This window comes from Oncorhynchus tshawytscha, linkage group LG09, assembly GCF_018296145.1.
Source record: "Oncorhynchus tshawytscha isolate Ot180627B linkage group LG09, Otsh_v2.0, whole genome shotgun sequence".
Classification (NCBI taxonomy): domain Eukaryota; kingdom Metazoa; phylum Chordata; class Actinopteri; order Salmoniformes; family Salmonidae; genus Oncorhynchus; species Oncorhynchus tshawytscha.
The window spans coordinates 66,612,074-66,683,420 of NC_056437.1; the positions used below are offsets into that span (position 1 = coordinate 66,612,074).

A 71,347-nucleotide genomic window follows, 5' to 3' on the forward strand; every position below is an offset into this window, starting at 1 on the left:
CTTCAAACTACACCTAATTTGTAAGGCTTACTGAAACAATCAGAAGACTTTTATAAGGCATACATAGAGGCATACATTAGGCTGCATGAATCATTTACAGGCAATAACATATGATATATATATGCCGTTTATGCGGACGCTTTTATCCGTTGACTTACAGTCGTGCATCTTACGGACGGCTGGTCCTGGGAATCAAACTCACTCTCCTGGCATTGAAAGCACCATGCTCTACCAGCTGAGCTACAGTGGACCATAGAAAATGCCAGATGTCACACCAGATGAAGCGGCCTGTTATATCACCATTATCTAATATGAAACGCTATAAATGACTTGTGAAGCATCCATGTGGTGTTTATGATCAACATCTATACACATTAAAACACTTTAAAAAAAAAAAAGTGGGATAAATATTTGCTATTTAGATTGAGACATAATGCAGTATTTAAGAAGTGAGGATAAGGATGCATAAGTAATTAAGCTCAGTGCCATAAGGCCTCCAATCCTAAACAGGCTGGTGGTCAATATCAATTACATTAAACAAAGACCTTCAGCATCGATTGTGAAAGCCATAGAAATGAGAATGCATGCTACAATACATAACGCATGCTTTATTGCCATAGAAATGGACATTAGAATTCATGTATACAATCAAAATAGGGACGGTTTCCCAGACACAGATTATGCCTAGTCCAGGACTAAAAATAATCTCAACTGAAAGTGTTTTCCCAGGCTTAATCTGTACCCGGTACCCAGACTAGTACTATGTTGATTTCTCCTGGCTTCAACACCAGGGATTCTCTTGGCATTCTCATGGCAGCAAGAACATTTGACAAAGAGAAAAATGCATTTAGTTTATTCATAATTTGGACTAAAATACAAAGACATCAAAGGCCCTAACAACCACACATCATCCCTTCCTTTATAAAACCTATATTATTATGAAAGTGCATGATTCCAGAGAAAGACACTACAGTAGTAAAGACATTTAGACAGATGAAAACAAATGTAACTCAGGAAAGGCACACAAGTATTTAATGGTCCCAACACAGGTTACATCTCAATAGTCTAAAGAGGCCACTGCTCTTTATACAATTTCATTCATCATCAGTGAGGACAAAAGGAGAGGAAGCCACTTTAGAATGTTGATATGCAGCCCATATTTGTAACTCAATTACAGTAGAAGACACAGATTCAAATAATCTTCATAATATAAGGACTGTTTTAATTAAATATTCAGAGCAAAAAATGTCCATCACAGCATTACGTATGTACATAATTTGTTTTAATTCAAGCATAATTCAATTAAGAAAATTCAATAAAATTGAGAATCATAAGATACTGTCCTTTAATGATGACTACATCTTTAAAAAAAGGCACTTTGTTTTAGTCATCTCAAACCCTGCAACAGACGAGTACTCAAGCATCTCATGATGAACCCCCTCCGTTAACAGCAGACCTGGGTTCAAATAGTATTCGTTTTATTTTTTAACTGTGCTTAATTGAACCACTGGAATAATCCTAAAAAGTGCAAACACCACTGATCTGGCACTCCCGGCAGGCTTAAATCAAAACCCTCAAAACAAGAGCAATTTGAATCCAGGTTTGTGTTCAGAGACATTCTCCCAGCAGACTCAGACCATCTCCCTACCAGGCCTGAGGAGAGAAGGGAGGGTTGTATCTAGTTTTCAGGAGTTTAAACCAGATCCAGCTTCTTCAGGTCATTTAGGAAGCTGGTGGGAGTGACAATGTGAGACGAACCTATAGAGAGGAGGGGAAACGACAACACAGGAGTATTAATACTAATTATATGGCACTTTTCTGAAACCCGAAGACGCTTTCGATCGATCGATAGATCGATAGAGAGATAGATAGATAGATAGAGAGAGAGATAGAGAGAGAGATAGAGAGAGACAGACTCTGGGGGATATACAGTGCCTTCAGAAAGTATTGACTTTTCCCACACTGATGAATGATCATTTTGTTGTTACAGCCTGAATTCAGAGTTTCGTCGTCACTGGCCTACACACACACACACACACACACACACACACACACACACACACACAACTCCATAATGTCAAAGTGGAATTGTTTTTTGAAATGCTTAACCATTAATAAAAACATTTAAGCTGAAATGTCTTGAGTCAAGTACTCAACCAATTTGTTATGGAAAGCCTAAATAAGTTCAGGAGTAAAAATGTGCTATACAAGTCACATAATAAGTTGCATGGACTCTCTGTGTGCAATAGTGTTTAACATGATTTTTTTAATGACTACCTCATCTCTGTACCTCACACACACAATTATCTTTAAAGTCCCTCATTCAAGCAGTGAATTTCAAACACAGAATCAACCAAAATGACCAGGGAAGTTTTCCAATGCCTTGCAAAGGCACCTATTGGTTAAAAAAAAGCAGACATTGAATAATATCCTTTTGAGCATGTTGAAGTTATTAATAACAGTTTGGATAGTGTATCACTACAAAGATAAAGGCGTCCTTCCTAACTCAGTTGCCGCAGAGGAAGGAAACCGCTCAGGAATTTCACCATGAGGCCAATGGTGACTAAAACAGTTAGAGTTTAAATGTCTGTGATAGGATACAATTGGGGATGGATCAACAATATTGCATACGCTGATTAAAAATAAACGCAACTGGCAACAATTTAAGATTTTACTGAGATACAGTTCATTTAAGGAAATCATGACTGTGTTTGGGCGCACTGAGGAGCCAGGCCCAGCTAATCAGAATGAGTTATTCCCCACAAAAGGGTTTTATTAGAGACATAAATACTTGTCAGTTTCATCAGCTGTCCCAGTGGCTGGTCTGAGACAATAACGCAGGTAAAGAAGCCAGATGTGGAGGTCCTGGCGTGGTTACACATGGTCTGCGGTTGTGAGGCAGGTTGGACGTACTGACAAATTCTCTAAAACGATGTTGTAGGCGGCTTATGGTAGAGAAATGATAATTAAATGATCTAGCAACAGCTCTGGCGGACATTACTGCAGTCAGCATGCCAACTGCACTCTCCTTCAAAACTTGAGACATCTGTGGCATTGTGTTGTGTGACAAAACTGCACATTAGTGGCATTTTATTGTCCCAAGCACAAGGCACTCCTGTGTAATGATCATGCTGTTTAATCAGCTTCTTGATATGCCACACCTGTCAGGTGGATGGATCATCTTGGCAAACGAGAAATGCTCACTAACAGGGATGTAAACAAATTTGTGCACAAAATGTAAGCAAAATAAGCTTTTTGTGCATATGGAAAATGTATAGGATCTTCTATTTCAACTCATGAAATATGGGACCAACATGTTGCGTTCATATTTTTGTTCAGTATAGTTGCTCCAAAAATACTAACCTAGACAGAGTGACAGAGTGAAAAGAAGGAAGCCTGTAGAGAATACAAATATTCCAAATCATGCATCCTGTTTACAACGAGGCACTAAAGTAATGTTGCAAAAAATGTGGCAAAGCAATTCACTTTTGGTCTTGAATATAGTGTTGTTTGGGGGAAAATCCAATACAACATATTATGGAGTACCACTCTCCATATTTTCAAGCATAGTTGTGGCTGCATCATGTTATGGGTATTGCTTGCAATAGTTCAGGACTGGGGTGTTTCTCAGAATAAAAAATAAATGGAATGAGCTAACAGGAGGCAAAATCCTAGTGTAAAACCTGGTTCAGTCTGTTTCAACTTGACAGCAGGACAATAACCTAAAACACAAGGGATAATCTACACTGGAGTTGCTTACCAAGACAGTGAATGTTCCTGAGTGGCCGAGTTACAGTTTTGACTTAAATCTAATTGAAAATCTATGGCAAGGCCTGAAAATGGTTTGGTTGTTGAGCAATGATCAACAACCAATTTGACAGAGCTGAAATAATTTAGAAAAGAATAAGTGGACAAATGTTGCACAATCCAGGTATAGAAAGCTCTTAGAGACATACCCAGAGGTGTAAGGTGCTTCTTCAAAGTATTGACTCATGAATACCTACGTAAATTTGATATTTCTATACATTTCACTTTCAAATACATTTGCAAAAATGTCTGAAAATGTGTTTTTCACCTTGTCATTATAGGGTATTGTGTCCAGAGAGAAAAAAAAATCAATGTAATCTATTCAGGCTGTAACAAGTCAAGGGGTGTGAATACTTTCTGAAGGTACTGTAGGATCTTTTCGCGCCACCAGCAGGGGCATTCCAAACGAGGGTACATGGTGTGTCATCATTGTAAATAAAATAAAAACAACTGGCTTGCCTGGTTAAAAATAAGGTTAAATAAAATAAACGTGTACAGTATTAAGTTTGAGTCCAACTATTGTGTTCCTACCAATCAGGACCTCCCATTTTCCGTCGGTAGCTCGAGTGACCTCGTAGGCGGAGCGCATCTCAGAGTGGGACACGCCTCCGATCATGAAGATGATGAGCCGAGGGCCGGAACGATACTCCGTTGGAGACTTGTTCTTGTGCCACTGTCCGAACCGAGCACTGCTGCAGTATGATACAAACATAATAAAACATGTACATTTCTAATTATGTAGAAATGATTTGCTGCAGTAAAATAAAACATGTACATCGGTGGTGGCTGGTGGCACTTTAAATGGAAAGGGTGGGTTCATAGTAAATGGCTCGAAAGGGATACATGGAACGATAACAAATTGTTTTTAATGTATTTGATAAAATTCCATTCACCAGCCTCCTGTGATGTACTGTACATTAGTAATTATGTAGTTCTCCAACAACCATAATTATATATCCATTACCAACAATTATGGATCTTAAATCAATACATGGTATAAATTATCACACTATATTTTCTGATTATATAATATATACCGTGGGAGGTATAAAGCCTCAAGATAATATGATTTGACAAGATGGCTGGCCATGGATAATGCACATAATTAAATAGAACATAGTATATTACAGTCTATCATATGTATGGGATAATCAACGAAGGGCTTTGTAGATGTACTATGTGAATAATCCAAGATGAAGATATTAAATATGATCAACATATACAGTACCAGACACCTACTCATTCAAGGTTTTTTAAAATAAAAAAATAACTATTATTTATATTTGAGATTCTTCAAAGTAGCCACCCTTTGCCTTGACAACTTTGCACACTCTTGGCATTCTCTCAACCAGCTTCATGAGGTAGTCACCTGGAACGCATTTCAATTAACAGGTGTGCCTTGTTAAAAGTTAATTTGTAGAATTTCTTCCCTTCTTAATGTGTTTAAGCCAATTAGTCGTGTTGTGATAAGATAGGGGTGGTATACAGAAGATAGCACTATTTGGTAAAAGATACAGTCCATATTATGGAAAGAACAGCTCAAATAAGCAAGAGAAACGACAGTCCATCAATACTTGAAGACATGGGTCAGTCAATCTGGAAAATTAAAATATTTTTACAATTTCTTCAAGTGCAGTCGCAGAAACCATCAAGCACTATGATGGAACTGGCTCTCGTGGGGACAGCCACAGGAAAGGAAGACCCAGAGTTACCTCTGCTGCAGAGGATAAGATCATTAGAGTTACCTGCCTCAGAAATGGCAGCTCAAATAAATGCAGAGTTCAAGTAGCAGACATCAACATCAACTGTTCAGAGGAGACTGCATGAATCAGGCCTTCATGGTCGAATTTCTGCCAAGAAACCACTACTAAAAGGACACCAATAATAAGAAGAGACTTGCTTGGGCCAAGAAACACGAGCAATGGACATTAGACCAGTGGAAATCTGTCCTTTGATCTGATGAGTCCAAATTGAATTTTTTAGTTCCAACCTCCATTTCTTTGTGAGATGCAGAGTAGGTGAACGGATGATCTCCGCATGTGTGGTTCCCACTGTGAAGCATGGAGGAGGAGGTATGATGGTGCTTTGCTGGTGACACTGCCTGCGATTTATTTAAAATTCAAGACGCACTTAACCAGCATGGCTACCACAGCATTCTGCAGCAATACACCATCCAATCTGGTTTGCGCTTAGTGGGACTATCGTTTGTTTTTCAACAGGACAATGACCCAACACACCTCCAGGCTCTGTAAGGGGAATTTGAAGAGTGATGAAGAGTGATGAACCTGGCCTTCACAATCACCCGACCTCAAGCAAATTGAGATGGTTTGGGATGAGTCGGACCGCAGAGTGAAGGAAAAGCAGCCAACAAGTGCTTAGCATGTGGTAACTCCTTCAAGACTGTTGGAAAAGCATTCCAGGTGAAGTTGGTTGAAAGAATGCCAAGAGTGTGCAAAGCTGTCATCAAGGCAAAGGGTGACTACTTTGGCGAATCTCAAGTATGAAATATATTTTGATTTGTTTAACATTTTTTTGGTTACTACTTGATTCCATATGTGTCATTTCATAGTTTTGATGTCTTCACTATTATTCTACAATGTAGAATGAGTATGGGTCTGGTACTGTAGGCTAATGCACAACATCAGTGGGATGAGAACAAAAGCACAGGGGATATAGTTATAAAGCTAAAAGAACAGCTACCGGATGTTGACATGTTTAAAGTTACATCTCCAGATGTGAACACGTTTGTATTCCATTAAGCTGTTGATGTTCTTGCTATATAACATATTTCTTCATGTGTGCGTCCCAAATGGGACCCCATTTTACATAGTGTTCTACTTTTGACCAATGCCCCATGGGTCCTGGTCCAAAGTAGGATACCATAAAAGGGAATAGTGTGCCATTTAGGACGCAGCCATGATGATACGCCTGTCTATAGAAAGATTTTATCAAGAATTTAAACCCTGGCCTCAAAAAGAGCTTTGCTCTGAACAAGGAAGTCTGTGTAAGGTCCCAAATGGCACCCTATTCTATATATGGCGCACAACTTTCAACCAGGGCTCTGGTCAAAAGTAGTGCACTATATAGAGGGAATAAAGTGGCATTTGGGACACCACTGCATTGTCCATAAATTAGTAAACACACAGATTACCAAGCCCGTAAGTGCCTTCAGATGAGCTTTTCTACAGTGCATTCGGAAAGTATTCAGATCCCTCGACTTTTTCCACATTTTGTTACGTTACAGCCTTATTCTAAAACGGATGAAATTGTCATTTACACACACAATACCATATAAGGACAAAGCAAAAACAATTTAGAAATGTTAGCAAAAGTGTGATATATATATATAAAAACTGAAATATCATATTTTCAAGTCCGGACTCTGGCTGGGCCACTCAAGCACATTCAGAGACTGGTCCCAAAGCCACTCCTACGTTGTCTTGGCAGTGTGCTTAGTGTCGTTGTCCTGTTGGAAGGTGAACCGTTGCCCCAGTCTGAGGTCCTGAGCAGGTTTACATCAATGCTCTCTCTGTACTTTGCTCGGTTCATCTTTCCCCCAATCCTGACTAGTTTCCCAGTCCCTGAAAAACCTCCCCACAGCATGATGCTGCCACCACCATGCTTCACCTTTGGGTGCCAGGTTTCCTCCAGACGTGACACTTGGCATTCAGGACAAAGTGTTTAATCTTGGTTTCATCAGACCAGAGAATCTTGTTTCTCTTGGTCTGTGTCCTTTAGGTGCCTCTGGCAAACTACAAGCGGGCTGTCATGTGCCTTTTACTGAAGAGTGGCTTCCGTCTGGCCACTCTACCATAAAGACCTGATTGGTGGAGTGCTGCAGAGATGGTTGTCCTTTTGGAAGGTTCTCCCATCTCCACAGAGGAACTCTGAAGCTCTGTCAGAATCGGGTTTTTGGTCACCTTTCTCCCCCATTTGCTCAGTTAGACCAGACGACCAGCTCTAGGAAGAGTCTTGGTGGTTCCAAACTTCTTCCATTTAAGAATGGAGGCCACTGTGCTCTTGGGGACCTTCAATGCTACGGATCATTTTTGGTACCCTTTCCCAGATCCTGTCTCAGAGCTCTATGGACAATTCCTTCAACTTCATGGCTTGGTTTTTCCTCTGACATGCACTGGTGTATATATAGACAGGTGTGTGCCTTTCCATGTCATGTCCAATCAATCAAATTTACCAAAGGTGGACTCAAATCAAGTTGTAGAAACATCAAGGATGATCAATGGAAACAGGATGCACCTGAGCTCAATTTCGAGTCTAATAGTAAAAGGTCTGAATACTTATATAAATCATTATTTTACAAAAACATATATAAATTAGCAAACATTTCTAAAAACCTGGTTTTGCTTTGTCCTTATGGGGTATTGTGTGTAGATTGATGAGGATTTAAAAAAAAAATGATATTGGGGGGCAGGTAGCCTAGTGGTTAGAGTGTTGGACTAGTAACCGAAATGTTGCAAGACCAAATCCCCAAGCTAACAAGGTAAAAATCTGTGCCCCTGAACAAGGCAGTTAACCCACTGTTCCTAGGCAAGTCATTGAAAATACGAATTTGTTCTCAACTGACTTGCCTAGTTAAATAAAGGAAAAAAACAACATTATATTAAGGCTGTAACGTAACAAAATGTGAAAAAAGTCAAGGGGTCTGAATACTTGCCGAATGCACTGTACAACACAAACAAACTATATCAACAAACTAAAAATAACTCCTGGTAGATTATTCACAGGCTGTCTAATGGCAGCTTGGATCAACTAACTTTTCACCTCTCCAACCCACTTAACTACACCAATGCTCTATTTTAAAGATTACATCTGAGATTAAAGTGTTAACGTATGTGACCCATCTGCATCCGATAAGGCCATGCCCCTTCTGTCCACGGACCCCCCCCCCTCCAAGTGATGCATAGAGTATACACACCTGACAGTCGTCTGCATGGTGTTGATGGGGGCAGGCTCAGAGATGAATGGCCACTGCTTCTTGTCCAGCTTGTCCTCTATGGCATTCTGGAAAAATAGACAGACATGGTTGGTCAGACTTGGAATTTTTGGATGACAGTAATTTGCTAGCCAAATGCCTCACAATAGTCCCAGTCGGTTTTCATGTAATAAGGAATTCCTCTCGCCCACACCCACAAGTTGGGGAAAACTAACATTATTTCCTGTTGATCCGCATTGTAAGAGGCAACTTCATCATAGATTTTTTTTGTTATACAGAAACAACAAAACATGCAGGAAATCTGCTATGTTGTTCAATGTACATGTAGCCAGGTCAAAAATCCTGATCTATGGTTTGCAGTGCTCCCACGTAGGGAAACAGAGCCTGTGAGAAGAGCCTTGTGGCTTCAGGCAATGTCCAAGTAGATGTCCAAGTAGGCTACACGTAGCTATGTGTGTGGAAAGCATCACCACAGGTAACGCATTTAACTTGTTAAGTACAGTCCGTTTGGAACTCTACTCACTACTTGTATAGTCCGTTTGTTTGTGTTGTTGGCCTTGGCTAGCTTAATGTTCCGGTCGGTAGGTAGCCCTCAAGCAAGTGGCTGCTAGCTAGCATCGTCATGACAGAAAAGGGGGATCTGGGAAGCCTTACGTTTTTCTAAGTCGTGAGAAGGCAATGTTGAAAAGTCATCTTTACACATGTACTTTTCTTAAAATGTAGTTTTGTAATTGACTAAAACAAGGAAATTGTGGTTGAAAAAGGTCAAGTTTTTGCTGTGAGCCACTGGGGTAACCACAGGTTGTCTTCCCCACAGACGGGCAGGGTCGCGCCTCTCTATCATATACCGATTGGGTCTATATTAGGGAGCCATTGCGAGTGTACCCATGAGTTTACCAGTCAAATTGCCAGGGTTATAGGTTCCAAGCCACTTCTAGTCAATCTATTTCTATGTGTGCTGCTGCATCGTGGGGGGTGTTCAGTTGCTTGTTTCAACAAGGAGCAACAAAGTTCAATCACTTTGTTTAGAGTCCATGTTATCGCCGAAACGGACTCAACTGCACTAATGCCCAACCGTCCTGTCGCCAGTCAGCTGTTGACGGATCCACCTGTACCAAAATACCTGAGACCCGATCCAGAATTTTAAAAAAGTGTCACGGGTCTTATCTGATATTATTGTCACGGGTATATGGGGTGGCAGGAAGCCTAGTGGTTCGCACGTTGGGCCAGTAACCGAAAGGTTTCTAGATCGAATCCCCGAGCTGACAAGGTAAAAATCTGTTGTTCTGCCCCTGAACAAGGCAGTTAACCCACTGTTCCTAGGCCATCATTGTAAATAAGAACGTTTTCTTAACTGACTGGCCTAGTTAAATAAAATAAAAATGAAATAAATAGCACGAGTCTGCTTGGTGTTCCTCCCTCACTCTCACTCTCACAATACACAAACAGCACGGTCCCTGCTAGAGCGGCACCTCTCTCTCATGCTTTATCAGCTCCGGTTAATAAAGTATCTTAAAAATTTACTTTTCTGCTGCTTCCTGCACTCGGATCGGACCTGGATCTGACCAAGTCTATATGGAACGGGTCTAGTTGTCCCGGGTCAGTTCGTGAAAGGGTCGGGTCTGGGTGGGAAAGCCCCAGGCCCATTTCAAAGCAGGTCCAACTTCCTCAAACCACACTGTCTATCCTTGTCCTCCGCCATACCTCCATCACGTCTTTGATGGTGGGTGTCCATCGGGAGAGCTGGTACGTACTCTCCTTGCGCTCTTTCTTCTCAGGCAGTGTTTTCCCTGCATTGAGAGCCTGAAACAACATTTCACACACTTCAAAATATAACAAGGGGAAAAAAAGAGGCATTTGTTCAGCCCAAAAACGTGAGAGCGAGAGAGAGCGGCGGAGAGATGGACAGACAGAGCCCTACTGACCCCAGCGATGACGGGGCAGCCCAGGTGCTGTAGGTTGGTGATGATGTTGCTGTTTGCCTGCACGTTGGCATGCTGGATTAACTTGGTCAGGTTCTCCTCTCCAATGCCTGTGTGTGAGGAGACCACCGTTATACAGAGTAGAGCTGGAGAACGTAATGAGTGACGACTCATCAAGTTAGCCTAATCAAAACGGCTTCCTAAGCTAGCCTGTTGTCATCCCCCAAGTATCAACAGTAACCACATCATATTCTTGGAGAGACGATCATTATTTACAGAGTAGAGCCAAGCACTCAACTTAAAGACCACCATCTGCTCCTCAGGCCAACATCCACAAACATATACACACACACACCACAAAAATGTGATCAAGTCATTTGATCTTATAGAGCTGTTCAGGAAAGCTATCATTTCATTTCAATAGCAGTCAGGTGGAGAGTAGCTGTGTCCTATCATATTAGAAACGCTCATATTGCTGCACCTGCTGTGTGTATCTTGACCATGCATTGACAGAAAGCAAACACATTGGGATCATGCAGCCAAGGCAAATCTGTTGACCTACCCTTCTTCTTGTGGAAGACATAGAGCAGTATGATGCGGATCTTGTCGTAGGGGTCAATGTCGGTGTTGAGGAGTACCGGGACGATGCTCTTCATAGCATCCTTCAGGGGTTCCCCATCTACATCAGTCCCCATGGCCAGGTCCTGGGAAACATACGGGGGAAAACAACAAATCGACAACACCACTCAGAGAATGCAACAACACCACTCAGAGAGTGATGCATTTAGGCCCCCCGTCTCAAGTGACCACTAAACCTACCATGTTAAAGACTAGGAAACAAACCCGAGTGGCGCTATTAGAATCATTAAGATCAAAACAATGCATGCGTCCCAAATGGCACGCTATTAGTAATGCACTAAATAGGGACTTGGGTGCCATTTGGGACGGGGTAAATGTGTTGAGGGAGAAAGTAGGAGCTGCTCTGGGAACCAGGAAGGGAAAGGGGTTCTAGTCTGCGATGTCTTGGTGTAAGATTTCTGGATGGATGGGTTTCCCAGTAGTAATAACAGCCTGGCAACATTAATGGTCTTTAAAAGATTAGGTCTTTAAGACTAATGGTCTTTAAGACTAGTAAATGACATTACTGTAGGTTCAGAGAGGGACACTTGATAGAGATGTGCGACACGTCTCGTCTCAAGCCCTTTACACAACATTAGTGAAGTGGATGCCCACTAGGACGCCAGACAGCGTCACACTATGGTAGCGTGTCAAATGGCACCCTATTCCCTATATAGTGCACTACATTCTTTTTTTTACCCCCTTTTCACCCCAAATTCGTGGTAGTCTTGTCTCATCCCTGTACGGCACAGTGTACGGACTCGGGAGAGGCGAAGGCTGAGAGCCGTGCGTTCTCCGAAACACAACCCAACCAAGCCGCACTGCTTCTTGACACAATGCCCGCTTAACCCGTAAGCCAGGAGCCACCTGCCGACCGTGTCAGCGCATAGAAAAACAAGGAAGATGAGGATATCTTTGGGAAAATAAACATTTCAGTGTAGAAAGAATGATAGAGGATGTCAGAAAAGATGGGGGGAAATAAAAAAAAATAAAAAAACCACAGAACAGAAACATATAAAATCAAAGAACCGACAAACATGTAATTAAAATGCTATAGGTCACTCTTGAAAAAGAGATGATTCATCTCAAAAGGTCTTGCTGGTTAAATAATGGTTGAATAAAACCAGAGTGTGTTTACACTTCCGAGAATCAAAAGCATGCTCCTGGGTGTATCATGAGTGTACCTGCCAGGTCATTTGCATATGGTTCTTAAGAGAGGGAGAGGGAGCTTGACGCCACCCTTTACCCTATTATAGTGCACTACTTGTGATCAGATCCCTATGGGTATTGGTCAAAAGTATTGTACTATATAGAGAATAGGGTGCCATTTGGGACTTGTGTTTTGTAGCAACACTGACCTGTTCCACCTCACACAGCTTGTCCACAGAGGCTTTGAATTTCTTCATGCAGGCCTCAGCCAGGTGCAGGTGAGTGGAGTACTGCAAATCAAAATAAACACATTACTTATTATCTTCTAAAAGTTGATATCACACTATCATGATACTCCACTTTGTTGCTACAGCCTGAATTCAAAATGGATTAAATTGCAGTTCTCACCCATAATGACACAATCAAACATTTTTAAGAATGGTTTAAATTTGAGGGAAAATTAAGCAGTATCTCATTCACACCCCTGAGTGAGTCAATTTCTAGAAGCACCTTTAGCAGTGATTATAGAGCTGTGAGTCTTTCTGGGTAAGTCTCGAAGAGCTTTTCACACATGGATTGTGCAACATTTGCCCATTCTTTTCTAAATTCTTTAAGTCCTGTCAAATTGGTTGTTGATCATTGCTAGACAACCATTTTTCAGGTCTTAACATAGATTTCCATGTAGATTTAAGTCAAAACTGTAACTCAGGCCACTCAGGAACGCTCACGGTCTTATTGGTAAGCAACTCCTGTGCAGATTTGGACTTGTGTTTTAGTTTATTGACCTGCTAAAAGGTGAATTCATCTACCAGTGTCTGGTGGAAAGCAGACTGAACCAGCTTTTCCTCTAGGATTTTGCCTGTGCTTAGCACCATTCCATTTCTTTTTTTTATCCTGAAAAATTCCACAGTCCTTAAAAGACGAGGTGGCAGGTAGTCTAGTGGTTACAGCTGGGCCAGTAACCGAAAGATTGCTGGATCGAATCCCCGAGCTGACAAGGCAAAAATCTGACGTTCTGCTCCTAAACAAGGCAGTTAAGCCCACTGTTCCCCAGTAGGCAGTCATTGTAAATAAGAATTAGTTTGTAACCGACTTGCCTAGTTAAAAAAAAAGGTTAATCACACAAAGATTACAAGCATATCCATAACATGATGCAGCCACCACTATGCATGAGAATATGGAGAGTAGTATTCACTAATATGTTGCATTGGATTTTCCCCAAACATAACACTTTATATTCAGGACAAAAAGGTATTTGGTTTGCCAATTTCTTTTGCAGTAATAATTTACTGACTTGTTCCAAACAGGATGCATGTTTTGGAATATTTTTATTCTGTACAGGCTTCCTTCATTTCACTCTGTCAATTAGGTTAGTATAGTGGAGTATAACTACAAGGGTTGATCCATCACTAGTTGTCCTATAACAGCCACTAAACTCTGTAACATGGTGAAATCCCTGAGCAGTTTCCTTCCTCTCCGGCAACTGAGTTAGGAAGAACGCCTGTATTTTTGCAGTGACTGGGTGTATTGACACACCATTCAAAGGGTAATTAATAACCACCATGCTCAAAGGGATATTCAATGTCTGTATTTTGTATTAATCCATCTACCAACAGGTGGTCTTTCTTATGCAAGGCATTGGATAACTTCCCTGATCTTTGTGGTTGAATCTGTGTTTGAAATTCACTGCTCGACAGATAATTGTATGTGTGAGGTACAGAGATGAGGTAGTCATTCAAAAATCATGATAAACACCATTACACAGAGTGAATCCATGCAACTTATTATGTGACCAAAGCAAATGTTTACTCCTGAATGTATTTAGGCTTGCCATAACCAAGGGGTTGAATTCTTATTGACTTAAGACATTTCAGCTTTCCATTATTAAGTCATTTGTAAAAGTTTCTAAAAAAACATAATTCCACTTTGACATTGTGGTATTGTGTGTAGGCTAGTGACAAAAAATAATAATTTGAAATTTAATCTATTTTAAATTTAGGCTGTAACACAACAAAATGTGGAAAAAGTCAAGGAGCGTGAATACTTTCTGAAGGCACAGTAGAATGAAAAAATGTATTGGGCATGCATTATAAGTGGCTTGCTATACCAGATGCGCAACATTTGCAGAGGGTAATACGCTCCTATTAATTTCAATTAAATCAGGCTCACGCCCCTTGAGTGTAAAACCCACCTTTTTTTTTTAACGTGCAGCTCATTCCTGAGAACAATAGGATAAAGTAACTTGCACTAAGCTTTCAGCGTAGCAGGTAAAAATCCTACTGTTTGCTAGTATGGACATTGGAACACGGCCCATATCTTTACCAAATGTGAATAGAACATGTGTTGACATTTAGTCTGACAGTAGGTGATCACTGGAGAGACATGAATGCCAGTCTCAACCAATCAACTGATTTTAGATGGAAAGACGAGGTACCCACCAAGCTGAGTTCCTTCTGGTACTGTGGCATCTTCTTTAGCATCTGAGACAGGTCTTTGATATTGGCCTTATCAGTGGACATCCTCTTGCTCTCACAGAACACACGCAGCAGCTCCGTCACTTTCCTGGAACACGAACAAAGAGCATCAACATCTGAACCCAGGGTTGGGTTCAATTCAGTGTTCAAATCAAGAAAGAGAATTCATGATATGAATTTTTAGAATTCACTTCCTGAATACAACACTAAACTTACCTCCAACTCTGGATCATGTCATCTCTTATTAGTTGAGGTTAGAATCGTTAAAAACACTAGTCGTATGTAATCTTGATGAGCGTGTGTCTTACTTGGTGACGTCAGCTATGTGCATGTGTCTCAGCTGGACCCACAGATCATCGTCTTCGTCCAGGAGAACCTCCTTCTCCTTCGAGTCCCCGATCCCAGTCGTCTGATATCTACAACACACAATAACACAGGGATCATTTGATAACTAGAGCACACAAAACAACAACCGTTATACAGGGATAACAGATACCATGAGTAGAAGAAGGTATGATGTGTAACTATACACAAGTACTATATATAGCTACATTCACAAATAATAATAATAATAATGTGGTAGGAGAAAGGTTATACTCCTAACCTGTAAACACGACTAACCAAAATGTAAAACTGACCCTTAAGCTAATTTTAACCAATTCTGAAATGAAGTATCGTTTTGCAGGTCAGGAATGTCTGAATAGCATTTTCCATATGGTCATCATGGGCCTTGGTCAAAAGTAGTGCGGTATATTGGGAATAGGCTGCCAAACTAAGCCTACTTGTAGATATCCTGTTTGATGTCCAGAAGGTCATAGACCATGGCCTGGAAAGTCAGCTCATGCAGAATGGGAGAGATGGGGTCAAAGCCACGGTCCACAATCAACAGCTGTGACCTGGCCTTGTCAGGACCCTGAAAACGAATCAGACATCTCACGTCAGTCAGGGCAATTAATTATACCTAAAAATCACTTTTTAATTACCAGTTAACTCCTTCAATGCTTAGGCATTGCTTTGTTATATATCAAATATATTGCCTCTAGCTCTACAATAGAATGTCAGGAATGCTTTTGGGTAACAGGTTTTACCAACAAGTCAGTGCCACCATCAGACTTGAACCATTCAGAAGAGTTTTTTTTCACGCCAGCCTTTCACACATTCAATTTTTTCTAAAAGTACAACCACAAAAACAAGAAAATATCTATGCCATATGTATTCTAATACCCTTTTCACACTGTACTGCGCAGGCCTGCTTACCCACCGCAGTGGATATTTTGTTGTGAAAAACACATATCCGAGCCAGTACAGTTCTGCACGATAGTGTGAAAATGGTATTACTGTGCTGGGTACTGAGGCAGAGAGACCATGGAGAAGATAAGAGCAGAAAGGTAAATTATATCAAATTAATACATGCCTTCAGAAGTCCAACACAGGCTTTAAGGAAATGCCAGCTAGGAAAGACAGAAAAGGAGAGAAAAAGTAGCCGAGCAGCAGAGAGTGTGAAATATAATTTACAGGAAATCAAGTGAGAAAGTAGAAGTAGCTATGAGAGACTCCGATAGATGTAACACTTTCAAAATGCTTCAATAATCATATCATTAGCCTAGTATCATAAAGACAAAGCATTTGATGGTTGCCGATAGAAGTCATTCAATGCAGTGTATTTTCAGGGAGTGAACGGTCATTGAACCAAGCAGACATGGTATTATTAGTACTGGAAAGAAGTGTTGTGTATTGCGAGAGGTGGCGAGGCGTTGGTGTCTCCTCACCTCTCCCATGCTGGGGTTGTCTGCTTTATGGGCGTTCAGACGCTGATACACCTCCTCAGCCAGCCTGGCATTCTCCTCAGGACCGCTATGGTAGAGGGAGGGAGAGAACGAGAGAGAGAGAGAGGGGTGACTTGCGACTGTACGAGCACAGACACAGATGTGCAAAAAGACCATTGAAGACAGGCTCTGTATGCAAGACCTGTGTGATGAGCGTTGAAAAAGACGTTGAAAAGTGTCAATTCGCGATCCATTTGGGGTGTTGCTACCTTCGTCCACTACTGGAGGACTAAAAGTATCCATTTACTCAGATGAACATCCAATTCCCACTGAAACCTCTAGTAGCACTTGCATGCCTGTATTTATGAGACCTGTCTGTAAGTTAGGGTATGGTGTGTATAGGTACCTGCGGTAGCGGATGGCAGGGTACTCCTTCAGGGTGTCACAGAGGGTGGCGATCTGCTCTGCCAGAGTCTCCATCATTCTGTCTTTATTCCCCTCTCCAACTGGACTGTAGAATGAGTGCAGGGAGCTGGGATCATCTAGGGAAAATACCTAGAATAGAGAAGGGAGAGGAAGGGCGTGAGGGAGAGAGAGCGAGAGACAACAATTACTGGGCATTTTCACTGGCTACTCCTTAGAGTGATCAAACTACCAGAAAATGTGTTGTTTTCAATGGGAGGTGGCAAGATGAGACTTTTGGCAATTTGGCCATGCGACCAGAGTTGAGCAAAGTTCAAAGAAGGTGCTGTAGGGTAGGTAGGTAGGTACCCACCTGGGACTCGTATGGCAGGAAAGCAACATTGATCTCCTTCAGAGTCTTGATGACTTTGGCAACTCTGGACCTCCCAATCTCAGCAAAAAGAGCATCTGGGCAGTCTGCAGGATAGGTGATTGTCACAAAACCAACAGTTATATTGTATTATTAAACAAAATATTCCTGCTTTTTGTCATTTTGCGAGGTTAATCTCAATTAGATTTAGAATCTCCTTTCAAGAGAGACATGACCAGAAGGACACCACATTGTTTTGTATCAGACAAGGGAAGAGTACAGTTTTGAAGTTTTATAACAATTTAAAACAAATGGTCTTACTGTCTGTGAAGAAGATGTGCGCCGCTTTGTAGGTGAAAGCAATCTCTTTGAAGTCATTGATGAGAGCACGAACCGACTGAGAACATCCACACACACAGGTGAGAGACAGAAAAAGAGGAAGATGAAAAGTGGAAGATTACTTTACAGCAGTACAGGATATGGCAGTTGATGACATAGTGAAATGGGGAATGGCAGGGGAAACACACTTCTCACCTTCTCTGAAGGAGAGATCAGATAAATGGCCTCCAGGCTGGAGATGGGTTCCCTGCGCTTGTTGATGTCCTCCACAACTGGGGGAGGAAAAGGAAGATCAGTTAGTGACTGTACAATCCTAACTGAAGAACGTCTCCACAGACACTCACTTCCTCATACTATAACCCATACCTGGGTTCAAATAGTATTTACTTCTTTCGAATAGCATTTAATTAAGCCTGTCTCAAGTGCCAGGTGGGAGGGGTTGGGTTTGTACTTTTGGGACTATTGCACCAGACAAGCTCAGTTGAGCGCAGCTTAAGTATTTGAAAGAAAACAAATACTGTTTGAACCCAGGTCTACTCTGAATATCGTTTAGAATGATGTATCCCTTGAACCAATAAATTGTTATTGACAAATACAATTAGCCTAGCCCACTGGCCATCCCAACCCAACACTTACTAGTCACCCCCTCTGCCATGATATCTGACATCTTGCAGCAGGAGGACAGGATTCGCATGCTGATGTGGTCCACAATGAGCACCTGGACAAACAGATGGGCGTTATCAATTAATATCTAATTGATCATTAGACATGTCTTTTGACATGGATCTTTTCAGAGCCACGCTCAACATTTTTTACAATACCTTCCATTCTCCATCCTTCTTCACACTTTTGATAACTCCATTCAGGATTTCTTAAGAGATGAGGAAAGACAGACAGAGGAAGTATGAAATATTACAGTAACAAAACTGAAATGTGTCCAATAACTCAGAATGAGTAGAGGTGTTTATTTTATAGTTAGTTTACATGGGGGGTCAATTAAGAACAAATTATTATTTACAATGATGGCCTGGCAAGAGGCAAAACATTTGGAAATAGACAACAGTAGTCTAGGTTCTGGAATCTGTTTTTTTCCTTCCTGGTTCCATATTTGACAGAGATCTCTTAAAGTTGACCCAATTGATCTATGTTTTTTCAGATGGTGTTTGTTGGCCAGTGTCAAACAGTAACTAACTGGGTCATAAAAGGCAAAGGAACATAAACTTACACAGGTAGTAGGTACACATTGTCTTCCTTCACATGTATGGTTGATCACAAGGCAGCCCACAATCAACTAGCTACACCCAACTTGACCTATTGTTCCCAGCAAAACACAAGGGAATGCTGTAAAAATATGACCCAGGATGAAAGCCTCACGCCCAAACCTCCCCGGCCTCCTGACCAATGCATTCAATGCTTCCGTCAATACTCCCCACTTGGTAAACAGTTCGATCACATCATTAATAAAAAACTGGTACATCTTGAGCACTGATCCACAACTGGAAAAGACGTTTAAAGAACCCCCGCGGGTAGTCTTCAGACACACTCCCAACATCAGTCAAATGGTGGTGAGGTCTGACATTCCACCGGTGCCACGTAGTACCTTTCTAGACAATGTGGTGGCTCTTCACAACATTAGCTCTTTGAGATACATTGCCATCGAACATGTTAAGACTCCTAGGGGGGGGGGATACTGATAATCTATGAGAAGATAATTGTGTTGGATCCACCGTTTGTGTACCATGTCTCTTAGAGGTCTGAACCAGGAGTTTGATATCAGACCATTTCTTCTTGCCTTCCAAGTCACCTACTTGGTCGTTTTGTAAATAGATAATATTTTCTGGAACTACGACATGTATCCATCTCATTGTTATAAAATTAGCGATAAACAAATTGTTTTTGCACCCACCATGCGTCATGTCCGCAATGGTGAGGTGAGATGTGTATATTTTGGTATGTGTGCACTCAGTTTGTTTGACCTGACGAAGAACCGTTTCGGATCGAAACGTTGTCAAAAAAAGCGGTGAATTGGGATATTTAATAGTGTGCGGGCCTTCTTGTTCTGTACTAATATTGTTCATTAGCCCAGCACCTGTTTTCAAGGACGTGCGTATGACCAAACTTTTCTGAAGTCAGCAAAACAAGTTTTAGAGCTTACTTGAAATAGTACTACTAGTGATGACTAGTCATACCCTTCCCAGTCACATTTAATATTTACATTTTAAATAGCCTAATGACAGCCAGCTATATCCCATTGCCAGGCATTACTCGGAAGCAACTTGCTTGAGTGGCGAATGCTATGCATCGCTAGCCAGGCAGTTTGGATGTTTTCTGTTATTAATGTGACAAACTAAAAACGTGATGGTATCAAAAAGGCACTATTTCGACCGCAGAACGTCGAACATTAGACACTTGAGTTATAAAATTAACACATTTCTTAACTTACTCTCTCCGACTACAGCCTTCAGTCCGCTTGGAGCCATCTTGACACTTCCGTGTTGTCGATTTTTTTTCAATTAATTTTTTTAACTGGCTGACGTAAACATAACATTGACGTCATGTCCGCTTCGTCTTTTAAAGATAGGAAAGTGTTCAAATGCACTCAAAATGAATAAGTAAATAAGAGTTTCCAATTTGACTAAAGTGTTACTCATATTCTTCATGAGTTAATTTGCATTAAGACATTGTCATTTACAGTAAGTCTCTTGTACAGGGTAGGAGCAAAGAAAATAAGATTTTCTTGTGGTTTGGTTGAGAAACATCTTTATTTCATCGTATTTATTTCATTATGATGACATTCTCTACACTTCCAGCATGGGAGTCCCTGTTGAGACAGAGTTGGGCATCACTGGAAATCCAATTAAGAATCAGAATCTCATTACATTAGAATCAACATATAACAATTCAAGGATCGGTTGAGATCCATCTCCAATAGGCTACCTGTTCTGTATATGAGTGACACCAAGGGTTGTGGTGCCATCCTGACCAACAAAGAGTGCAAGTCCAGCTTCTGTAATAGATATAGATACTAAGCATTAGCACTCTCTATTGAGTAGTATGTCATGCTTTTAATCCTACATAGGCTAGGATTCATCTGTGTTCTTGAAACCAGCATCAAGTTCAAAGCACCTTCTATGGGAGGAGGGAGCTCAAATACTGAGCCCAAGTTCTCTAGACAGAGATGTTCAACCACATCCTGGGCATCCACCCGTGTGTTCCCGACCCGAGTCAACTGACTGACAACTCTGGCCCTCTCCTGTGCCTCTGGGTTCTGACTGGGCATGGCATCAAGCAGCAGCCCCCCCTTCATCACCAGCTGCCTTCTCAGGGTTCTCAGGATGTCCTCTGATGAACCTGAAAACATTGTGGGGTTCACTTTAAATGCCAAATGATCTTTGGTGGTTGCAGTTTGATGAGGATAGTGAATTGGTGCATCTCTGTGAGTTGGTGTGTTTGCCTACAACCATATTAAACGGAGGTTGTTAGGTTAACCACACAAGTCTAAGCCCTAAAGAGTTGTGTTAGCTTTCCTGAGCGAATGCCTAGGCTTTAGCTCAGCAGGTTGAGTCTTGTAGCACAGGTCCAAACCCTGGCTGGTCACGCATACCAGGCTCAGAGTGACTGGAGGTGCTTTCTCTGGGCTGCTCAACATTCTCAGATGATAAAGTTCCATTTGGCAGTGAATGCTGGGTAGGACTGAGGAAAGCACAAAACAGGAGTGACAAAGACTTATCGGCATAATGTAATCAAATTTGGGAAATGAATATAAATGAAGAGATGGTTGGATAGTAGTAGTTGATGTGAAATTTTATCCATAATACCATATCAGTGAATAATAGTTGATCAAGGCTATTAATAAGGTCCTCACACTCTGAAACATGGGTCTCCCTGGAGCAGCTGCATATGTAGGCCCACCTGGACAGGTAACCAATGAATCCAGCAAGTTATATAGGATCGGTTTTGTTACAAGACTTTGTTTTCACAAAATGTACACACCAACTGCAAACTTCCATTTCTCTAAGAGCACCCACCTTTTGTTCTTTCACGATGACTTAACCAGTGTTGTCTGAGGACTTATCTACTTCTCCTATTCTCCCCATGTATTGCACTAAAGGAGTGCACTATAAAGGGAGTAGGGTCCCGTTTGGACCTAAATAATTGTCTGACCTTGAGAAGGGAGTTGTCTAGCTTGTTGTCCTTGTTCATATATCCCTCTAGGAGGCAGTGCCGGGTCACATACCCAGAGCCTGCATACTCAGACAGGTTGAGATCAACATAACCCACCTAGTAACATGGAAATTGAGGAGATATTATTACTGAAGTTGTGAGAAAAAGGGATACCCTACAGAAAAAAACAACCTTCATGCATCTATACCTTCCATGTCTACCAATCTAAAGGGTCTGGATAAGTGTAAGCAAGCCCTTACTATGCTATATGTTGGGAGCTTGCCCATGAACATGTGGAACAGTGGTTACTCTCCTCTCAAACTTACCTTTTGGTATGACCTTCCTCCCTTTGTGTCCTGCATGAAGAGAAAAACAGGTTATTTAATATTTTTCATAATTTTGCTTTTCTTCAGTACATTTGAATAAGAATCAAATGAGATTCAAAACACAACACACCTCATTTTATGTATGCTGTTTTACCTAGATGGGATATTTGATCAAATGTTACTCCATTTAGTAACAATTGCCATGTTGCATCCTATTCCCCATGTAGTGCACTATATAGGGAGCCATTTGGGACACACATCACAGTTTTGCAGGGAGAGACTGATTTATGATTAAGTTAGCTGACCTTGCGAACTGACAGTCTACACATGCAGTCATCCAGGACTCCAGACAAGCTGTTGACTGCAGTTTGGCACTCAAATTCAAACATCTTTCCCCATTGCACTGAGTTGTGCAGGACTTCCAGTCTGTGGGTTACACACACAACTTGATAATAGTATTTCTGTAACTGTGGGTGAATCTTAAGTCTTTCGTCAAATCTTGGATGTTCGCCTCTAATGCAGTCTGTCCTTGCTTCCCTCTGATTTTTTTCAGGTGAGAGGACGTGAGGAATTGAGGAAAGACTACAGATTCAACTAAAAGCTCACTTGCTCACTAGAGTTGGTGACACAACACCATATTTCAGCTGTACCCCCGCCCCCCTCACCTTGGAGATTCCTCAGTAAAGGAGCCATCAAGCAAGCGAACTTTGCAGAAAATCAACCCTGTGACTTGTGGCACATTGCCCAGCTCATCCAAGAGTAGGGAGACGGAGAAGTTGTGCGTCCAGAAGTGTTTCCCGAGCACCGTGATGGTATGCAGGCGAGCTGCCAACCGCCTACTAGCCTCCATAGTCCCGTTTCCAGAGGCCCCTATAAAACTTGACGTATTAGAGGGAAGATACAGTAGGCTGGGTTGTGTTCTTTAGAGCACACCGTAGCAAAACGTTTTAAGACAGAACTGAAAAATGTGTCCTCATTGGATGATTTCAGCTAGTACATGCCAGATTCTAAATGATTTCTCCCAACAGAACACAACAAAATGACATGTCACAGCATGGTCCAAATCACAACACAGGGGCTTTGTGACATCATACTGTTTCTAGACCAGAATGGTCATCACAAAAAAACAGGCAAAGACACATCTAAACTTTAATGAAGAACAATGTTGAAACACCCATGTACAAAAGACATGTATTCTAAAAAATTTAAATAAATTATATTCCAAGCCATATGCTTCTGTCCTCAAATTTCAATCACACATTTTTTTTGAGACAATCATACACACTCAATGTTTTACAACAACACCATCACAGAGCAGATCATCAGCAATAAAGTCATAGTTTGATTGCAGTGAAATAAAGCATTTCATTAAAATCTTTTCAGCAAGACTATTCGGTTCAAAGGGGTAACTTGAAGGTCCCCCTCAAGCACACCCTCCCAAACGGTGTATAGCATAGCCTACATACTCCACGAAATCAAAAATCAAAGAGCCCTATGGGCCATGGTCAAAGTAGTATACTAAATAGGTAATAGGGTGCCTTTTGTGACGCAACACATGTTCCAGCCCATGGGCCTGACAGTGACACTGCTCCCCCCTCCTGTGGAACAACAAGTAGAAAAACAGGCAGCTGATTGGGCATTGGGGACATCGTCCTCCTCCGATTGTCTCTCTGCACTGTCCTCCTCAGTCCTTCTCAGCCTCCTCCAAGGCCATCCGTTTCAGTAGCCGCCGCTCCTTGCGGTCTCGCATCCGCTCTTTGAAGTCTTCCAGCTCTTTCCTCTGTAACACAGATCGTCCAGTCATAATCTACCATTGTCAATCAAAACACTTATTCATTTTATTTTCAATTATGGAGGACAGAGACATTGACAACAAATAAAACATCCCCAGTCCTTCAATCCAACACCAAATCAAAACAGTTCTTAAAGGGTTATTCCACTCAAAATATTATGTTAAATTGTATTGGGAGTGGGATATTCCTTTAATCTCAAATCTTTACCCTCCAAAAGTGTCACTATTGGTAGGCATTGATATGTCATACTTCATTGTTCCTAAATCAAGAGAAAATGTGTAACTGTTGGCATAATAACATGACATTATTCACACACTCACATGCATCTTCTCATCGGGGGGGAAAATCTCCCTCTGAAGGTAGTAGAAGAGATCACCATGAAAGAGGAAAGTAAAGTTTAACATTAATGAACAACAGATAAAAATGACTTATGACATGGTCATACACAAAATGTCAGAATTTGATTTAGTTTGTCAGACAGTACTGTCAACCTTCTCAGACTGTCTACACAATCTAATAAAAAAGTTTAAAAGCACTGAAAGAATGAGCCATTGGGCTTTATTGTGTGTTAACCTCAACAATTGTTATGTATGTAATGACTGGTGTCTCCGGCTGAAGCAACCTTAGTTATATGTACTTTTAATCATGAAATAAACTAAATGAATCAATCAACCAATCAAGATAACACTAACCTTTCTCTTCACAATATATTCTTCAAAGTACTCTGCTTGGTTGGAGATCCAGAACATGGTTACAGGGAAGGACAAATACAGCATCATCTGATCACAAAGGAACACAGACAAAATAAACATCTATATCAAGTCACTATCATCTCTTTGTTAGACATGCTAGTCAGTATAATAGATCGCTACATTGATTTGTGTATAATTGACCACTACAGTCATCAGACATCAATCAGGCAGTTGGTGCTTTCAAAACAATTGGGAACTCCGGAAAAAAAAACGTCAGTGATCAAATCATGACCTCGGTGATCAAATCAAATCATGCGTAGTAGCCTGAATGTTTGACTTCCCTACTTTTTCGTAGCAGGTTAACTTAGGAGAACTTACACAGCAGGTTGGGAGACGGAGGTTAAGGTTAGCGAAAATGCTCTCCTAAACTGCTACGAAAATCACTATCGAAGTTGCGTGAAAAGAGTGTGTCCCCTAAAATAACATCAGTGTTGACGAGGATGATGTTACGTGACCACCTGGCTGGATAGCTAGCAAGTTAGCTACTGTAACGATCAGCGTGTAGCTATTTCTACAACAATATAGAGCGTTTCGCGTGCAGTCTTTTTTCGTGTTGCGGCTAGGATCCCTTACAAACGACAAACTGTACCCTCGTGTATGCTATTAATCATGACATGATGATGAAACAAACCTATGTACTCACACGAAACACCTCGATTTTCACCCCCATGTTTGCGCTGCTACTGCGCCAACCTTCACACTGCACTTCCTGGTTTTCGGGTTACGGCTTTTCACAAAATAACCAATCAGTAGAGTCCCATTTCTTTACGGTCAGTGCTATTCGGGATCCTTGGGACGTCACAACCCAAACCATTTTACATGTCATTATTATTATTAGTATATTATATTATATATATATATATTATATTATATATATATTAGTATAGTTTTATGTAAGGGCGGCACATTACCAACAATATTACATTAGTGCTGGATATGGGTGAATATAATGAATGACTTGGTGACCCTATGATGCTTGATACCCCCCACTTTTTTACATTTGTTGATTTATTTATTAAATCGATAAGAACTCTTTACAATGGAAGTAATAGCTCTGTAAAACGTGATACATCACCTATATTTGAAATCAACAGAGAAGTGAGGCAAGTTTGCCCAATTAGTCCATTCCTCGACCTCTTGACAGGTCAGGTTTTACATCTACTAGTAATCCTAGAATTCCTTCACATGTATTAAGACAAATGAAAGAATCAACACCTCTGCATAATCAAAACAGCTGATGTTAAAGTTCACAGTTAGCTATTGCTAAGTAAACGAAACCTCAAAAGAAGCAGTTGCCTGGCTTTGACCCGCAGGTGAGAGCATGTGCCCGTGTAGATGGAAACAAAAAGTCTGAGCCTTTTGGGTATACACTTGTGCGTTGCTTTGCCATGTGGTATAAGGAGCTGAAGTAGATGAAAATGTGTAGCGTGATTATTTTTGTTGTGATACAGTGCATAGGATTGTGAAAACTAAAATGTACGGTATAGCAATGAACTGATGCAAACGGCGTTACGTACTTCACGTTCTGTCTGCGCATGACGTCACCGACGACGAGAGGTGTTTGTTCTGGATCCTGGGAAAGAAAGATCCCGCGCACCTTGACAACCGAATAAACGAGGTAAAACGAATGAGTTTTTATTTTTTTTAATGACAGTGTAAATGCAAAGCCTTTAGTTGGCAATGTATTTCACACGAAGCTCCTGCGTGAGCACAAATCTAAGGACTCCGTCGTTTTTGAGGTCGTCGTAGCGTGCGCCTATTGGGAGCGAGTCGTCTGGAGGCCTGGTACTGAGACACGGGAATTAAACAAGCTAACGTTAACTGCGTTATCATTTTCTGATATCTCTGACTAAGCGAACAAAAAAAATGAACCATTAAGTGTTAACGTTATGCTATTGTCCTGATTACATCACAACCTAATCAATGTGGATTTCCACCGGCCTCAACACAAGATTACACTAACGTTATCTAAGCTAACTGTATCAACTAGCTACCCCTCCTCCTCACTAGTATTAGCTAGCCTGCTAGAATGCCCAGCAAGCTAGCTACCTTGCTATCACTTGCCACTGGTCGTTGACTGAGTAGTAGTTAGCCAGCTAACAACATCAACAGTATTTTGACAACTAGTTGATTAGCTAGCAAGTAAGTCAACTAACGTTACGTTTTCATTTGAGCTCAGCTTGTTGTTTTGGATGATATGTGGGAGATAACCGAACCGTTTTGGAATACTGGTACTAAAATTGTTACGTAGTTCGCTTACATTCTAGAAGAGAAGATACGCAAGAAACGCATGCTTTTCAGTTCTAACGTTAACTCGCTAACTAGCTGGATTTTTAACAAATTGTCACTTTTCGATGTTAACGAGGATGAACGTGTTTACTTCTCACATTTATGGCCTGTCAATTTGACAATAAGTGACGTGACATACAACGCCATTTGTGTTCCTTCAACAGCATTTGAAGTAGGTAATATTTCGGAACTACGCCAAGGATCCACAACTGTAATGTAAACTTAGCTAGCTAGCTAACGTTAGCTGCTTCGGACTGGACTCTTTGTATACCTGACGAGACTTCGGTTTAAGCGTGTTCTCTTGCTCGATTTGGCGAAACCGTGATATCTGCACTTATGCAGTTGCCACTAAAGTAAGATGGTAACAAAACATTTGAAAAGGCGTTTGATATTTAGAATAAGGACTTGGAGCTGCTTGCTTGCAGTCGCCATTTTGTGTGGTCTGAAGAGAAGTGGATAAACGTTGGCGTTTTATAGAACATTTTTTATTTATTTTACCATTATTTAACTAGGCAAGTCAATTAAGAACACATTTTTATTTTCAATGACTGCCTAGGAACAGTGGGTTAACTGCCCTGTTCAGGGGCAGAACGACAGATTTTTACCTTGTTAGCTCGGGGATTCGGTCTTGCAACATTTCGGTTACTAGTCCAACACTCTAACCACTAGGCTACCTGTAAGGAAACAAGCCGAATTGTCATATTTTGTTTGTCTGAAATCTCAACCATATAGTGAACCTTGTTGGTGTATTTCAAAGTACAGTAACTTAGTATTGTTTTTCGTGAAAATGAGTTACGCTGCTGCTGTCGACACTACTTTCGTTTTGACTGATCACTCTTGACTTTGGCATAACGTTAGTATCCCCTGATTAGGGTCAGAACAAGCATTTCACGTATTGACGTTGTCCAGGCCACATATTTGTATCCATAAGTACACACACAGCCCCACTTAATAGTATTTTGTCTAGTCTATGTACCAGGACCCCTCGGAGGTGTCACCTTTTTTTCCTCTGTTGCATACCCTTTCCGACAGTAAATTGCATTTACCACTAACGTTATTGGTTACGTTTAATTGTTTTTATGGAGTCTTTAGTGTTTGTCCATTCATATCTATCTACGCTGGTACCAAATGCATCAGGATTTGTGTCAAAAGGCAGTGGAAATGGTGAGGGAGAATTCAATAAAATGTACTGTACACAAGGGGGTTTGAAAGACAGGAGGGGTGTTGAGTTTAGAGGGAGAACAGGAGAATTTGGCTAACCCCCTTTTAATCAAGTCAAATGTGTGACCACTCGACGGTTCAGCCTAGCAACAAAAGTAGGATGTAACAAATGATTTCTAGAAAAATGCATGCTAAATATTCACAGTATTAGTTGAGCGAGAAAGTTAGGTATAAATTAATTTGGGATGTGACAAATAGACACATTTTCTTAACGTTTAAACTGCTATTTTTAACGGGTTTCCATTAACATGAAGAAGAATAAAATGCATAAAGTTCCACGTGAATTCACGATGTAGCTTTGCTACTGCCAGCATTGGTTTGGGTTTCACGGTGCGTCTCTTTCAAATGGTTAAGCGGTGCACCTGTACTACCATTTACTGTACCTCGTAACGTTTGCAATTCTTTCTCATTTAACTTCTCAAATTATTGCCGTACAGAACTTTGCTGCTGTCGCTTGCCTTTCGCTGCCATTTTCCAACTGTTAACGATGATGACTTAGTGGTGGATAGTCGACTCCAAAATATGAACTCCTACGATTCAGTATTTTTGGACCAGAGGAGACTTGCATCTTTCATAGCTTGCGAGGGACGGAGAGAGAAGAGGGACACAGTATAGACAGGTTGACTACCAGACAGACAGCCAGAACCGTGCACTTAGGCCTGTCTATCGGCAATCAAAAACTCGCAATGGAATGCTGTATCTCACAATTTCTTGGCTTGCAATGTCTCGAACTTTCATCAAAGCAGGGCCTAGCATCAATTAATTGACTAGGTTATTGAGATGAAAGAGATGCAACACTTCGCTCTCACACAGTCACACAGTATGTGCACAGGTTTGGTAACCAGGGCAACAAAACAGCAGAGAAGTTGAACCCCACACTTCAACACTCTTAGTTGCGGAAATAAGACTCAGATTTGTCTCTTATAAAATACACTGCCAAAAAAAACAATGATTACGAAGTTAAACAAACCATACAACTCTATGCACAATAATTATTTTTAACAATTTACACAGAAAATGTAACACATTTACTTGAACAGTGCAGATGCAAATTTTGGTAATAGAATGATGGCACAAATAGCAAACGCCATCATTCTGTTACCAGACATTGCATCTGCACTCAAGTCAATTAGTTTTAGTACAAATTTTCTGTGAAGAAAAAAAAAAACTAGTCAAGCATCATTCTGTTACTGTGGAATTGCCCTCTATCTTTCTTACTTGCCCTCCTCAAAATTTTCTGGCTACACTCTGTGGTTGAGTAACCATGGTAACTCCATCCTTGGCCTAGTTGTAGGTTTTACCTCTGAATGGAGGGGTATGGACAGGGAGCGAACAATAAAATCCATACATTTTATTGGATAAACGAAAGTGCTTAAGTTCAACATCTTCCCGTTAATCATGATTCATTAATCAATAATGATTCACAGTCTTGATTAGTACCATCATGTTATGGTGAAACTATACAAATAGTCTATTAGATAAACTAGTCTAATATTAAACAGCTCATATGGATTTTCTGTCTGTCTCCCTCATGAAATTGTCTGAAAGCAGCTCCTGGAACATTGACTGCATCTAGATAATGATCAAATTTATTTATATAGCCCTTCGTACATCAGCTGATATCTCAAAGTGCTGTACAAAAACCCAGCCTAAAATCCCAAATAGCAAGCAATGCAGGTGTAGAAGCACTACCATCTAGACTGTTGACTTGTCACACCTCCCTCATATGACATTCCATGAAAGCCTTTCAGTAGCGCCGTGCCCGGCATACTTTGGTCATGTAGTGTATGTGGACACCTGCTCGTCGAATCTCTCATTCCAAAATCATGGGCATTAATATGGAGTTGGTCCCCGACTTTGCTGCTATAACAGCTTCCGCTCTTCTTGGAAGGCTTTCCACTAGATGTTGGAACATTGCTGCGGGGACTTGCTTCCATTCAGCCACAAGCATTAGTGAGGTCGGGCAGTGATGTTGGGGGATTAGGCCTGGCTCTCAGTCAGCGTTCCAATTAATCTCAAAGGTGTTCGATGGGTTTGAGGTCAGAGTTCTGTGCAGGTCAGTCAAGTTCTTCCACACCGATCTCAACAAACCATTTCTATATGGACCTTGCTTTGTGCATGGGGGCATTGTCACGCTGAAACAGGGAAGTTGTAAGCAAAGAATCGTCTAGAATGTCACTGTATTCTGTAGTGTTAAGATTGCCCTTCACTGGAACTAAGAGGCCTAGCCCGAACCATGGAAACAGCCTCAGACCAAATTTTCAAATAAATTTGTATTTGTCACATGCACCTAATAAAACAGGTGTAGTAGACCTTACTGTGAAATGCTTACTTAGCATTTAAAAAAAGTTGGCGATAAGAATAACATAATTAAAGAGCAGCAGTAAATAACAATAGAGGGGCTATTCAGGGGGTACTGGTGTCAAGGTAACTGTGTACATGTAGGTAGCGTTATTAAAGTGGCTATGCATAGAGAGTAGCAGCAGCTTGGGAGGGCAATGCAAATAGTCTGGGTAGCCATTTGATTAGCTGTTCGGGAGTCAGTTGGCGCTATGCATTTGGACAGGTAGCATTCTCATCACTTCAGAGAACGCATTTCCACTGCTCCAGAGTCCAATGGTGGCGAGTTTTACACCACTCCACCATGCGCAACGCCAAGCATTGGCTGTTATTAGGCATGTTTGTGGCTGCTCGGCCATGGGAACCCATTTCATAAAGCTCCCGACAAACAGTTATTGCGCTGACAATGCTTCCGGGGGCAGTTTGGACCTCTCGGCAGTCCCGTTCTGTGAGCTTGTGTGGCCTACCATTTCGCGGCTGAGTCGTTGTTCCTCCTAGGCGTTGCCACTTAATAACAACACGTACAGTTGACCGGGGCAGCTCAAGCAGGGCAGAAATTTGACGAACTCACTTGTGCCACGTTTAAAGTCACTGAGCTCTATAGTAAGGACATTTTATTGCCAATGTTTGGAGATTGCATGACTCCCCCTTGCACACCTTGCCTTGGTTTCTTCGGTGGCATTGCCTAAAAACAGCAGTCTGATTGCATCATGTGTGCCAAGCCAGGACCAGTGTATGTAGGTCTGGGCTGCATTCAGCATGAAACAACGTTTAGGGCCATTGTGAATCGGATGTAGGCGTACGTATTAGAATAACACACATGCCTCTTATATATGTGGAGTGTGGATCATGTCGGCTCTACTGGTGACATCTCTATCTGCCATGTACGTTGCACCTTCCTGAATGCGACCCAGATTTGTCTAGACCGTAGGGTGTTTGTGTGTGCGTCCTGTTTGCTTCTCTCTCTCTCTCTCGCTGGTGTTCTCATGGACTGTCCTCTCTGTTCTCTTCCCAGGTGTACCCCGCTTTTCCTCGTCAGCAGTGTGCTCTGTGAACTATTAGCTGGGCCTTGGCCAGCGTCTCTAAGGGGACTCTTCTCTGGATCGGGTAACGGGCCGCCCCTTGCGGCAGCTCCCTTTGCTGAATGAGGCCGGAGAGGAGATGCACTCTCGTATAAGGATCTCCACCCAGAGATACACATGTAAGTTTATCATCTAACGTACTAGTATCTTTTCCTCTGGAACCCTGACAGAGGGAGAGTATAGCTTCCCTGGCCATGTCTAATGTGTACTGGATCGTGTTCAGTAGGGAGAAAGTGTTTTGAATTGAATTGAAGTGAAACAGGGAGGCACTAGGCTAATACCTGAATTTGTCCAATACAACCACTGATTGTAGTTAGTGCTCCACTGAACAAGACCTAGCTCTGCAGTGGAGAGTTTCCATGACATATATCCATCTAATAACATGGCAGCCTGTGTATGTCTGCTAAAGTGACCCCGAGACGGGAGGCGTGTGTGCCTTCATGTTTTGTTCTGTTTTGAGTTTCACAATGTTCTTGTTATGAGATGGGTGCCTGGCGCAAGGATATGAAAGGGCTTTGTTTTCCTGGTTTTGTCCTTCAGTGTACTATTCTATTTCTGCATCCCCTCTCCATCACTTGCTTTATACCTCTCGCCCTTGCACACACGCACAGCTCACACACACTCATACTACAGTCTGGGCACGTAAACACACACACAAACACACACTCAGAGCCAGCAGATTGGCTGGCTGTCTCCTCGACTGGAGTCCCTGTTGGTTTTGGCTGCTCTGTTGCCCACATGATTAATGGCCTCTGAAGTCTGAAGGCGCTTCCTCCTCCTGGCCCACTCTCATCTCCTGTGTGTGTGTGTGTGTGAGAGAGAGAGAGACCGTGTTTAGTTATTGTGTATTTTATTCCTCTTGCGTTACTTATTACATTTTTTACTATGCATTGTAGGAAAGTGCTCATAGCAAGCATTTCACTGTAAAGTCTACTCCCTTTGTATTTGACACATCTGACAAATAACATTTGAATTGTGTGTTGCTCTGCTGCTGTCTCCCATCCCCCCCCCCCTAATAATGCAGGCAGCCAGTCCCAGGCAGCCTCCTCTTCCCCTCTCCCACCCATGACAATGTTGCAGTGAGTGCTCAGTAGGGTTGGGCGATGTCAACCTTTGTCCTATCGCGATTATGTACCCATAAAACATTGTGATATACGATACTATCGCCCGTATTGGCCATCCTCCCCCAAAAAATGTTATACATTTATGCAACTGGAGAAATCACGATGAAAGATAATGTTTATTAGAAAGTCTGGCAAGTGAATGCAATGGAAAATCTTTTCTAATATTATTTTCTGGTGGAGGAGCAGAACAGGTTTGTGTGTCTGGCGCCCACATGATGGAGCAGTGACCGTCTGAGGAACGGGCTGTCTTACCCATAGTAAGCTAGGTTATAGGCCTACATCATGGGCTGAATAGAAGCGGTCTACTGTCTTTAGAACTGGATAATAATTGCTGTATTTGCCTCATAAAACAATAGAAACATGTATATTGTCTGGTCTGTCTCATAAAGCTGTGATTGAAAATAAGTAGCCTATGCGTAGGCTATGGAATTTCATTCTTGGTATTTTTGAAAGGACTTTAGGACAACACCTTAATATTTTGGGAAATAAGCTACTGTTCCCAATTTGAACTTCTCTTAAAGTTTTTATGGTAGGCCTAGTAGGAGGATAGGTTGTTGGCCTTTTGGTTTCTCATGCAAGGATTTTCCCAGCTCGCATAAATAATTTCTGCCTTAATAAACTTAAACTTGGAAAAAAAATCTGGAGGATATTGTTTTGTTCTCTTTCATTTAATAGCCCTCGGTCTCCTGATGTGGTTTATGCATGGTTGTGGACTTAGAACATCCAATGTAGTTGTTTTTCTATTTTGAAAAGTTGTTTTTTTGAGAGTGAAAAAAATAAAATAAACAGGGAAACAGAAACCTGTAACAACAACAACTGAGAAAATGGAATCAAGCAAGAAAAAAAATAATTCTATAGGAGCCTAAATACCTATGCATCCAACAAAACAATGTTTTCTGACTGGACATTTTTGTTCTGATTTGGTGGTATTCAATGCTCTGTCTGGCCTACATTATTCTCTTGCGGAATTTGGGGGAAAAACTATATAAGGTTATATAACATATTTATGGAAATAGGCTATATAGCAAATAACAATAGGCAAATTACTTTGAATGTCTCGTGTGCTGTCCTGCTGTGCGACGTGAGACTTACTGCGCAGCGCCAGTGAAGTTGATATAGGCTAAACCATCGTCTGTCACATCATGATGTCACCATCGACGATGGCTGTCAATCACCATCGATAGACAATGCTATCATAATATCGCCCAACCCTAGTCCCCAGTCCGTCTCTTCCCTCAGCTTCAGAATGGCAGGCAAGGCAGGGCCCATCGTCTTAGCTCTGCCCGTTACAGCCGTATTCTAAAATTGATTCAGTAGTCGCCCCCCCATCAATCTATACACCACCCCACAATGAGAAAGCAATAACAGGTTTTTAGAAATGTTTGCTAATTTTGTATATATAAAAAACTAAAAATATTACATTGTACATAAGTATTCAGACCCTTTACTCAGTACTTTGTTGAAGTACCTTTGGCAGCGATGATAGCCTCATGTCTTCTTGGGTATGATGCTACAAGCTTGGCACACCTGTATTTGGGGAGTTTCTCCCATTCTTCTCTCCAGATACCCTTCCCCAGATCTGTGCCTCGACACAACCCTGTCTCGGAGTGCTACGGACAATTCCTTTGACCTCATGGCTTGGTTTTTGCTCTGATATGCACTGTCAACTGTGGGACCTTATATAGACAGGTGTGTGCCTTTCCAAATCATGTCCAATCAATTGAATTTACCACAAGTGGACTCCAATCCAGTTGTAGAACAATCTCAAAGATTATCAAAGGAAACCGGATGCACCTGAGCTCAATTTCGAGTCTCATAGCAAAGGGCCTGAATACTTATGTAAATAAGGTATCTCTGTTTTTTATTTAATAGATTTGCAAAAATGTCTAAACCTGTTTTTGGCTTTCTCAATATGGGATACTGTGTGTAGATTGATGAGGATTTTGTATGTATTAAATCCATTTTTAGAATTGGGCTGTAACTTCACAAAATGTGGAAAACGTCAAGGGCCCTGATTATTTTTCGAAGGCGCTACTTTTGCCCAGGGCCCAAAAGAATAGGGTGCCGTTTAGGACGCAACTCCAGCCTCCCCGAGTGGGTGAAGTTGGAGCTTTGTCACTCTGGCAGCTGCTGTATTGTCCCTGGGTCAGGGTGCACGTGGACAGTCTGGGATGGGGGACGACGACGACGACAGTGTCAGTACAGAAGGGGACCTTGGGGGTGTCTAAAACGGCACCCTAATCCCTAAAGTGCATTATTTTTGTCCAGAGCCCTATGGTACCATAATCCCTGTACAGTGCACTACTTTTGACTTGAACCCTATGGGTCCTGGTCAAAGTAGTACACTATATAGGAAATAAAGGGTGCCATTTGAGACACATCCATAGACTGGCTGTATGTGTGAAATCAGATCTGACACATCTGTTACTGGTCGCTGCTAGACAACAGTATAGAAATCAGTGCTCGGGGGGGGTTATGGTATCTCACAGATATGGGAAAATGGTTATTGAGTAGGCTAGTCCTAGGCTTGTGAACCCATTCCGTAGTGTGTGTTTGTGACTTCATTGAATGGGAGGGTTACGTGGGGTCAGCCTGCCTCGGGCAGTTGAAGTCGGAAGTTTACATATACAGTGCCTTGCGAAAGTATTCGGCCCCCTTGAACTTTGCGACCTTTTGCCACATTTCAGGCTTCAAACATAAAGATATAAAACTGTATTTTTTGGTGAAGAATCAACAACAAGTGGGACACAATCATGAAGTGGAACGACATTTATTGGATTGGATTATTGGATTATTGGATATTTCAAACTTTTAACAAATCAAAAACTGAAAAATTGGGCGTGCAAAATTATTCAGCCCCTTTACTTTCAGTGCAGCAAACTCTCTCCAGAAGTTCAGTGAGGATCTCTGAATGATCCAATGTTGACCTAAATGACTAATGATGATAAATACAATCCACCTGTGTGTAATCAAGTCTCCGTATAAATGCACCTGCACTGTGATAGTCTCAGAGGTCCGTTAAAAGCGCAGAGAGCATCATGAAGAACAAGGAACACACCAGGCAGGTCCGAGATACTGTTGTGAAGAAGTTTAAAGCCGGATTTGGATACAAAAAGATTTCCCAAGCTTTAAACATCCCAAGGAGCACTGTGCAAGCGATAATATTCAAATGGAAGGAGTATCAGACCACTGCAAATCTACCAAGACCTGGCCGTCCCTCTAAACTTTCAGCTCATACAAGGAGAAGACTGATCAGAGATGCAGCCAAGAGGCCCATGATCACTCTGGATGAACTGCAGAGATCTACAGCTGAGGTGGGAGACTCTGTCCATAAGACAACAATCAGTCGTATATTGCACAAATCTGGCCTTTATGGAAGAGTGGCAAGAAGAAAGCCATTTCTTAAAGATATCCATAAAAAGTGTTGTTTAAAGTTTGCCACAAGCCACCTGGGAGACACACCAAACATGTGGAAGAAGGTGCTCTGGTCAGATGAAACCAAAATGGAACTTTTTGGCAACAATGCAAAACGTTATGTTTGGCGTAAAAGCAACACAGCTCATCACCCTGAACACACCATCCCCACTGTCAAACATGGTGGTGGCAGCATCATGGTTTGGGCCTGCTTTTCTTCAGCAGGGACAGGGAAGATGGTTAAAATTGATGGGAAGATGGATTGAGCCAAATACAGGACCATTCTGGAAGAAAACCTGATGGAGTCTGCAAAAGACCTGAGACTGGGACGGAGATTTGTCTTCCAACAAGACAATGATCCAAAACATAAAGCAAAATAAACATATCCAGGTGTTAGAATGGCCAAGTCAAAGTCCAGACCTGAATCCAATGGAGAATCTGTGGAAAGAACTGAAAACTGCTGTTCACAAATGCTCTCCATCCAACCTCACTGAGCTCGAGCTGTTTTGCAAGGAGGAATGGGAAAAAATGTCAGTCTCTCGATGTGCAAAACTGATAGAGACATACCCCAAGCGACTTACAGCTGTAATCGCAGCAAAAGGTGGCGCTACAAAGTATTAACTTAAGGGGGCTGAATAATTTTGCATGCCCAATTCTTCAGTTTTTGATTTGTTAAAAAAGTTTGAAATATCCATTAAATGTCATTCCACTTCATGATTGTGTCCCACTTGTTGATTCTTCACAAAAAAATACAGTTTTATATCTTTATGTTTGAAGCCTGAAATGTGGCAAAAGGTCGCAAAGTTCAAGGGGGCCGAATACTTTCGCAAGGCACTGTACCTTAGCCAAATACATTTAAACTCAGTTTTTTTCACAATTCCTGACATTTAATCCTAGTAAAAATTCCCTGTCTTAAGTCAGTTAAGATCACCACTTTAATTTAAGAAAGTGAAATGTCAGAATAACAGTAGAGTGATTTATTTCAGCTTTTTTTCCCACATTCCCAGTGGGTCAGAAGTTTACATACACTCAATTAGTATTTGGTAGCACCTTTATATTATTTAACCTGGGTCAAATGTTTCGGGTAGCCTTCCACAAGTTTCCCACAATAAGTTGGGTGGATTTTGGCTCATTCCTCCTGACAGAGCTGGTGTAACTGAATCAGGTTTATAGGCCTCCTTGCCCGCACACACATTTTCAGTTCTGCCCACACATTTTTTTATAGGATTGAGGTCAGGGCTTTGTGATGTCCACTCCAATACCTTGACTTTGTTGTCCTTAATAAGCCATTTTGCCACAACTTTGGAAGAATGCTTGGGGCCATTGTCCATTTGGAAGATCCATTTGCGACCAAGCTTTAACTGATGTCTTGAGATGTTTCTTCAGTATATCCACATAATTTTCCGTCCTCATGATGCCATCTATTTTGTGACGTGCACCAGTCCCTCCTACAGCAATGCACCCCCACAACATGATGCTTCCACCCTCGTGCTTCAGGGTTGGGATGGTGTTCTTCGGCTTGCAAGCCTCCCCCTTTTTCCTCCAAACATAACGATGGTCATTATGGCCAAACATTTCTATTGGTTTTTCATCAGACCAGAGGACATTTCTCCAAAAAGTACGATCTTTGTCCCCATGTGCAGTTGCAAAACGTAGTCTGGCTTTTTATGGCGGTTTTGGAGCAGTGGTTTATTCCTTGCTGAGCGGCCTTTCAGGTTATGTTGATATGAGACTCATTTTACTGTGGATATAGACACTTTTGTACCTGTTTCCTCCAGCATCTTCACATGGTCCTTTGCTGTTCTGTGATTGATTTGCATTTTTCGCACCAAAGTACGTTCATCTCTAGGAGACAGAACGCGTCTCCTTCCTGAGCGGTATGACGGTCCCATGGTGTTTATACTTGCGTAGTATTGTTTGTACAGATGAACGTGGTACCTTCAAGCATTTGGAAATTGCTCCCAAGGATTAACCAGACTTGTGGAGGTCTACAATTTGTTTTCTGAGGTCTTGGCTGATTTCTTTTGATTTTCCCATAATGTCAAGCAAAGAGGCATTGAGTGAAATACATCCACATGTACACCTCCAATTGACTCAAATGATGTCAATTAGCCTATCAGAAGCTTCTAAAGCCTTGACATAATTTTCTGGAGCTTTCAAGCTGTTTAAAGGCACAGTCAAGTTAGTGTATGTAAACTTCTGACCCACTGGAATTGTGATAGTGACAGTAACAGTGTGATAGTGACAGTAAGTGAAATAATTGTTGGAAAAATTACTTGTCATGCACCAAGTAGATTTCCTATACGACTTGCCAAAACTATAGTTTGTTAACAAGAAATTTGTGGAGTGGTTGAAAAACGAGTTTTAATGACTCCAACCTAAGTGTAAACTTCCGACTTCAACTGTACATAGGCTATGGTGGGATTGTGGATTTTAATGTGAAAGAGATTTTTGGAAGTGTGTTTTAATTATTATTTTTTTGAGCCCTTTAAAACCTGCGTTGTAGAGAATGCGAATGGAACTACAGAATCCAGACATTAAAACGGAATTCCAAAATATTATATGAACTTAGTAGGAAAATCAATTATCATAAGACAAAATGTATCAGTGATTCATATTTTCCTTTAACTTTCTGAAGTGGCAAAAACACAGGAATGCCCCTGTCTGTGTCCACGCGTTTGTCTACCACTTTGTATAGCCTGGACTAAATATAAGCCTTCCGCAACCACAATAACTTCATTATTTTATAAAAGATTTATCCTGCATTTTTCCAATCATCACTGATCTGGCTTTCAAGTCTGAAAATGTCATTTTTGTTTCAAAGTTAAGCAGAACCATGCATAAAATACACATTCACTAATAATGACGAACTTGTTGTGGCACTGCAGGCATTATAGATTGAGACCTGTGCTAATTTTCTATCTCTCAAGCACAAGCCCACGTGCTAGTGAGTAGCCAGCTGATCTTTCTATTTAAATTTTAGCCAACTTGGATCTATTTGCTAACTAACAAGGTAGTCGAATTGTTATGAACACACCCTTCTGTCCATCCTCAACTGTTTGAACAGCATGCGAGCCTGTCCACTTTGTTCAGATATTGAAATCAAGTGGCCTACCTTATTTCTCAGAATGAGACCCAGTTGCCAATAACTTACATAATTGTGATTTATGTTTATTGCAGATTTCTGAAACAGACCAGACAGCTAGTATATGTCTTTGGCTAAAATGCTGCTAGTTATGCTGCAGCGCACGTCGCTGCATTCATTTTCCAGAATCAATGTTCATTGATACTCCCATTTCTAGTAGTCTTATCTGCGCCCAATTTGAGGAGTTGAGACATAAGAAAAGGTATCATTAGAAAGGTTAACTACTCCTGTATCACAGTAAAATGTCTGTGTGTTGCGGTGTCCATATACCCAAATCTGTTGGACCAAACCTCCGAAAGCAAATAGCGAGTTGAAGCTCTTGTCAGAGAGGAAGAAGTGATCTTTTGTTGTTGTGAGTGGCAGGGGCTTGTGTTTGTATGTGTGTAAATGGGAAGGAGACGAGACCAAAAAGCTTGATTCTTGCGATACAGTTATTTGTAATATCACGCCAAACATACATTTAATATGTCGCCTAGTCCTGCCCGATTCTCTTTTGCCCAGTCTTGTGTGGGTGTTGAAACAAATGTGAAGATATTTATATACACAGCGCTGATTGTCTGATAGGATCGTCTAGAGCTCACCCCCTTACCCAGATGAACAGTCATTGGTCTGTTTTAATCAAATCAAATTGTGACGTCATGATGTGGGACAAATGTTCCATCCCTCCCGAACAGGCTGAAATTCCAGGCATTTGTTTCCCCCAAACATCTCGTACACAAAAAGGGCAAATCGTAATTTTCACAATTTCAGACTGTTAATTCAACCGCGTATTGTGGAAATATATATATTTTTTTACCCAGGAAAGTCATGTTTTTTAACTGCACTGCCATTTTAAAGTGTATGTGTTTTAGGGCGGCGGGGGTGAATATTGTATTACAGGGAGGAAGGAGGGGAGCCAAGACCTCTGTCTTCCACACATCTGTTCCCTGTGTGTGTGTGTCTGACCCCAGCCTGGCAGTGTGGTTCACTCCACTACTCCTCCACGCTCACGTGCTCCCTTGGAGGCTAGCATTTTAGCGTTTTCAGTGCATTCGTAAAGTATTCAGACCCCTTGACTTTTTCCACATTTTGTTAAGTTACAGCCTTATTCTAAAACTAATTACATGTTTTCCCTCATCAATTTACACACAAATATGCTGTAATGACAAAGTTAAAACAGGTTTTTAGATATTTTGAAAATGAATAAAAAAATAATGCCTTATTTACACAAGTATTCATAAATCACTCAATTGAGCTTAGGTGCATCCTGTTTCCTTTGATGTTTCTGCAACTTGATTGGAGTCCACCTATGGTAAATTCAATTGATTGGACATGATTTGGAAAGGCACACACCTGTCTATATAAGGTCCCACGGTTGACAGTGCATGTCAGAGCAAAAACTAAGCCATGAAGCCGAAGGAATTGTCCATAGAGCTCTAGGATTGTGTCGAAGCACAGATCTGGGGAAGGGTATCTGTAGAGAAGAATGGGAGACACTCCCCAAATACAGGTGTGCCAAGCTTGTAGCATCATACCCATCATCATACCCAAGAAGACTCGAGGCTGTAATCACTGCCAAGTGTGTGATGGATTCCTAAACTTGAAATTGGGTTACTTATCAGGTATTCTATTGAAATATTGAGTGCTGTGGTTTAGAGGGTCTTCACCAGAAGTTAATGGTTATCTGTTGGAGAAAGGTATATGGTGGGTGCAATTTAAGCTTGGGATGTACTGAGTGTAGGGAAAACAATCATATGTGGTAGGTATTGATAAGGGGAGAAAGTAATGGATTAGTGATGAAGGGGGTCGAGGTCAGGTCACGTTAAGGGAGAAGGAAAAGTGTATTGCCCGCATCACTTAGTTTCCTGCCTATCAATAAAGATGCAATGTTTAGCGAGAAGGAGTAGACTCCACCCAAAGTGGGGTACATATACCACCTCTATTGTAACCATGTTTTTGTCGATTCAGCAGTTCAACCCTTTGGGAAGAATGAACTTGGTTTAAGCTTTCATAGTCTCCGAGTTCTTACTCTGATAATTAGATCCTAATATGTTGCCCTTTTAATTGTGTATTGTTTATAGATGGATGGAGGGGGGTGATTTAATCGATTGTAGATTAAGGCTTTAACGTAACAACATGTGGAAAAGGTCAAGGGGTCTGAATACTTTCCCGAATGCACTGTACATGCACACTAATTGAGTTTTAAACTGATTGTGGCAGAAGGCCGAGTATGGCATTAGTCATGCAAACACTTTACTCAGCTTATCTTAATCGGTATGAGGCCAAAATCAAAGTAATTATACGCCGATTTAAAACCTGGTTTTCTGACAAATGTTTATATTATTAGTACACTGCTTAATCGGCGTTCCAGCTTTATGTTTGATCTGCGTGTGTGCCTTCACCGGTAGCGCAAGTGAAGTGAGTTCCAAAAAACATCAGTATGCATCTTAGAAATAGTTTTCACATCCTAACTTTGTCCAATCTCAGAATCAATTAGTCTTTGCAAAAATAACATGGTCACTGTGGTAGAGCGTTGATTTTGATTGCCGATATTTCTGCTTTTATCACAAGTCCCATCAGGCAGCCTGATTTCAGATGTCATATACACAGGATTATTAGAGAAGTCATTCATCTTGCAAAGCATGTGAATGTTTTAATTGAACTATTATATTATTACTATTATACTATTATTTGTGTGCATGTAACTGTACTCTCTTAATCTCCCTCCCTCTATCTCGTTCTCCATTGCTGTGTCTCTTAATTTGCCTCTTTCCCTCCATCTCCCTTTCTCTCCGTCTCGCTCTCTCTTGCACAACACAATCAGGTGATTTAGGTCAATTGAACAGTGAACAACTGGTCTGACAGACAACGCTATATGTTCCACACAATACAGTTCAACCTGAATCAAATTAAATGTATTTATATAGCCTTTCTTACATCAGCTGATATATCAAAGTGCCGGAATCAGCCCTTGCCTTAACAGGAAGCCAGTGTAGGGGAGGCTAGCACTGGAGTAATATGATCAATTTTTTTGGGTTCTAGTCAGGATTCTAGCAGCCGTATTTAGCACTAACTGAAGTTTATTTAGTGTTTTATCCGGGTATCCGGAAAGTAGAGCATTGCAGTAGTCTAACCTAGAAGTGACAAAAGCATGGATACATTTTTCTGCATCATTTTTGGACAGGAAGTTTCTGATTTTTGCAATGTTACGTAGATGGAAAAATCTGTCCTTGAAACAGTCTTGATATGTTCGTCAAAAGAGAGATCAGGGTCCAGAGTAACGCCGAGGTCCTTCACAGTTTTATTTGAGACGACTGTACAACCATCAAGATGAATTGTCAGATTCAACAGAAGATCTTTGTTTCTTGGGACCTAGAACAAGCATCTCTGTTTTTTGTGCTGTGATGTTGCACTCCCCCTGAACAGAGCCCTGATCTGTGCCTAGGAGCCATGAGGTAAATGTGCCCCAGGGGTGTCATTCAATCGGTTGAGCTCAGTGTGCTACTCAGGGTTTTCGTTAGCCGGTAGTAGCCGGCTTTTGTCCATTTAAAAAAAAATAAGGAAGTGGACTATAAATAAAATCGGCTATGGCCAATTGTCAGGGTGAAGTAAAAAAGATAATATATATATATATATTTTTTTTTAATGAAGCCTACTGGTTGTATGAGTTTGGGATCTACCGTCCCAGAGTCTGTTAAGGCTATTTCTTTCTCGACAAACTGATCAATAGAATGTTAACTTTTCTACTATGGTGGATAGTAGATTGACAGGCTCATAGGCGGCGTGTCCATAAGGCTCCGGGAAGCTTTCCCTAAGTGAATTAAATTGACAAAAAGAAATAGCCTTATTAGCCTACTCCTGTCTATACATAACCACAATCATTCAAATAGGCTACTAAAGCATGACTTGGCCACAGAGGATCATTAGCTTCCCCTAGCCTTACAAAAATGAAAAAAAAAAATGTTTTGCCTACAGTCACTTTGCCTGTAATCGGAAAGGCAGCTCGCGCAATTGGTGCTGCAAATACCAAATAGATAATTGTCGAGATGCACCTATCATTGAAAAGTATAGGCCCAGCCAGTAATAGCGCAATATTTCCAAATTAAATTGCAGAAAAACATACCTTGGAATGCAAATGGCTATTGCTGTAAAGAGAAGACAATGAATATATACTCATGTCCTTTAGTTATTCAAATTCTAAGCTTAATTGAGCGAACGACAGTAGACCTATCTTATTGGCACCAGCGGAGAGCGGTGGCCATATCCCCGGTGCTCACGGCACATATTCACACTCATTGTTGGGTCAGTGCCACTTAAGTTTGTTTTTGGACAGTTTCCTCCAGTTTAGACGGACGTCATTCTATTTGTGTATCCCCTTCTCGTAGGCCTATTATATGGACAGCATTGTTTTTATTGATCTGTTTGTCAGTGTCAGCATAGTAGGCTACTCTGTCATTTGTCGCATTAAAAAAGATTCTGCTAATGTCTCCAGTCAAAGTTGAGTAAAATAAGCATGAAATGTGTTTTTCCCGTGCAAGGAAAGATGAGAAGTATCTGATTATAGCCCAGGCCTCTACACTATCTGCTTTCAGCCATGCATTGAGCGGTCATTTTTTTTGCCAACAGTGAATGAGTTATATTATTAGCCTAAGTTATGACTGTCTAAAACTACTCATCACATTACGAATAGTAGGCGATCTTACATAATTCTGCAAATGCGATGATTCATGGAAGGCGTTATTATAAAGGTGCGTTTTTAACTTGACACTCAGGCTTTGCATAGGCTAGTGATTTTGCTGTTCCTTACTCGTCTTGTTGGCTGAGGAAAAGAAAACGTGGACAGTTATTCTAACGTCTTCAAAGTGCAAGGAAAGGACCGCACATCCTTGCATCCTCGACTCGAATGTTCTGTTAAGATGAATTACCATAATATAAATGTGATTTCTGTCCTTCTGAGCACCGTGGGTGGTCGCCCTAATCAGGTTACGCACCCATATGGGTCCGGTAAGTTTCTCAAATGTCCAGTAAATTAAAATTCTGCAGGTCAAATGTCTGGCGCCAGAATTTCATAACTGAAACCCTGGTACTACTGTACCATCACAGACACCCCCGTCTTAATTACAGCACAGCGGGCTTATTGCTCTCTCTCTCGCTTGCAATCTCTCTCTTTCTCCAGTTGTATGTGACGTGGTCTCCCTCTTATCATCATGTTGGTAGACAGTAGGTATGAGGTACGCTCCACATGCTGATTAGTGTCATTGTAATGTGTCATGATGAGGTGAATCACTGTTGTTTCTGGAGACAGATGGCTGGATGATTTACAGGGGGGGGAATTAACTGTCTTCTGGGGAACACTGTAGCTGTGTCTCACTGTCCCTCAAACACACACCGCCTTGAATGAAATTACCACTTGCTTACAAGTGTTTTATTATGCTTGTAAAGCAAGGGATGCCATTCTGTTAACTTGTGTGGGAATTCCATGATTCCACAGTATATTGTTGGGCAGTACGGTGGTTCTTCCTTTAAAAGTTGCGCCGTATTTGCAGCACAGCTTGTGGGCTGCCGCAGAATTCGATTTGCTAGTTAGTGCTAGTTTGACCACCAGAGTGCATCTTTGAGAAGCATTTGACTGTTTTTAATATGGGCAGTACTTGAGTTTAAAACCTTTTTTTGTAAGAACATAGTATATTGGATTGACTTCAAGAAATTTAGCTTAATTAATTTAATTCATATTTTGGTGTTTCTATTCCAAGAAAAAACAAAAACGAAACCCTCAGGAAAATATGGCGCTGTACAACGTGACCGGTCGGGAGTAGGCTCCTAAGTGACTGCGAGTGAAGAGCAAAATAATCCTAACATTTCCATACCCTAATTGTAGGCTAACCAATACCCAAACGGAGATTCAGTGAAAATAAAAATAAAAATTTAGTTATCAAGACCAATCCCCATGCTTGTCTCGGAGCAGCGTGAAACGGTGCTGAAATAGTTGACCACACGTGGGTAGGCTATTGCTGCAAACCCTATTATAACAATTAGATGACTTTGGGTGTTCCAGTAAGCAACAATTTGTTGCCTTCATTCGCCTACTTTATTCTGAAAAGAACTACAGCACAGAGAAGAGAAAGGAGCCTTAAATAATTAAATAAAGCGATTGAATTCACAAATGCATTTGACTGCTTTTAGTATTGGCCATCAACCAAAAATACATCATCTACCATGGTAGAAATGTTATTGAATTTGATTTTTAAAAAATGCATATGTTTATTAAGCTTCTGTGCAGTCTGACAAAACCAACAGGACAATGAGAATACGCCATAATTCCTCAAGAGAATTAACATTACGGTTACACCAACTGGATCACACAATTGTACAAAATGGTAAGGGAACTGGTGAAGAAAGTTACCCCCTCTACATACACCATTTCTTGTATTTACATAACAAGAGCAACAGGAATAGTATAAGTGAAATAAGTATTTGTTCTGACTTAAATTTGGTCAAACGCACATATCAAATTAAAACAGTCTGATCTTAACAAAAGCCAACCTTAGAAATACATGTAGTTGGTTGCCATGGTGAATAATCCAATAATAATTGGTAGGACACATTAAAAGGAACATCAGAGTTTACTGGAATCTCTAAATGAAAATACTGGCAGATCAATAAAATGTCCTTGTACGGTAGTAGATCAAATTAAATTTAGAGGATTCTAAATTAATATCTAAGGGGCATTTATACAATTATACTTCAGGGTTAATAATAAATTAAAATATCTGTAGGGGTTGATGCATTTCTTTGTTGGGGCAAATCTGGTTTTAAAGTACTTAAGCATTGCAAGTTTGCCCATTTTGGCATTTTAGGCACTTTACAATAGTACTCAAATCTGACTGACTGCAGCATCTACAGTACAATATATTATTGAATTCGATAAAAAAAAAAACTGTTTTAAAATGTATATGTTTATTAAGTAGACTTGCTTGTCTCAGAGCGGTGTGAAACGGTGCTGAAATAGTTGACCACATGCGGGTAGGATATTGCTTCAAATCCTATTATAACAATTGGATGACTTTTGGTGTTCCAGTAAGCAACAATTTGTTGCCAACTTTATTCCAATATTTCTGTCATTCAGTAATATTTATTCCCATAGTAATTTGTTTTGGGTCCATCCAGATGTGGTTAGAAAACAGTGCATTTGGTGCACTCTGTAAGAGTCTATTGTCCTGCTGATGATAGCCCGTCAAGGGCTTCTTTTGTGTTCTTAAAAGAACTCCAGGCCTAATAATGTTTAAATAAATGGACTGCTGGTCTTCACTGTATGCTGCCCATTTCTACATTGTATTCCATTTCCAGCGAGACTATTCAAGCCATCTACTCACTGATGTTTGAAGATTATGAGCGATCGGCAAAGGCTATCAACATCGCTCTAATCAGTCGAAAGACAGTTGAAGAAACTTGGGCCCATGTGAACCTTCATCAGGTGAACCGCAACATGTCGGCTAAAGCAATTTAATTAATTAATGCATTTGAACGTTTTTAATATTGTGATAGTGAAGTGCAAAAGAATCCTAACATTTCCAAATAAAAAATGTGATTGATTTATCAAGACCAGTCCCCATGCGCTTTCATTCAGCAGTAATAGTATTCATAATAATCGTAATCATCATCATTGGATAACAGTCTCAGAACTTATTAAGAGGCGACCTTCTATTTTCAATATAATCATTAATTCAGAAGGTTAAACCCATAGGTTTTAGGCCTGCGGTAGGTTATAATAAACAAACAAATTGCCTGTCAATTCATAAACCATGTGCCGTGGAATCAGTACATCGAAAATCTCTTCCCAACTATTTTGCAATCTATATGGTACAGCTGTCAATTTTTTGGTCCTTAAATAAAACTGGTATATATTTTTATTTTTCACAATTGTCTTTAACCAATTTTGGTCTTTTAATGCACGGCCGGCCGACAGACAAGTTCCTTACTTAAATTGAAACCAACTTTCTATGGCTTGTTTTTTTTAAATAACGTTGTTTTGGAGATTTTGTTTTCAAATAACCGAAAGTGATCGGTTGTAATCTGAATAAAGGGAAAAAAGCCATTCTTGAACATGGGTTGAGACATTCATGCTATTTTGTAATAAAGCGAGTTTGTAATTGAGAATGATTTAATTTCTGTTTTTAGAGGGAGAGAAACCAAAAGCCCACTGTGCCTATTTTTAGAAAATCGTCAGTCCACATGTGAAGTGAAATTCCCCATTGTATTTCCCAAGTTCTAAAATAACCAGCGACAGTTTTTTGTTGTTGTTGCCTAATGCAGGACTCTAGTGCCAGAGAAGAGACTATCAGACTGAAACGCCTCCATTAATTTACGAGTAGATTATCAATTTGTGCCACAGTTTAGATTACCGATAGAACGCTGATCTAACTCCCCCTTGTGATAGTGTGGTGCAATGACAGAATGCTACCATCTACCACTAACGGTCGCAGCATAAACTCGTAACTTTTAGAGGAAGAACCCCTATGTTTGAATGTTGTCTCGTGCAAAATTTCTCCCGTGTGAGTTGATCAGTTTGTCGTGGGAGATGAATATCCACGGTCTCCCGTAGGATTCCACTCCCCCAGCCAACGGCGCAGTCTCCGACCAATTTTTTTTGAGGCCTTACTATTGGCTGCAGAGACCAAATGTTGCTTATTTTAAAGCTATTTAAAGCAATTCTACACATTTAGCTATGGTTTACACCTTGTTCTTATGCTATCTGAGTGATAGTGACTCAAACATAACCACATCAATTGGGGTCCCCATGGCATTTTGAGAATTTTAGATTCTCCCTGTCTGTCTAGTTTTTATTTTGGAAATAGATATTTCTCAAAGGATATCTTATTTGAAAATATATAGTGCCATCTGTTTTGTCACCAAAGCCCCATATATTACCCACCGCTGTGACCTGTACGATCTCGTTGGCTTGCCCTCGCTTCATATTTGTCGTCAAACCCATTGGCTCCAGGTCATCTACAAGTCTTTGCTAGGTAAAGCCCCGCCTTAACTCAGCTCACTAGTCACCATAGCAGCACCCACCTGTAGCACGAGCTCCATCAGGTATATCTCACTGGTCACCCCCAAAGCCAATTCCTCCTTTGGCCGGCTTTCCTTACAGTTCTCTGCTGCCAATGACTGGCATGAACTGCAAAAATCACTGACGCTGGAGACTCATATCTCCCTCACTAGCTTTAAGCACCAGCTGTCAGAGCAGCTCACAGATCACTGCACCTGTACATAGCCCATCTGTAAATAGCCCATCCAACTACCTCATCCCCATATTGTATTTATTTATTTATCTTGCTCCTCTGCACCCCAGCATCTCTACTTGCACATTCATCTTCTGCACATCTATCACGCCAGTGTTTAATTGGTATATTGTAATTACTTTGCCACTATGGCCTATTTATTGCCTTACCCCCCTTATCCTACCTCATTTGCACACACTGTATGTATACTTGTTCTACTGTATTATTGACTGTATGTTTGTTTATTCCATGTGTAACTCTGTTGTTGTATGTGTCGACCTGCTTTGCTTTATCTTGACCAGGTCGCAGTTGTAAATGAGAACTTGTTCCCAACTAGCCTACCTGGTTAAATAAAGGTGAAATTAAATAAATATCTCCATGATCTTGTCTACTTTATATCTGGTTTTGTTTGACACTGAAAACGCTTACCATCCCACTTTTTACATTTATCTTTAATTTTTTACAATTTAGCAGCGGCGGCCTGTTGGCCTTGTGAAGAAGGAATGGAATGTTCGGTCCTCCCCCTCTTATAGCATTGTCTTACATATTATTTATTTCTCGTTGTTTATATTTCTCTTTGCATTGACAAAAGCCCGGCCGGCATGGATGCTTTTGTATTAGTCTAGACGTGCTGTGTGAATGTGTGTGTGCAGCAGCGTGGTGGGGAGAGAGGGAGGGATGTAGGGGGAGAGAGGGGGAGGAATGGAGGGAGAGCGAGAGCAGTAGATAAGGTAGCCTTTGGTTTGGTGGGGGTAGGCAGGCGTTGGTTCACAAGATCAGCCCAAAAGGAGAACGGCACGTGGGGGAGGGGCAGGGTGAATTGGAAGTAGGGAGGTGTTGGGGTGCCAAAGGTGTGGATGGAGAGAGAGAGAGAGAGAGAGAGAGAGGGAGGGACCTCAAGCTATTGAGGGAGAAAAGGGAGGGGTGGAGTGAGAGCGTAGGGAGAGGGAGGGGTAACGAGCTGTGGGCTGAGACTAGCGCTCAATGAGGAAGCGGAACAGCAGAGCCATTTTCACCGTTGAATAACCACCGCACGCCGTTTGCTGTGTGTTGTGTTTTGAGAGAGAGAGAAGAGCTACGAGAGAAAGGGAAGAAGCAAGCTCTCCTCCTGGATTTTTTTTTTTTACCGGAGCGCTGTCCTTCCTTTCTCACTCTTGCAGTTTGTGAGTGGGGGAGGCCCGGGGTGGACACACACAATGGGGCGAGGAGCCTGTGGCTGCTGGGCCGTTGTGCTGCTGCTGAGAGGGGGAGGGGGTAGAGCGAAGGAGACCGGCACACACAGCTAACTCAGCCAGCCGGCTCCAGTCAGGCCTCCACAGGCATAATCTTACCCCGATCCCTTGTCCCTTTTCTGTTGTTTTTAATTTTTTTAATTTTCAAGGAATACCCATCACTTAAACCTGGATCAATGGATTAATCATGTGTGGATTATTGTGGATGGATTTTGTGAAACGGAACTAGATTGGAACCTTAAACAGAACCGATCTCTCTTCCTGTGTGTGTGGGAAAAGGAGAGAAAGGGAGCCAAACTTCTCCTGTTATTTTTTTATTTTTTGCTTTGTGTTGAGGGAAGCTTCTAGATGGATTACAAGATGCATGCCAAGTCTAACGATCTGCTGGATTTTCAGACTCTGGATGCTCTTTTGGAAAAAATGGCACATTATTCTTCTGTCTCTGTGAAAAGGTAACGTTTGGCCGATACAGATAAATAACACAAATAGGCTTCCCTCATGTTTCCCATTCAAGGGAGACTTTCTCATAATACTAGGCTACATCCGTTGTGTTAAATACATGGAACAATAATATAAACGCAACGTGGAACCATTTCAAAGATTTTACTAGGTTACAGTTCATATGAGGAAATCAGTCAATCGAAATAAGTTCATTAGGCCCTGAACTTTGGATTTCACATGACTGGAAACGCATATACGCATCTGTTGGTCAGATACCTTTTTTTAAAAGAAGAAAATGGGCCTCAGGATCTCATCACAGTATTTCTGTGCATTCAAATTGCCATAGATAAAATCCCATTGTTTGTTGTCCTTAGCTTATACCCGCCTATACTATAACTCCACCACTACCATGGGGCAACAATGTTGACATTGGCAAACCACTTGCCCACACGACGCTTAACAAATTCTATAAAACGACGTTGGAGGCAGCTTATGATTGAGAAATTAACATTAGATTCTCTGGCAACAGCTCTGGTGGACATTCCTGCAGTCAGCATGCCAATTGCACGCTCCCTCAACTTTAGACATTTGTGACATTGTGTTGTCAGAGAACTGCACATTTTAGAGTGACATTGTATTGTCCCCAGCACAAGGTGCACCTGTGTAATGATCATGCTGTTTAATCGGCTTCTTGATATGCCACACCTGTCAGGTGGATAGATTATAAAAATGTAAAAATGCTCACTAACAAGGAATATAAACAAATGTGTGCACAACATTTAAGAGTAATATGTTTTTTTCTATTTTTATTCAGTGTACATATACTAAGCCTACAGCTTGCATTTGTACTGTATGGAGGACACCTAATCTAAAACATGAAACCGAAACAGAATGCTCCAGTTTACAGAGAAGTCTTTGTTTGTGGACAACTTTCTCAAATATGACCTAATAATGTGTCATTTTCTCTGATGTAGCTTATTAGTTTAAAGCCTGTGGAAATTGTTGGTTTGGAGGTTTGCATTATTAGCCACCATTCTGCCTATAACCCTCCTGGGAGAGGGGAGAAAGAGTGTGTTGTATTTGTTGTGGCAGAAACGTGTCCTGATTCCAGGAAATGCCTTGGTGAATGAACTGGTCCGGTGAGTTAAGCCCGGGGGGGGGAGAAGGAGAGCAAGGGGTGTCCTTCAGCTCCAGTTCTGTGTTTGTTTACTAAGTGACTCAGTGACTCGTACGTGAGGGTTGTCACTCTCTCCCCTACATTCTTGGTGTGTGTTCTCCTCACCCTTTGGTCCTGGCTTTTTGCCCACTGTAAACACAGATTGTTGTCGTCTGTATTGAATCTTTTCGCTCCTGTTGCACACCACCCTGTGTGTTTGGTCCACCTATGGTCAGTCAGAGAGAGAGAGAGTCACTGGGAGTATTTCACCACAGTGTTCTGTGACTTGGACTGAACACAAACCCAACCTGATTTAATGTAGGCTTGTCACCAGCAGCAGTGTGTGTCTGTGTGTTAGGGTTGGGCTGATAGACTATATGATAATATAGACTATTGGTGATATTTGAACTTTCCAATTCAAAACTGTACAGTTGTATCAATATGTTCAACATGAAGTCTAAACGAATAAACCCTTTTCTCCCCGTCATAACTGTATTTTTTTTTTATGAAAAGGCGACTTGACTATAAGATCATAAATAAGCACAGTTGAATTATTTTGTCAGTAATAATGCAACATGGTAATATCAGATATCGTCACTATTTGGAGTAGCATATCGTGGAATAGGTCTGCCCAAATATCGCCCAACCCTAGTGTGAGGAAGCCTGCTTGCCTCTACAGAGCCACACAGCCAGAGGGAGAGAGTCAGGCTCTGAACAGTCAGACATGACGCATGCCTCTGACTCACCCCCCCCCCAAAAAGGCATTTTTGTGGCATGCCAGATGTGTGCGTGATCCTGCATGCACGTGGGTGAGAGCAGTTCTCCGCTGAAGTGAGAGGTAGTTCGCGTCCCTGGTTAAAAGTAGTTCGCTATGTAAGGCAGTGTTCCCCCAATTGGTGGCCTGCGGGTGGTTTTATTTGGCACCCCAAGTTTCTAAATATTTTAGTTTTTTTTTGTTGCATTTTCATTGTTGGAAGTAAGACAGTAAAAACAACAGGAAATCACCTCCAATTGATTTTAATTTAGCAATTAAGCAAGGTTTTAAATGTTTTACTCAAATATTATATCTGTTTGCAAATTGACCACAAGAAGCCCAGTCTACCAATTATTTGTAATTATGTTCTGGCCCCTCAACCACCCACCCAAGACTAAATTGGCCCGTGGCTGAATCTAGTTCATGATCCCCGATGTAGGGAATGGGGCGTTATTTGGGACACAGACAGCCTAATTCCTGGCCAGGCTGACCAAAAGCATGTGGTGCCCACTGCAGAAGATGTGGGGGTCCACTCCACCGTCTGACGCACAACATACTGTAGATGCCACAGATGCTACCTCTCTTGGACTGACGGAAAGAGTTCAAATTAAATAGGCTTGGCCCGTTAGTCTATAGGTTGTGTATTTCCCTCATCATCAAACCAATAGTTTGTTTCTCTAATGTTTTTGGAATTATTAAATTCAGATTTTTGTGGCATGACTAACATTCACTACAGTTTGTGTCCAAGTATGAAATTCCAGAATGAAGAGTGCTTTTAAATGCCGATAGAACAGTGCAATAGACCCATCTGTCTGCCTGGTGGCTGACCTGCCTATACTGTGCCCCTCCTCTCTCTCTCTCTCCATCCCTCGCTAGCTCACTATAAAGATGCGAGTGTTCTCGGAAGTACGGCAACTAATCAGTCTCCTCCTTTCCAAAAGTAAAGAATCTTAGGAGTCAATTCCTAGCAGCATTGAATTTTAACACTCAGAAATGGTGGTCAGTGGGAGTTGGAGTCGTGGAATCTATTCTTTTTGGAGTCTGCTCTCCACCACTGTCATTGTCGTTAAGTTGGAAAACTGGCAGAGAAAGGCAAGTGACAGCAGCGAAGTCCTGTTTGGCAATACTGTGAAGTTAAATGAGAAGGAAATGCCAACTTTGCGAGGTGGAGTTGAGGTCAAGTAATGGTAGTACAGGTGCAATGCTTAACCATCTGAAAGGGACGCACCGTGAGACCCAAACCAACGCTGGCAGCAGCACAGCAGCATTGTGAATTCACATATTTTTCTTTGTGAAAACTCTATGTTTAAATGTGTTTTGCTGTCTAAACATCAAGAACAATTTTTCCATTTGGTCACATCCCTGGGATCTACTCATAGCCGGATGTCTCTTACTGCGCTGGTGTGTGGAGTGGGATCCTCTGGCCTACGTTCCTACTGGCTACAGCTACCTCCCCTCCCCTGGAAAACACAAGTTATTATTTACTTTCTAGATGGAATAGATTAGCCTAGTAGATATAATACCTCTATTTTGTAACCTAACATGAGGTGTGTGTGTCCCAAGTCCCAAATAGCATCCTATTCCCTGTGGCGCTCATTAAAAAGTAGTGCACTATGTAGGGAATAGGGTGCCTAACCCTAACCCCCCGGTTTTCAAGTGTCACTCACTGATAGAACCTGATTTCCTGGCCTCGCCTAGGCCCCTCGGTAACCAGAGCCACTTCCTCCCTTCTCTCACAACATTCCTCGGCAGTCTGTGGTGATCTATGTCCAGGTCAAAGGTCAACTGTTATTCCAGAGCCCAAAGCAGTGGGGGTGTGGTGAGACACACACGGATAGGCAGGAAGTCAGCCAGTGGCAGCGTTTATCTTCACCTCTTGTAGCAATCTGCCTCTGCTGAGTCGTATTTACAAAGTGCATTAGAGTTGGATCAGGTCCCCCAATCCATATAATCGAAAGCTGATCCTAGATCAGCACAGCAGCACTCCGACTCTTGAGACTTTGAATATGGGTCCTGCTGTATTAAGTAGGTTGTAAAAATGTGTTGTTGACCTTTAGGACCATAGCAGGAAATAATTTGTCATAGCGATTTATGTTTTTAATGCCGTTTTCTTTTGTCTTTTGAAGTGTGGTTGTGGTTGTTTAATGCACCAAGGCAGAGCCGAATTATCAACCCATACGGGCTCTGTTCAAACGTAGTGCACCATGTAGGGAATAGGGTGCCATTTGGGATGCATCCAGACTGGGCTAACTTTTCTATGGATGCTGTTAGTCAAGAAAAATAATAAGGTCTAACCTGGAGCCGACTTAGTTTAATCATCAGCAGTCACAATGGATGTGTTTTGGTCAGCGACTTTGTCAGCTACTCAACTAGCCACTTCCACTCCTGATGAGATTAGTGTTTTTGACATTTACATGTCCATTGTCTGCTGGACTACCATTGTGTACAGGTTCCCCTTTCCAATTGAAACCAAACCTGTGTTACTGTCACTTATCAGGCCAAAGGTGTGAAGGTGAGAATGGGCCCAAGTTGACCTGATTAGGGAACATGTCTCAAATGGCACCCTATTCCCTATAGTGCGCTACTTTGATCTGGTCAGAAGTAGTGCACTGCATAAGGAATAAGGTGCCATTTGGGATGCCGCCTAGGTGTAAAAAAGGAAAAATAAATAGGGGGGGGGGGGTAGCTAAAAAAAATCTCTTCAAACATGGGAAACTGCAGGAAAACCTGGTGAAAGCCAACAGGACTAGTGTTGGCCTCTCTTTGCCTGAGCTAATCATGTTTTACTCATTGTCATCTTATCTGGTCAAATAGGTTCAGTCAGCAGTTGAGGTTTTAAATAATCGCAATAAACTAGACCCAATAGTGGAGCAATAGCACACAGTGGGGAGAAATGGTGTACTTTGTACTGTGTATGTGTGTGTCCTTGGATTCCCTGATTGTTGTTGCCTGGCTGTTGTGAACCATCTGGTGGTGCTGTGTATACATCGGCAGGTTCCTGATCCCAGAGAACACTGCTTCCCGAACTAGCTGGAGCATCAGCCTGGTGTTGTGACTAGCTAGAAGCTACCTAACAAACAGCCTCTGTCCCCATAGAGGGAGCCCTCCCGTCTGTCCCTGAGCTGTCAGTCTGTACCTGCCACAGACGCCTCCCCCATCCTCCTGTGTCTGTAAGAGCTGGGTGGTGGTGTTATGTTTAAAACAGGGAGGGAATTGTCCTGGATTTGTCCATTATGTCCAATGAGGAAACGCTCACTTTCATTTCAAACACATGCAACACATTTTTAAAATGTTTTCCGTTGTGTGCCCCAATGAACACTACCCTGTTTGTGGAGGGCCTGTCAGTTCCTTCCTTAGTGGACGTCATCCTCCTGTCTGCTGCTTGGTCCCACTGTCTGTCCCTGTCGACCACACACACTGTTTAACACGCAATGAAATTGCATGATTTTTGCCCAAGATAATTGTAAGACTTGAACAAAATGAATCAGTGATTCGTATTGTCCTTCAGGTTTCTGAAGAGGCAACGGCACACCATGGCTGTGCGCCTTTTGTCTACCACTTTGTGTAGCCGTTTGCGACAATACTAACGTAACGACAACCATCGTCTACTTTGGAAATGTTTTGCAAAAAACTTGTCAATTGAAATGTTTACTACAAAGTAGTCTCTGTCTACCTGGCAGAATGATATCAGGATTATTTGCATCAATCCAGTGGTCATTTGATTTGCAAACTCAGATCACATGAGCGCTACAGAAACATTGCTAACCAAACAGTCTCTGGCTAGTGGTCGTCTGATGTGATTCAAGCATTGTTCTCCACCTTTAAAAATTGAAAAATGGGGGGGAAAACTACGGAATCAGGCAAAATATTAAACCAATTTTCTTGAGCCCAACCAGTACAGTGCTTGACTAATTTCCACTAGACTTATGCAGCCCTGGTTCTGAATGCAGCCCGCTACTTGGTCATCAGCAGCAGCTCTGTGCTGTATCATGTCTAGCATTATATTCAGGAAGTCTGTACTCTGTTATAAGAAACATTCAATGACTGTTTTGGCTGGTGCTTTGACCCGAGTGGGCAGGTAGCAGACAAGTTAAAATTCCTCTCTCCTGTTATCATCCCAGACAGAGGCCAGTCAGTGTATGGGTGTGTTTCATCCAGGGAGTCCTAGGCAGCGATCATGTGCTTGGTTAACTGCTAACTCAGAAAGGTTGACTCATCAGGAATGTGGTTAGTTGAGCGAGATCCGTACACTGGTGTGTGTGTGACTGGCCAGAGTTTTTTTATTTTTAAACGAGAATCCCTCATGATCAATACTTTGTGGTTGGTCACATTGCTACGTCTTTGTACTCTGTCTCCAACACACTGTCCTTGTGACATAGTAGCCTGGGGGGAGAGGAGGCGAGAGGCGGCATGGGAACACTGTGTTCCACCAGCAGCCAGATGATGCCAAACGTACCACACACACCCACACACAACCTCCCACATCCTGAAACACTCCAGAGACTTCCAAGGAATGGGATAGTCTGTGTCTTACCAGGGACCCACATAAACCATTAGACACACACAGGCCCTGCCAAAACCCCAGCGATGGCTAACTTCTAACTCACCTCTGATCTCACACACACACACACACACACACACACACACACACACACACCCAAAATCAAATCAAATTTATTTATATAGCCCTTCGTACATCAGCTGATATCTCAAAGTGCTGTACAGAAACCCAGCCTAAAACCCCAAACAGCAAGCAATGCAGGTGTAGAAGCACGGTGGCTAGGAAAAACTCCCTAGAAAGGCCAAAACCTAGGAAGAAACCTAGAGAGGAAACACACACACACACACACACAGGGTTGGGTCAATTTCAGTTCCGTTCAGAAAGTAAACCAGATTTGGAACTGGCGTTTCAGTATAGTCCTTGAATTGACAGGTATTGAAATGGAATGAATCCTGACAGACAGACACGAAGCCTCTTTTTATGATGGGCCAGAGGAGGGACTGGAGCAGCTTACAGACGGTAGGCAGCTGATCATCCTCTGAAAAACAGTGGCAGACCATGTGTAAAAACACCTACACGGGATCGGTACATCCGAACATCACACCTGCAGGACAGGTACAGTATGGCAACAACAACTGCCCGAGTTACACCAGGAACGCATAATCCCTCCATCAGTGCTCAGACTGTCCACAATAGGCTGAGAGAGGCTGGACTGAGGGCTTTTAGGCCTGTTGTAAGGCAGGTCCTACCAGACATCACCGGAAACAACGTCGCCTATGGGCACAAACCCACCGTCGCTGGACCAGACAGAACTGGCAAAAGGTGCTCTTCACTGACGAGTTGCGGTTTTGTCTCACCAGGGGTGATGGTCGGATTCGCGTTTGTCGTCGAATGAATGAGTGTTACACCGAGGCCGTACTCTGGAGCGGGATCGATTTAGAGGTGGAGGGTCCGTCATGGTCTGGGGTGGTATGTCACAGTATCATCGGACTAAGCTTGTCATTGCAGGCAATCTCAATGCTGTGCGTTACAGGGAAGACATCCTCCTCCCTCATGTGGTACCCTTCCTGCAGGCTCATCCTGACATGACCTCTCCAGCATGACAATGACACCAGCCATACTGCTCGTTATGTGCGTGATTTCCTGCAAGACAGGAATGTCAGAGTTCTGCCATGGCCAGCGAAGAGCCTGATCTCAATCCGATTGAGCACGTCTGGGACCTGAGACCTCAGGTTGTGAATAATATAGCCTAGGTCAATATGCACAAAGAAGTTCTCTGAAGAGGCAGCACTGTATCGGATCATTCTGGATCCTAGTTTGACAGGTTGCATACCAAAATATAAATGATGCATTTCCTGGATATGTTAGATGAAATAGCTTACTTTTTGAATTCTAGGCTACGATCTCAGTTGTCTAACTTTGCTCTAACTGTTGCCTTCCCATGGAAAACCAGGTTTTTGTTTTATCGGTGTAAGTCTTGTTGTGGGTAAAAGTCACACGCTGAGTAGAATGGGGAAATCCAAAAACATATAGGAAACCACAGTACTCCATCCGCAAACTGCACATACTGACGCGTCGGTGGGTCTGTGGGTGGTTGTGTGTGTGTGGTTCTTGGTAGGGGGGTTGTGTGTGTGTGTGTGGTTGTGTGACCTTTGGTTGCCCCCGCTGGAGAACGCAGCTCTCCCTGTCCTCCCCAGTCTGTGTCCGTCCCTCATTATAACCTGCCGGGTAATGTTGTGTGGGAGTGCTGATCTAGGATATGGTCCCCCTGTCCATGTAGGCCTAATCTTATTTATTGTAATCTTAAAGGAAAAACTGATCCTAAATCAGCACTCCTAGTTCTCTGAGATGCTTGATACGTACGCCCCCTGGTCTGATGTGTTAGTGTGACCTCTCGTTGCCCATGCTACAGTATACAGAGCCTTCTCTCTCCTTTGCCTCTCCATCAACCCTGTAACTATTACCATTTACCACAGCCTTCATGTGGCGCTGCCGTCGAGCCCCGTCTGCCTTTAATGGGCCTTTAGGAGGGATGTGCATATTTCCCTTTCAAGATGATTCGATATGTGTCTAGATACATGTGATAAGATACAGGAACTATACCTCTTAGTTTGAATTGATTTTGTGCGATTCGGTTTGATGCGATGTGTTTCGATGGACTGACATTTGTTGCATAAACACATACATTTTCCATTCTAAAGTCAAATCTGCTGATGCTGGGCCTGAGCTGGGCCTGAGCTGTGTGTGTGTGTGAGAGAGAGAGAGAAAATGAACAATGTAAGCAGCTGAGCCATAAAGGAGACGAGGTATCTACCACCACAATATCGGTGGGGGGGGGGGCTTTAGTAGTTTAGCAGTGTCATGCAGTCTGACTCTATCCAACCTCTGAAACAAGAGTCACCCCACAGAGCGTATGTATTAAGATGTGGGATACAACGAAAGTCAGTTATCAGCTGATGTAAAATGTCACCACTTCCTTTTGTTGATTTTCTATTTCTGGAGCCGGGGCACAGGTCAGAGGATGTTGAAATGAAACGTTCATAAACCTTCCTCGACGTGTTTTACAGCTTCGGGTTTATGGGTGACTAAGTAAAATGACGATAACATGAAGAACATAGACTCGGGAAGTGCCTATGGTGGTGATAATTATGATACGATGCTGATGATTTAAAAAGTGTTGTGATATGTCTAGGGTTGCAAAGGGGAGGGTATATTAATTGACCAGTAATCTACCAGAATTTTGTTAACTTTCAAGGAATATATTTTATCATATGACATCTAGTGGCCTTTTTGGGAACTTCAGAGTATCACAGGTGTCTAATTATCTCTGGCCCTCTTTATGGCATTATTGCATGTCTTTAAAAAACAGAAAATAAATCAAATATGATCATTTTTATTGTATATTTTTAAACAGCTGTAAAATATTAGCCTAAATATAAACCATCAACTTATTGAATGCCATTGAGGGTTTCAGCATTATTTTTTACATTTATTTTACTATGTCTGTCTTTGTACATGTTTTAGGGCCAAACCGATAGCAGTTGGAAGAGTTGCAGAGTTAATTGAAAATGCCGTTGTTGATTTATATACTTTTGTCATTATTAGGCTATTGTCTAGGCTAATGAAAAAGTTATTCAAGTATAAATTACCAAAGTTAGCATAGATTATATGTTACTTACCAAATTTACTGAAGATTCCGGTAACTGGTAAATTAGCGGGAGCTTTGTAACCCTATATGTCTGACAAAGATGCTAATGACGGTCTGTCTGTCTCTCCCCCCTCTTTTCCTAGAGAGGCTAGTGAGGAGTGCAATGGAATCAGCGGTGCTCTCTCAGTGGAGTCGTCCGCGCCGCCGTCGAGACTGAACAACTGGTGTCCCGCGGCCACCGCCGCCCCTACCCCAACCCTTACCCCTGCTCCGGCCCCTGTGCCCGCGCCCCCAGTCACCTACGCAAGAATGGGGGACGGCCTGGATGCAACCACAGTGCAGATGTCTTCGTCAGGCAGCAGTAGCAGTAGCCAGGGGGGGCAGCCCCAGCCCTCCACCTACGTACCCACCGTGCCAGAGTTTAACCCACCGCCCCCGGAGTACATCAACCCGTCGCAGCCCAAGCGGCAGACCAACCAGCTGCAGTACCTGCTCAAGGCGGTGCTGAAGACCCTGTGGAAGCACCACTTCTCCTGGCCCTTCCAGGCACCTGTCGACGCCGTCAAGCTCAACCTGCCGGTGAGTAGTGTGTTTGTCTGGTTGGCTGGCTGGTGTCACGCTATGTGGACTAGAAAAGGAGAAACGAACAACCTGACAATAGTTTTTGGAAGTTTCATTAATTTAAAAGTTGAATTCACTAAATAGTCTTTTAGAGCAGGTTTGGGTTGTAGTGTACCTACAGGATGGTAATTCTCCTGCAACAGGGTTGGAGAACCCTGCTTTAGATTTCTATCCTGACTACCCATCCATATCGCTCGGACCAAACGCCACACTCAGTGTTTCTTCTCTGCCATGAGTCCGGGTTTGCTTTTCTCCCAGGCATGTTACAAAATGGGAACACGTTCTGACAGTTTTGGTCCTAGATACAGAAGGGTTGGGCCAGAGCCGTCATAGTGAAACTAGGAATAAATGCACAATGAATAACGCGAAACGTTAAGTCAACGTAACATGGCTATATACAGGGAGTACCAGTACTGAGTCGGTGTACAAGGTAATTAACGTAGCTATGTGCATATGCACTCAGTGACCAGTTTATTAGGGATACCATCTAGTGCCGGTTCGGATTCTCTTTTACCTCCGGAACAACCTGAATTATTTGGGGCATGGATTCGTTGCTCAATTGGTATCAAGTGACCGAACATCTGCCAGGAAAACTTGCCCTAGACCGTTACACAACCGGCACCAGCCTGTACCGTTGACACCAGGCAGGGTGGGGCCGTGGACTCATGCTGCTTACACCAAATTCTGACTCTGCTTTCAGCATGACGCAACAGGAACCGGGATTTGTCGGACCAGGCAATGTTTTTCCATTTAGGTAGTCCGGTGTTGGTGATTGCGTACCCACTGGAGCCTCTTCTTCCTGTTATTAACTGATTGGAGTGGAACACGGTGTGGTCGTCTGCTGCAATAGCCTATCCGTGACGAGGATCGATGAGTTGTGCGTTCTGAGATGCCGTTCTGCACACCACCGTTGTACTGAGCTATTATTTGCCTGTTTGTGGCCTGCCTGTTAGCTTGCACCATTCTTGCCATTCTCCTTTGACCTCTTATCAACAAGCTGTTTTCACCCACAGGACTGCCACTGACTGGATGTTTTTTGTTTGTCGCACCATTCTTTGTAAAACCTAGACACAGTCGTGCTTGAAAAGCCCCGGAGAGAGGACGTTTCTGAGGTACTAGAACCGGCTCTCCTGGCACCGCCTATCAAACCACGCTCTAAGTTGCTTAGGTCATTCGTTTTTCCCATTCTAACGTTCAATCAAACAGTAACTGGATGCCTGTCTGCCTGCTTTATATAGCGATCCACTGCCACATCACCTACCGTCTGCAGGAGCAAACCATTTCCATGAATGGGGTGGTATACCTAATAAACTGACCAGAGTGTAGGTAGGCATGACTATGCAACAGGATAGATAGATAGACAGCAGAAGTGTGTGCGTGTGTGTGTGTGTGTGTGTGTGTGTGTGTGTGTGTGTGTGTGTGTGTGTGTGTGTGTGTGTGTGAGTGTGAGTGTCTGTGAGAGTCCCGTGTGTGTCCATAGTCGGTGCATGACAGTTGGTGCAAAAAAGGGCAAATGCAGGTATTCCGGGTAGCCATTTGATGAGCTATTTAGCAGTCTTGTTAAGTTGTCTTACGGCTTGGGGGTAGAAGCTGTTCAGGGTCCTGTTGTTTCCTGACTTTTGTGCACTGGTTCCTCTTGCCGTGCGGTAGCAGAGAGAACAGTCTACTATTTCCAGGGAGTGCTGGTTTTCCCTTTCCTAGGTCAAATCAAATCAAATTTTATTTGTCACATACACATGGTTAGCAGATGTTAATGCGAGTGTAGTGAAATGCTTGTGCTTCTAGTTCCGACAATGCAGTAATAACCAACAAGTAATCTAACTAACAATTCCAAAACTACTGTCTTATACACACTGTAATGGGATAAAGAATATGTACATAAGGATATATGAATGAGTGATGGTACAGAGCAGCATAGGCAAGATACAGTAGATGGTATCGAGTACAGTATATACATATGAGATGAGTATGTAAACAAAGTGGCATAGTTAGAGTGGCTAGTGATACTACATGTATTACATAAGGTTGCAGTCGATGATATAGAGTACAGTATATACGTATGCATATGAGATGAATAATGTAGGGTAAGTAACATTATATAAGGTAGCATTGTTTAAAGTGGCTAGTGATATATTTACATCATTTCCCATCAATTCCCATTATTAAAGTGGCTGGAGTTGAGTCAGTGTCAGTGTGTTGGCAGCAGCCACTCAATGTTAGTGGTGGCTGTTTAACAGTCTGATGGCCTTGAGATAGAAGCTGTTTTTCAGTCTCTCGGTCCCAGCTTTGATGCACCTGTACTGACCTCGCCTTCTGGATGATAGCGGGGTGAACAGGCAGTGGCTCGGGTGGTTGATGTCCTTGATGATCTTTATGGCCTTCCTGTAACATCGGGTGGTGTAGGTGTCCTGGAGGGCAGGTAGTTTGCCCCCAGTGATGCGTTGTGCAGACCTCACTACCCTCTGGAGAGCCTTACGGTTGAGGGCGGAGCAGTTGCCGTACCAGGCGGTGATACAGCCCGCCAGGGTGCTCTCGATTGTGCATCTGTAGAAGTTTGTGAGTGCTTTTAGTGACAAGCCAAATTTCTTCAGCCTCCTGAGGTTGAAGAGGCGCTGCTGCGCCTTCTTCACGATGCTGTCTGTGTGAGTGGACCAATTCAGTTTGTCTGTGATGTGTATGCCGAGGAACTTAAAACTTGCTACCCTCTCCACTACTGTTCCATCGATGTGGATAGGGGGGTGTTCCCTCTGCTGTTTCCTGAAGTCCACAATCATCTCCTTAGTTTTGTTGACGTTGAGTGTGAGGTTATTTTCCTGACACCACACTCCGAGGGCCCTCACCTCCTCCCTGTAGGCCGTCTCGTCGTTGTTGGTAATCAAGCCTATCACTGTTGTGTCGTCCGCAAACTTGATGATTGAGTTGGAGGCGTGCGTGGCCACGCAGTCGTGGGTGAACAGGGAGTACAGGAGAGGGCTCAGAACGCACCCTTGTGGGGCCCCAGTGTTGAGGATCAGCGGGGAGGAGATGTTGTTGCCTACCCTCACCACCTGGGGCGGCCCGTCAGGAAGTCCAGTACCCAGTTGCACAGGGCGGGGTCGAGACCCAGGGTCTCGAGCTTGATGACGAGCTTGGAGGGTACTATGGTGTTGAATGCCGAGCTGTAGTCGATGAACAGCATTCTCACATAGGTATTCCTCTTGTCCAGATGGGTTAGGGCAGTGTGCAGTGTGGTTGAGATTGCATCGTCTGTGGACCTATTTGGGCGGTAAGCAAATTGGAGTGGGTCTAGGGTGTCAGGTAGGGTGGAGGTGATATGGTCCTTGACTAGTCTCTCAAAGCACTTCATGATGGCGGAAGTGAGTGCTACGGGGCGGTAGTCGTTTAGCTCAGTTACCTTAGCTTTCTTGGGAACAGGAACAATGGTGGCCCTCTTGAAGCATGTGGGAACAGCAGACTGGTATAGGGATTGATTGAATATGTCCGTAAACACACCGGCCAGCTGGTCTGCACCCCAAAGAGCTTTTTTTTTTTTTGCAAGGAGTATTGAGTTTATTATTGATTCTAGTAGTGTTTCTATGTGGTTATGCCACCCAAGCACCCAACATGCACACTTGGCAGAATCCTCTGCCTGTGACTGTCCTGTTTATAATTGAATTATACTTAAACATTTCAGGACTACTACAAGATTATTAAAGTTCCTATGGATATGGGCACAATCAAGAAGCGACTTGAGAACAGCTACTACTGGAACGCCCAAGAATGTATTCAAGACTTCAACACCATGTTCACCAACTGCTACATTTACAACAAGGTAACGGATGCAGTAATGCACCGTAGCTGTTGTCAACCACCACCATAGAAATATCATCTATAGAAAGGGCTTGGAACCGCTAACCCTGACAATTTGAACGAGGTGGTTCATTTGATGACCACCACACCCAATATAGTTAGTATCAGAGACATATATTTAGAGTTTTAGCTTACTTTTAGAATGGACGCTGTTTTAGAATGGATGCTTTTCCCTAGGTAGTGCTAGATAAATGTATGTCTGGGTCCTAGGTAGTATAGATACATGTATATCTGGGTCCTAGGTAGTGCTAGATAAATGTATATCTGGGTCCTAGGTAGTGCTAGATACATGTATATCTGGGTCCTAGGTAGTGCTAGATAAATGTATATCTGGGTCCTAGGTAATGCTAGATAAATGTATATCTGGGTCCAAGGTAGTGCTAGGTCTAGGTCCTAGGTATGTCTAGGTTTTGGTTTCTGGTACTGTATTGACATGGAGTGTCTGTCTCCCCATGCCTGCAGCCTGGAGATGACATAGTGTTAATGGCTGAGCAGCTGGAGAAGATGTTTCTCCAGAAGATTACTGAGATGCCCCAGGACGAGACGGAGATTGCTGTCATGACCGGCAAGGGTCGAGGCCGGGGCCGACGGGAAGGAGGTAGGGTACACACACACACACACACACACACACGCACAGGCACAGGCACAGGCACAGGCACACGCACACGCACACGCACACACACAGGCACACACACAGGCACACACGCACACACACACAGGCACACACACACAGGCACACACTGAAACAAGTACACTCCCCTGGCCTAGGGTTTCCAGTACCCTTTTCACACTACTGAACTGTGCTGTGCTGGCCAGGTTACATGTCCTCCATAGTTGCTGGAAGTTGTCTTTTGTCATCTCTTTTTTTTCATGTTGTGTTTCAAGTGAGCAACCTCCACTTTTCAAACTAAATAAAAGGAGGAATTATCACTGTGAATCATCATAATGTTTGTGTCAATTAATCCCGTAAGGGATGGGTTGCCAACTGGCACCAAAATACATTTAAATGAATTAAATTTAGGGTTGGGCGGTATCCATATTTGTGTACCGTCATACCGTTTTTGTACCATACCGGGTTATACGGTATTACCGTAAGTGCACACGAGGTGCAATTTAAAAATAAATGATATTTCATTATTTATACCCACAAAACTATTTAAGGCAACCAGGATATTTAGGGCCCTATAAAATCCCTTAAACAGTTTTTTGCCTCATTCCGTTTTATTTGTTCCCAAATTACGTTTCCCCATTTTAGTTCTGTCCCCCCCCCCCACACACACCAATGCTTAAAGAGAAATGTCTTCTTTTTCCCCCACATCATTCATTATCCCCAGCACCACCCCAATATCAACAACACGTTTCTATGTTTTGTAGTAAAAAAAAGATACAGGGAGGTAAGTGTTTCCAATGACATTTGAAGACAATTAGTATGCAATGCCTACTCATAATTGGTTGAAATCACATGATGCACAATGATGTGATTGTAAATACTTATATTCCTCTTTTTTACTACAAAACATAGAAATTAGAGGTCGACCGATTAGGACTTTTCAACACCGATTATTGGACGACCAAAAAATTGCCGATGCCGATTAAAAAATATATATATTTGCCATAATGACAATTACAACAGTACTGAATGAACAATGAACACTTTTATTTTAACTTCATATAATACATAAATAAAATCTATTTAGTCTCAAACAAATAATGTAACATGCTCAATTTGGTTTAAATAATGCAAAAACAGTGTTGGAGAAGAAAGTAAAAGTGCAATATGTGCCATATAAAAAAGCTAACGTTTAAGTTCCTTGCTCAGAACATGAGAACATATGAAAGCTGGTGGTTCAATATTCCCAGTTAAGAAGTTTTAAGTTGTGGTTATTATAGGAATTATGACGCATCGACTATTTCTCTCTATACCATTTGTATTTAATATACCTTTTGAATATTGGATGTTCTAATAGGCACTTTAGTATTGCCAGCCTAATCTCAGGAGTAGATGGGCTTGAAGTCATAAACAGCGCTGTGATTCAAGCATTGCTAAGCGCTGCTGGCAAACGCAGTTAAGTGTGAATGAATGCTTACGAGCCTGCTGCCGCCTACCACCACTCAGTCAGACTGATCTATAAAATCATAGACTTAATAATATAATAAACACACAGAAATATGAGTCTTAGGTCATTAATATGGTCAAAGACGGAAACTATCATTTCAAAAACAAAATATTTATTATGTCAGTAAAATACGGAACCGTTCTGTATTTTATCGAACGGGCGGCAACCCTAAGTCTAAATATTGCTGTTACATTGCACAACCTTCAATGTTATGTCATTATTATGTCAAATTCTGTTCGCAACGAGCCAGGCGGCCCAAACTGTTGCATATACCCTGACTCTGCGTGCAATGAACGCAAGAGAAGTGACACAATTTGCCTAGTTAATATTGCCTGCTAACATGAATTTCTTTTAACTAAATATGCAGGTTTAAAAAAAATATATATATATACTTCTGTGTATTGATTTTAAGAAAGGCATTGATGTTTATGGTTAGGTACATTCGTGCAACGATTGTGCTTTTTTCACATGCGCTTTTGTTAAATCACCCGTTTGGCGAAGTAGGCTGTGATTCGATGAGAAATTAACAGGCATTGATGAAATGCAATGCAGGATAAGCTAGTTAACCTAGTAATATCATCAACCATGTGTAGTTAAATAGTGATTATGTGAAGATTGATTTTTTTTTAACAAGATAAGTTTAATGCTAGCTAGCAACTTACCGTGGCTCCTTGCTGCACTCACGTAACAGGTGGTCAGCTTGCCACGCAGTCTACTCGTGGAGTGCAATGTAATTGGCCATAATCGGTGTCCAAAAATGCAGATTACTGATTTGTTATGAAAACTTCAAATCGGCTCTAATTAATCGGCCATGCCATACCGATTAAATCGGTCGACCTCTAATAGAAATGCAGACTTTTCACATGTTGATGTGGTGGTGATGATGAATATGAAGTTGTATTTTACATGTTTTAACCACATCAGGAGACCACTTGAGGTCTGGGCAAAATTTGAGAAAGTAAAACGTTTGGGTGTGGTACCCCTTTTAATTCCAGTGCACACCAGCAAGAGGCTGTTTTTAGCTGTGTTGTTTTGGCACAAGTGATGGTATGGTTCGCAAAACAAATATCCACTGGATTGATGCAAATAATCATGATATCATTCTGCCAGGTAGGCAGAGGCTACTTTGTAGTTAATGTTTAATTGAGAAGGTTTTTTGGGAAAGCCTTTCCATCTACCAGAAGACTTTTCATTAGCATCATGCTAACGGCTGCACAAAGTGGTAGACGCGCGCTTCGTACATACAGGCGGGGAATTCTCCTTGCCTCTTCAGAAAGTTGCAGGAAATGCGAATCAATTAGGCATTCTTTTCATGTCTTATGGTAGACTTGGGCTAATTGCTACATTTTCAATACATTTAGTTGATTCCCTACTAAGTTCAATGTAGATTTTATAGGGCCCTAGATCTTTATCCAGGAGGGGGTTGAATGTCTCTGCTGTAATCAAGAAGCTTTATCTTGACATTTAGCCACTTAGCTAGCAAGTTAAAAAAACAAATGCATAGCTGGAGCCCTGGGCTGGATATCATTTAATTGACATCTTAGAATTATTGTACTTATTCAATGTCATTCATTCATTCATTCATTCATTCATGCATTGTTGTGTCTCACCCTCCCAGGTCTGAACTTGAAGCCAGGCCCGACTATGGATTCTCCGTCCACCACCCCCCAGACACGGGGCTTCTCCAGCCACTCCCCAGGCCCCCAGACCAGAGGACCACCAGTGCAGCAACAGACCCAGGAACAGGGGCCTCCATCTCTACCTCCTCAGCCCCTCATGCAGGCCCTGCCCTCCCGCGTGCCCCCAACGCTACCTGTCCACACCCATGCCCATGCGCCACAGCTCGGGGCCCCCTACTCACTGGGCCCGTCGGACCTGCCACTCCAGGCCCCTCCTAAGCTCCCTATCATGACCACCGTGCCTCCTCCCCCCACCCAGACCACCCTGCCCCCCACGTCCATTCAGAGCACCGCCCCCATACTGCAGAACCCCGTGCCCATGGCCAAAGTGAGTAGGATGGAGGGTTTGGCATGCATGGGGAGGGTGCTGGGTATATTGCTTGCAGAACTGGGTCATGTTAATTTATAGTGCAAAATTGAAAATGAGAATGGGAGTTTCGAGGTGGTCCCTCCCTGTTTCAATCAGTTTTCTTCCATTTGATGTATAATGAACGACCCTTGATTCAAATAGTATTTGTGTTCCTTCAAATAGTATGAGCATTTAATTGAACCTCTCTGGAGTGCCAAATGGGCAGGGTTTGCACTTTTAGGGCTACTCCATTGGTTCCATTGCACCAGGAAGGCTCAGTCAATCGCAGTTCAGAATGCTTTTGATATAAGTACACTAATGTGTATTACCTTAAGCATCGGATCTAAAAAGATCACATTCTCCTCTCATGCTCTGCCTCTTCTCCGTCCCCTTTCTGTCCCTCTCCCTGTGCCCCTCATTTCTCTATCCCCCTCTTCCCTTCCCCCATTCCAGCAGAGAAAGAGCCAGAAAAGGAAAGCCGACACGACCACCCCCACGGCCAACGACCAGCTGAGCGAGTCTTCTCCGGCTGAGTCCAAGTCGGGCAAGACGCTGCCACGGCGAGAAAGCGCCAGGCCCACCAAGCTTCTCAAGAAGGAGGCTCCGGACTCCCAGCACCACCTGGGCCTTGGGATAGGTCTCGGTCTCGGGGGACCCGTAGGACCAGGGGTAGGGGCTCATAGCCCCAAGCAGCAGGAGCAGCTACGGTACTGCTCCAGCTTGGTCCGAGACATGTTACATAAGAAGCACGCTGCCTACGCCTGGCCCTTCTACAAGCCAGTCGACGTGGACATGCTGGGGCTGCACGACTACCACGACATCATCAAACACCCCATGGACCTCGCCACCGTCAAGGTGGGTTTGAATGAAACACTATTATGGCTAAGTCCCAAATGGCACCCTTTCCCATATATGTATTCGGCCCCCTTGAACTTTGCGACCTTTTGCCACATTTCAGGCTTCAAACATAAAGATATAAAACTGTATTTTTTTGTGAAGAATCAACAACAAGTGGGACACAATCATGAAGTGGAACGACATTTATTGGATATTTCAAACTTTTTTAACAAATCAAAAACTGAAAAATTGGGCGTGCAAAATTATTCAGCCCCTTTACTTTCAGTGCAGCAAACTCTCTCCAGAAGTTCAGTGAGGATCTCTGAATGATCCAACGTTGACCTAAATGACTAATGATGATAAATACAATCCACCTGTGTGTAATCAAGTCTCCGTATAAATGCACCTGCACTGTGATAGTCTCAGAGGTCCGTTAAAAGCGCAGAGAGCATCATGAAGAACAAGGAACACACCAGGCAGGTCCGAGATACTGTTGTGAAGAAGTTTAAAGCCGGATTTGGATACAAAAAGATTTCCCAAGCTTTAAACATCCCAAGGAGCACTGTGCAAGCGATAATATTCAAATGGAAGGAGTATCAGACCACTGCAAATCTACCAAGACCTGGCCGTCCCTCTAAACTTTCAGCTCATACAAGGAGAAGACTGATCAGAGATGCAGCCAAGAGGCCCATGATCACTCTGGATGAACTGCAGAGATCTACAGCTGAGGTGGGAGACTCTGTCCATAAGACAACAATCAGTCGTATATTGCACAAATCTGGCCTTTATGGAAGAGTGGCAAGAAGAAAGCCATTTCTTAAAGATATCCATAAAAAGTGTTGTTTAAAGTTTGCCACAAGCCACCTGGGAGACACACCAAACATGTGGAAGAAGGTGCTCTGGTCAGATGAAACCAAAATGGAACTTTTTGGCAACAATGCAAAACGTTATGTTTGGCGTAAAAGCAACACAGCTCATCACCCTGAACACACCATCCCCACTGTCAAACATGGTGGTGGCAGCATCATGGTTTGGGCCTGCTTTTCTTCAGCAGGGACAGGGAAGATGGTTAAAATTGATGGGAAGATGGATGGAGCCAAATACAGGACCATTCTGGAAGAAAACCTGATGGAGTCTGCAAAAGACCTGAGACTGGGATGGAGATTTGTCTTCCAACAAGACAATGATCCAAAACATAAAGCAAAAATAAACATATCCAGGTGTTAGAATGGCCAAGTCAAAGTCCAGACCTGAATCCAATTGAGAATCTGTGGAAAGAACTGAAAACTGCTGTTCACAAATGCTCTCCATCCAACCTCACTGAGCTCGAGCTGTTTTGCAAGGAGGAATGGGAAAAAATTTCAGTCTCTCGATGTGCAAAACTGATAGAGACATACCCCAAGCGACTTACAGCTGTAATCGCAGCAAAAGGTGGTGCTACAAAGTATTAACTTAAGGCTGAATAATTTTGCACGCCCAATTTTTCAGTTTTTGATTTGTTAAAAAAGTTTGAAATATCCAATAAATGTCGTTCCACTTCATGATTGTGTCCCACTTGTTGTTGATTATTCACAAAAAAATACAGTTTTATATCTTTATGTTTGAAGCCTGAAATGTGGTAAAAGGTCGCAAAGTTCAAGGGGGCCGAATACTTTCGCAAGGCACTGTATATATATATATATAGTACACTACTTTTGACCAGAGCCCATAGTGCACTACTTTCGACGAGAGCCCTATGTTGGGTTAGGGTTGGAAAGAAAGCCTGAAGGAGTGTAGCTGTCTAAGGGATTCCCTAGTCCTCTCTAAAAGGCTTTCAACATTGCGACGTGGTTTTGTGGTTGACATGTGGTGATGTGTTTGTAGGTGAAGCTGGACAACCGGCAGTACAGAGACGCCCAGGAGTTTGCTGCCGACGTGCGGTTAATGTTCTCCAACTGCTACAAGTACAACCCACC

General features: G+C 42.2%; 4 protein-coding genes across 7 annotated transcripts in view; 1 reads left to right on the plus strand and 3 right to left on the minus strand.

Moving 5' to 3' along the window:
- Positions 1-837: 837 nt before the first annotated feature.
- stxbp2 (syntaxin binding protein 2) lies at positions 838-20,329 on the minus strand. Of its 3 annotated transcripts, none has more exons than XM_024432811.1 (18): positions 20,242-20,329; positions 18,620-18,669; positions 18,435-18,516; positions 17,994-18,070; positions 17,781-17,856; positions 17,463-17,566; positions 17,094-17,242; positions 16,691-16,775; positions 15,704-15,834; positions 15,230-15,337; positions 14,886-15,009; positions 12,657-12,737; positions 11,243-11,384; positions 10,684-10,790; positions 10,463-10,561; positions 8,741-8,826; positions 4,339-4,496; positions 838-1,758 (listed from the first exon to the last, which is right to left on the minus strand). In XM_024432811.1, the coding sequence occupies exons 1-18, from the start codon at positions 20,276-20,278 to the stop codon at positions 1,694-1,696; spliced, it is 1,761 nt and encodes a 586-aa protein (XP_024288579.1). In that variant the 5' UTR covers positions 20,279-20,329; the 3' UTR covers positions 838-1,693. The 3 variants fall into 3 exon arrangements, with proteins under 3 accessions (XP_024288579.1, XP_024288578.1, XP_024288580.1); XM_024432810.1 differs by having other exon boundaries at positions 4,339-4,499; XM_024432812.2 differs by lacking the exon at positions 20,242-20,329 and adding an exon at positions 19,024-19,097 and having other exon boundaries at positions 4,339-4,499.
- A 264-nt stretch (positions 20,330-20,593) lies between these two features.
- LOC112258456 (protein FAM102A-like) lies at positions 20,594-23,310 on the minus strand. 2 transcript variants are annotated; one of them, XR_002954754.1, is made up of 5 exons: positions 22,954-23,310; positions 22,594-22,714; positions 22,289-22,318; positions 20,925-22,079; positions 20,594-20,805 (listed from the first exon to the last, which is right to left on the minus strand). XR_002954754.1 is itself a non-coding variant. In XM_024432838.1 (4 exons), the coding sequence occupies exons 1-4, from the start codon at positions 23,136-23,138 to the stop codon at positions 21,870-21,872; spliced, it is 546 nt and encodes a 181-aa protein (XP_024288606.1). In that variant the 5' UTR covers positions 23,139-23,310; the 3' UTR covers positions 20,594-21,869. The 2 variants fall into 2 exon arrangements, 1 of the variants encoding a protein (XP_024288606.1); XM_024432838.1 differs by having other exon boundaries at positions 20,594-22,079.
- A 114-nt stretch (positions 23,311-23,424) lies between these two features.
- On the minus strand, positions 23,425-25,587 carry LOC112258457 (protein PET100 homolog, mitochondrial). The gene is made up of 4 exons (XM_024432839.2): positions 25,477-25,587; positions 24,774-24,860; positions 24,402-24,434; positions 23,425-24,068 (listed from the first exon to the last, which is right to left on the minus strand). The coding sequence occupies exons 1-4, from the start codon at positions 25,501-25,503 to the stop codon at positions 23,973-23,975; spliced, it is 243 nt and encodes an 80-aa protein (XP_024288607.1). The 5' UTR covers positions 25,504-25,587; the 3' UTR covers positions 23,425-23,972.
- Positions 25,588-49,699: 24,112 nt separating this feature from the next.
- Positions 49,700-71,347, plus strand: part of brd4 (bromodomain containing 4) — a 40,580-nt gene continuing 18,932 nt past the window's right edge. The window contains 7 exon segments of the mRNA XM_024432806.2: positions 49,700-50,392; positions 60,084-60,519; positions 64,235-64,372; positions 64,873-65,008; positions 68,146-68,534; positions 69,009-69,410; positions 71,256-71,347. The exon segment at positions 71,256-71,347 is cut by the window's right edge and continues 37 nt beyond it. Coding sequence (XP_024288574.2) covers positions 50,289-50,392; positions 60,084-60,519; positions 64,235-64,372; positions 64,873-65,008; positions 68,146-68,534; positions 69,009-69,410; positions 71,256-71,347 — 1,697 coding nt within the window. The 5' untranslated portion in view covers positions 49,700-50,288.

Bases quoted from the DNA above. Each gene is read 5' to 3' on its own strand.
- stxbp2 (XM_024432810.1), bottom strand. From the start codon at position 20,278: ATGGCTCCAAGCGGACTGAAGGCTGTAGTCGGAGAGA. The intron at 12,738-14,885 runs GTGGGTACCTCG...TTTGATTTGCAG, and splicing joins ACCAGAAGGAACTCAGCTTG to TACTCCACTCACCTGCACCT. The intron at 4,500-8,740 runs GTGTGTATACTC...ATCATACTGCAG, and splicing joins ACCATGCAGACGACTGTCAG to CAGTGCTCGGTTCGGACAGT.
- LOC112258456 (XM_024432838.1), bottom strand. From the start codon at position 23,138: ATGGAGGCTAGTAGGCGGTTGGCAGCTCGCCTGCATACCATCACGGTG. The intron at 22,715-22,953 runs GTGAGGGGGGCG...TGTAACCCACAG, and splicing joins TTTACTGAGGAATCTCCAAG to ACTGGAAGTCCTGCACAACT. The intron at 22,080-22,288 runs GTAAGTTTGAGA...CCATGTTACTAG, and splicing joins GAGGAAGGTCATACCAAAAG to GTGGGTTATGTTGATCTCAA.
- LOC112258457 (XM_024432839.2), bottom strand. From the start codon at position 25,503: ATGGGGGTGAAAATCGAGGTGTTTCGT. The intron at 24,435-24,773 runs GTTAGTGTTATC...TACTACCTTCAG, and splicing joins AATATATTGTGAAGAGAAAG to AGGGAGATTTTCCCCCCCGA. The intron at 24,069-24,401 runs GTGAGTGTGTGA...TCTGTGTTACAG, and splicing joins CCCCCGATGAGAAGATGCAT to AGGAAAGAGCTGGAAGACTT.